The sequence below is a fragment of the Mustela lutreola genome, chromosome 11, assembly GCF_030435805.1.
Source record: "Mustela lutreola isolate mMusLut2 chromosome 11, mMusLut2.pri, whole genome shotgun sequence".
In the NCBI taxonomy this organism is placed as follows: domain Eukaryota; kingdom Metazoa; phylum Chordata; class Mammalia; order Carnivora; family Mustelidae; genus Mustela; species Mustela lutreola.
The window spans coordinates 4209141-4278604 of record NC_081300.1 but is presented as its reverse complement, the minus strand read 5'-3'; the positions used below and the strand labels follow the sequence as shown (position 1 = coordinate 4278604).

Here is a 69464-nt window from a genome sequence, read left to right as displayed (position 1 = left end):
TCCTGGCATGGAGGCCCGCCGGCAGGCACACCTGCACTGCCCAGAACAGCTTTCAGCAGAAACAAGAGCTGGGAAGCGCCCTGGGTCCTTTCAGGCTGCGACAACGAAGACCCCAGAGTGGGTGTCTTATGAACCACACGAGTCTGGTTCTCGTGCTTCTGGGGGCTCAGCGTCCAAAATCTAGGGGACAGCCCGTCTGGTTCCTGGCGGGAGCCCTGGTCACGGTTCGCAGACGGCTGCCTTCTCAGTGTGTTGTCGCTGGCGCAGAGAGAGGTGCACAGGGCAGACAGGCCGAGGGGAGGGGAGGGCCGGGAGCCTGGCCCTCTGCTATCTCTTCTTAGAAGGCCACGAGTCCCAGGACTGGAGCTCCACCCTCAGGACCTAATCATCTCCCACAGGCCCCGCCTCCCAGCACCAGCAGCCCGGGAATTCGGTGTCGGCATCAGCACTCCGGGTGGCCTCCAACAGTCCCCCGGGAAGCTCTCGACCAGCATCCGCACAGGTGATGTGCGTCAGCGTCTGCGCGGGCTTGAGGAAAGGACAGCGCGCCGCCCTGCGCCCACCGAGGGTCTGGGTCTCCTGGATGTGAGGCGGGGCCGAGGTCCCTTTGAGCCCTGGGTTAGGATCGACCCTGTGTGAGCAGACTAGCGACTGTCGTCCCAGATCATTAGACAAAAAGGGGGAGGACGCTTTGCCCGAGGAAGGAGACAGGGAGAAGTCGGGTGGGAGAAGCCGGAGACGTTGCATCCCTCGGCCCACCCCCCACCCCTGATGCCAGCCTTGGGGCCTCACGTGGCTGAAAATAACTAGAGGTTACAGAGCTCTGGAGGCGTGTCCGCACACACCCCAGACAAGGGACTCCAACTTCAATGCATTCACAGATGGGGAAATTGAGGCAGAGAAAGGTGAACTACCCTGCGCTGGCACCTGCAGGCGTGGAAAGGGACGCGGGCCGGCCCAGAGCAGGCGAAAGGGCGGGCACGTTCCGCAGCCCAGGGCGCTCTCCTGAAACAGGAAGCAGAGCTCCTGGACCTCCCAATCATGTCAGGGGCTCCATCAGGAAACTCGAAGTGGGGACCCCAGGCAACGGCCTCTGCTCAGGGTTCACATCTTCCCGGGGATTTCTCCTGAAACTTTGCCGCAGAACGAAGTACATCCCGCTGGCGAAACACATACGGAGGGTCCGGGCCCACGTCAGGATCAAAGACTGATGCACACGTTCCAGAGTCCAAAAGCCAGGACAACTTATCCCTGGTACCACCCAGAGTGGCCTTTGTCTGCCTACGGTGGGGTGCCCATGGGTAAGAGAAACGGCTCCTTTATATGGTCCATTGTTTCTGAAAATTCCAGCCAAACACCCCCCCACCAGCTGCTCCAAAAGCAGCTTACAAATCAAAGTTAAAAAAAAAAAAAAAAAAAAAAGGGACGCCTGGGTGGCTCAGCTGGTTAAGCGGCTGCCTTCGGCTCAGGTCATGATCCTAGCGTCCTGGGATCGAGTCCCACATCAGGCTCCTTGCTCAGCCAGGAGCCTGCTTCTCCCTCTGCCTCTGCCTACCATTCTGTCTGCTTGTGCTCACTCTCACTCCTCTCTCTGACAAATAAATAAATAAAATCTTTAAAAAAAAAAAAAGCTTCTCTTCTGATAATTTAACATCCGGCATTCATCCGGGGCAGCTGGGCCGGTGGGTGTTGAGCATGGTGCCAAGGCAGGCCTGGAGGACTTCTCGGAGGTGGCACATCTGTGAACTGCTGGCTACTCCCTCCCTGTGAGGAGATGAGAACTGGGATGGTTTAGAAATATGTGTGTGGCCGGGGCGCCTGGGTGGCTCAGTGGGTTAAAACTCTGCCTTCGGCTCAGGTCATGATCCCAGGGTCCTGGGATCAAGCCCCACATCGGGCTCTCTGCTCAGCAGGGAGCCTGCTTCCTTCTCTCTCTCTGCCTGCCTCTCTACCTACTTGTAATCTCTGTCTGTCAAATAAATGAATAAAATCTTAAAAAAAAAAAAAAGAAATGTGTGTGGCCATGTGACATTAAGGGACCATCCAACGCCTTCCTGACCAGTTTCTATCATGTAGTCAGGAGCCCCTACAACTTCTGGGCAGTTACAGTGAGTCTCAATGGTAACCCAGCAGGCATAAAGTCTGGAATCATTTCATCACAAGAAATCTGAAGCATGATTACCAAGACACCTGCTGAAAACGGACTTGTGATGCGTGACTGGAGGTCAGTGAAGCACCCTCTGTGCTAATGTGGATAAAACTGAAGAGGGGGAGTCCGTACCTGCTGGCCGTCCTCCTCTGAGGACACAGCGCGAGACAGTCTTCTGCACTTGCTCAGTCAAGTCGCAGGAGACTATCCCACGTGCCACGGTAAACGTACTAAATACCGACAGCAGTGTTTGTTGATTATATTATAGACAAGTGTGATTTTGCAAGGATATGAAAGTGTTTAAAACACAGAAACCAAACCACCAGAGATATTTTCGGAGTCTGCCGTTTCATGGAATTCTCCAGGTGGGCTGGGAAAGGGGCATTCTTGTGTGTGTGCATGTGCGCATGTGTAAGTGTGTGTGTGTGTGTGTGTGTGTGTGTGTGAGAGAGAGAGAGAGAGAAAGAGAGAGAGATAAGGGTGGTCAAACACAGGGAAAATGGATAAAACTGCTTCTTTTCAGCAATAAGCACACCCTTGAAGGGGTAATTATACGTTGCATCATCTCTATGATAAACAAAAACATTTGTTTCCATTTTGGTCTGAATGAAAAGGAACATTTTCCCTTTCCTGAGCCAGCTTTGCTGCCCGGTCAGAGGGCTCAGAGCCAAGGCTACTGAGGGCTGCAATGCCAGGGTCAGCCCGCCGGAGACCTCTCTGCTGTCACGTTGCAAAAGCCAACTGTTTGGGGACGCAGACTGCAGAGCCGCGCCTCTCCCTCCATCGCTTGCCCTACATCTCACACCGATTTCATGGCAACTTCGCTCCAGACAGAAGCTGACCAACGGGTTCGCAGGGTTCCAAGGGACTCTCCCCCTGCAGAAAGAGCCCTGGAGACATGGAAGTCCCCACTCGGTGGACAGAAGCCGGTTCTCCTCCTGTAGAATCTACTAGCCCAAGGGCAGAGCATCAAACGAGTTTTAATGTACCTTCTGCCACAATAGGGACTTCCCTGGCTTTTTCTTCCCACCAAAGACTCCAGATGCAGAGCAAGTCATTCACACACACACACGACTAGAGGGCCCTTGGGAAACTCTGCCCATGGTGACAGTGAGGGCAGGACGGCAGGTGACATGGGCACTCAAACGAAAGTGCCAGGGAGTCGCAGAACCCAGAGCTTTCAGGGTCGTTGACTTTCTCGCCCCGGAGACGTTCCCAGTGAGCCCAGGGAGGGCCCGGGTGGGTTCTGGAGAAATGCGTCCAAATGAACACAGGTACACCATTCCCCTTTGTCCGCCCCGGGAAAGGACTGGGTGAGGAAAAGAGAAATCCCTTGGAATTTGTCAATCTGTGATTTTGTTTCAACTGCACATCACTTTGTCTTCTCTGATCTGTAAGCCACCCACAATTTCCTTCTCATCTCCTTGCATCTTTCGACTTACCTTTGGGGGGACCAGCTAGTGACCTGTGGTGCACCTGCTACCCCCCTCCCTCTGAGCTCCCTCCCGGTAGAGCCTGGCTGGCTCCCATGGCTTCCCCCGCCTGCCCCGACAGGGACCGCGAGGAGCTTCACGGGGCCTCCACTGTGGGCATTTCAGGGACAGGAAGGAGCTAGCCTCTGACTCCGCCCGAAGCCAACGCCTGACCCTCCTGACCTTGGCACTCGCGCTGCTTCAGCTTCTCTGGGGACAGAAAGCCGGTGTGCTGAGGTGAGCATTAAAGTGCTAAAAGACAATCCATAAAACCCATGCGCCTCTCCAACCCGCTGCCGGCTCTCCTTACCCTTCTCTCATGACAAATGACGCTTCCTAAAGATGCAACGTTTGGCTTTTATTGTGTATAATTCCAGATTCCCAATTCCAGCTCGGCTGGTTGTCCCCGAAGGCACGCAGGGAAGCCCCCTTCCCCGACCCCAGAGCCTCGCACACTCCCCTGCTCACGCTCACACGGCAAGCACACGCCGGGACAACTCACACTCACGTGCACACTCACGCACACAGACTCGTGCGAGTGCACCTGTGCCAACACCTACACTTGCCCGTGGGCACACACACGTGCACGTTTTGGAAGGCGGTGACGGGCAGGGAGGCGAGCTGGAGCTCCGGGTCTCACCGCCGAGCACCGGCCCCTTCTGCACAGTAACGGCCCGTCGGTCCGCGCTGCTCCCTGACGGAGAGGCTCCAAACAGGAACCGCTCTGTGCCTGCCTCCCTCGTGTCATCTTTAAAGGGGTGACGGCCCAAGGCCGGGTGGTAGCCCCACAAGACGGACCGAGGCCAGGCTGGGAGCGAAGAGGCGCCCTCGCGGCGGCCGGCGGCGAGTCCGCGGACGAGCAGGGGCGCACGTGCCGCGCGGCGCCGGCCCAGAGGAAGGTTGCTCCTCCCAACAACCTGCTGGAGGGAACCCGCCCGAGGCTGCCGCCGCCGCCGCTACTCCTCTGCGTCCTGCAGTTCCCTCTGCGTGGCTCGGAGGAGGTGCCGAAGCTTCCGGAACACGTCGCGGGCTGCTCTCGGGGGGCCGCGCGCGGTGCTGCGGGGGTCCGCGCATTCCTGCACCGCGTCCCGCAGCTGCCGCTGCCGCGGGAAGGACAGGGCGGGGCCGCCGAGACTCGAGGAGAACCAGTGGCGGAAGATCTTGTCGCAGATGACCTGAGGGACGGCAGAGGGGGCGGTCAGTGCGGGGCCGCGAGCCCCCCGCCTCCCCCCCCGTGCCTGCAGGGAGGCCTCCTCCCGCGGGGGGCAGGGGGTGTCCGGTCCCAAAGCCGCCGTCCCTTCCAGCAGCAGGACGGGAGCCCCGCGTCCAGCCCTGGGCGCACAGGGAGGGCCGGGGTCGCCGAATACACCTCCCGAGAGGGAGCGGAAAGGGCTGATGACCCGCTGCCCGTGAGGAGCGGCCCCTCGGCTGAGTCGCCACGACCCTGACGACCGGCTCGGCCGTAGGTGGACCAGGCAACGGGCAATGCCCGCGGGACAGGACTGTCTCAGGGGTCCGGGGGGTGTGTGGCTGGCAACCAGGGTCACACGTTGAGATGCACGGAGAAGAGACTGTCCTGGAAGGACTTTGAACCCTTTTATTTCAGGAGCAGAAGAGAAGAATTCAGCCAGCATCTCACAGCCCAGAGTTCTAACAGGACACGAAGTGCCCCTGAATGCGCAGATCTCCTGAAATCCTTCCCGTCAACACGCGGCCTGTTCCCAGGCTCTCCCACGCCCCCCACGCTGGGCGGGCTCCTCCCAGGGGCACCTAATTAATGCGCTTTATTTTTCTGTGTCACACTGTCTGGGACTCACTGAACAGAGGCCTCTGTGTTGTAAAGCTACTTTTCACAGAAGACAAGCGACGAACTTCTGCTTCCCACTCCCTGCAAGGGCAAAGATTCTTTTTAAAAACAAATTACTGTTCAATATATTATTCGTTTTGATTTAGTGTTCCATGATTCGTGGTAGGGTGACTAACGAATACAATAAAAAAAAAAAAGGAAAAAATACATAAATAAATAATAAAAACAAATTACCTTAGTTCTATTTTATTTGCTAATCCATATGCAAAAATGTTCAATGTCCCCGAGGACAGACCATATGTATGTCCTAGGTCTCCAAGCTGCTCCCAACTCTGGGAGCTGATCTCTTCCTTGAATATCCATCTAGACAGAGAACGTGCACAGGAGCCTATGCACGCTGCTCCCTTCCCTTCCACTTTGCGCAAAGGCGGTCTACTACACACTTCCTCAGCTTCCGTTTCTATTTAACCAAACCCCAGGGGGAGACATGGAAATGTCAGTTCTTACAGGGATTTCCTGTTCGCTTTCATGGCCGCACCTCAAACGTGTGGGAAGATCATAAATCATTTAACTAGTTCCCTACTGGTGGAAATTGAGGCTGTTTACTAACTTTTGCTGTTATGAAGAATGCTGCAAGAAATATCTTTCTTGTATGTGATTTTCACTTTGCCCATGCCAATAAATTTCTAGAAATGGAATTTCTGGGCCTAGGGGTATGTGCATTTTTTGTTTAGTAGATATTGCCCAATCAACCCCGTGAAAGTTGTACTGAGATATGCTCTCAAAGCAACGTATGATGAGAACAGTTGTCTTCCCCACGGCCCAGCCAACATGTGTGTTATCTTTCATTTTTGCCAACTGATGGGTGAAAATGGTTTAATTTGCATCGTTCTTCGCCGTCGGGTGAAAGCGATTTGTGTTTCCTTTCCAGTGAATGGTCAAGTTGATGTCCTTCACTCACATTTGCATCAGACTGTTGGTCTTCTTCATATTAATTTGCAGACGCTCTTTATATTGTAAGGACATCCCCTCTGGCTGGCTTTGGCTGGCTTCCTGGAGAGTGGACTCTAAGAGAGAAGTTTGCAGGCAGGGATTTATTGAGGTGTGTTCCTGAGAACCATGCCTCCATGGACTTGAGGGAGAAGGAAATCTTCCGGTGTTCCTTACTGGGGCCGGACACTGGGCTTTGCGTAGACACCTGCTCCCACCGACCAATCCCTGAACGCTGCCACTGGCACGGAGTAGTCACAGCAAAGAAGGTCCACTGGGGAAGGAAATCCTGGGGGACAGTCTCTGAGCCCCGACAGCAGCCAGTACATGAGGACCCCCCGTCCTGTGCTCTCCTGATCTGTACCAGCGATGGCAAACGTTTTACCCATTTTCTCATTTAACTTTTAAATTTTGCTTGTATTTGGAGGGATTTTGTTTAGTTTTGTTTCCACTATATGGATTTTTCAAGAGAGTGAAATCTGTCGGGAGTTCTTCCTACAACCTCTGAACTGTGTTCCATACCCAGGAAGGCCTTGCTTACTGTCGGATGGTATTTTAAATTCTCCCAGTTTTTCTCTGTTACCTTTAGGATCCTAGTTTTTGTGAGTTGATCATTGAACCCTCTGGAAATCAGTTTAGTCAGGGGTGAAGTAGGAGCTACCCAGCGGACCTACGTCATTCCTCCATCACCCAGCCACCTTCTGCTGGCCCGAGAGCTACCTGTCGTTACGTCGAGCTCAGAAATTTTAGAAAATTCTATTCCTTTGCTCTGTCAGTCGGCGCAGGGATATTTTCTAACTTTTAAGTTAGAAAAGGACTACGTTAGGAGGACATGGGGAGCCCAGCAAAGGGGTCTGCTGGCCGCTCCATCCAGGAGACCCCGATGGGGTCATTTGACCGACAACCCATGGGGCAGACGACACTGCCTCCTGCCGCCCCTGTCCCCACTGAGCATATTGATCACAGGTGGCATGGAAGAGGTGACCTGGGCCATGTGAGCGGGGTGACCCACACAGAGGGCAGTGGCTGCCCCCAAGAACGATGTCCCCCAGCCCCCGCGGGGGCAGCCGCCTACCTGCAGGTTGCTGTTGACTCTTTCTGCTCCACACTTGTTGACGCGCAAATCACACTTGGAAAAACAGTCGAAGAAATTGCAGTCTCCGTCTCCCGTGCAGTTCTGCTCAAGAATTTCCCGCATTTTAGGTTCAAAAAAGGCCATGTCCACGTCGATGGCCACCACCTGCAACCAACACAGCACACGGCCATCAAGGGACACCGAGGCTTAGCACTGCGGGGGCTGGGGCACCCCCTCTCCGCGCTGGCAGTGCAGGTGCCTGTGGGCTGTGGGAGGGCAGAACGCTGCCTGCCGGAAAGGGGAGCCCGGGCCGTGCTGGGGCTCCAGCTTTGGTCACACAACCACCTGGCATTGATCATATTGCAAAGCTTATGATTACGTTTTTCAACCTCAAACACTTTCTCAGCTTTAAAAGTCGGATCTCTGAGGGGCGCCTGGATGGCTCAGTCAGGTGAGGGTCTGATGCTCGGTCAGGCCGTGATCTCGGGGTCCTGGGATCGAGCCCCGGTTTCCGGCTCAGCACTCACCGCAGAGTCTGCTTGAGGACTCTCTCTCCCTCTGCCCTTCCCCCCGTGCTAACTCTCTCCCTCCCAAATGAATAAATGAATAAATAAAACTTTAAAAAAAAACCAGAATCTCCGAAATGTCTTAAAAATAAATTAATCCCCTCTCCATTGCTGTATCACTTTGGTCTCGGACCTTCAAGGTTCAGCCTTGATAAAAGCTGTGAGACCCAGAGAATTTATCTCCGAGAGTATCAACAGTGAAGAAACCACCCTCCTGGGGCAGATCTGTGGGTGTGATGGCGACAGCAGGTGGGCAGGACCTACGCCGTCTCCTTGTGGCCTCTCTGTGACCTGAATCCACCGGCTTCCCACTGACTGCACGGATGGAAACTTGGCTGCAAATGGCAGCATCAACCGTCTCGCATTAGGGCTGATGCACACGGACCCAGGTCCAACAGCATCAGATACGAAACGCCAAAATGCCAAAATGCCACTGTCGGCAGGAGGCCACGGTCCACCCCCTGGAATTGCAGATTTCTCTTCTTGGCTTCAAACCAAATAGGCTTCCAAACCAGAAAAAAAGAAGAATGTCTACATTATGCAGATTTCCCTCCACCACCTGAATTTAAAAAACAAAACCACAACAAAAAAAAGATCTCAAACTTGATAAAACCTGGATTCTGCCCAAATAAAGCAGTTCATAGCTTCTAGGTATTAAAAAAGCTTTCAGAAGACTTGATGAATTTGCTGGCGTCTGTGGCGTCTCGCAAGCCTTCACAGGCTGTCCTCCGAGCACCGGCCCTTCCTTCTGCCTTTGGTAGCCTTTGGTAGCATCCCGGCAAGGCCTCGCTGGCTGGGGTCCATTTCCTCCGCAACTCAGCTGTGTTAGAAGCTACATTCCCCAGTTTGGGTTTTTGTGGTTCACTCAGGAGTGATGCCAGAGGCAGTAAACTTCCTTGGGGGATGGGTCAGTAAAACAGAAGACGGAAAATAGTTTCCTTCAAAATGTATGGAAGATAATGAACATAAAAAACAGGAAACGTTTCGCTACATAAGAGCTTTCCCTAATGACTAATTCAGGCACAGCAAACAGAAATTACACTTTTAATCAATTTTCCCTATCTCGTTATTTAGCCAAAAGAAATAGCTAATTTCACTATTTACCATAGCTAATACACTAAAAATACATTGGGCTGTGCTCATGAATCTATTGTCCTTATAATTTATTAACAGGGCCACAGGGCCTCCCTCCTTTCTATACTTTCTGGCAACCTCCCCAGCGTCCCCTGGGCCCCTACACACACTTTCCCTCCTTGTGACTTCTCACTCCCATTCCTGATTGTTCCTTCCCGTCTCCCAGGGAGAGCCAGATTTATTTTTTAATTTTTAGCGTACAGTGCAGAACGGATTACGGCTATTGTAAGCATAACTCCACACACCTAAAATAAGAGCAGCAGCCACGCCAGCAGAAAGAACTGCCTACGGCTTCTTGAATCACGTCAGGAGAACCCTAACAGCCTCCCTGCACGAAACGACACAACTCGCACCTTCATCAAACTCATCCCGCTTCAAACTAGAAAGGGTTGATGAGAATTGTCTCATTCCCCACTGAAAGGTGTAATTCTCACATAGGACACGTATGGGATTGAAAGGAGCACGTGCTAGCCATGTTTGGGGGGCACAAAGCAGTGGTGTTTCCCAGTTTTTCCTTTGCAACCGCAGATAAATTCTCAGGACCTGTCAGTGGGGCCCGGAGACAGGGAGTGACTGCAAGTCTCCACGTGCCATCCCGAGTGTCGGACCCAGCGGGTCCTGGTGGAAAGGTAGAAAATCTGCATTTCTAATAAGTTCTCTGGTGATGCTGACACTGCTGGGTTTCATTTAAAGTTATGAAATCATAGGGCAAGTTAGCTTCTTGAACCTCAGTATCTATAAGGAGGTCAATAATGCCAGGGTTGGCCAAAGGGGACCCTCTGTCCTCCCTCCCCATTTGCCCCTGAGAAGAGGAGGTGAGCTCAGGCAGAGGCGAGTGGGTGCCCCAGCACAGTCCACAGGGCCCAGTCTGGGGCTAGGTCAAAAATCGCAGCCATTATTTCATTGAACAAATACGTCGTGCCTATCTACACAAGATGATGGAAGGCACAACTCTAGTGCAGTGCACAAGCCAGCAGCGTGCCATGTTTCCCTTTCCCCCAGCTCCTACAGCTTTTCCTGGGAACCCAGCCCAGTCAGCTTCCCAATTCCCTCAAATGTTACTGCCCCTGTGGATTTCCACTCACTGACACTCCGCAGTACTCACTGGATGAAGAAACCGATGTCAGATGAGCACGGGCCCCGGAACTGCCAAAGCTGGTGGTGTGAGCAGACACGCCACACCGCCTTTCCCAGGGCCTTGGGGTACCCAGGTTCCCAGGACTTCTCTGAGAAAGAGAACGGTGGTCCCTCATGTCCTTTACATAAACTTACTGCTCATGAATTAGGGAAGCTTGGCCAGGATTTCACCTCCAAAAAATATGCTTGTGGAGTCCTGGGGTGTCCCTCCCCTTCACAGCTTGGACCATGTTTAGAGGTCTCGTGGAACTCGGGATGCTGCGGACAGAGCTGAATGCCTCCAGAGTGCAGAACCTTCTGGAACCTCTCAGGTCTTCCCCATCCACACTTGGAGCGACCCCCAGCTTAACAGTCCCTCTGGGGCTGCCAGGGACCAGGAAGGCATTAGGACAAAGCAGATTGGGCCAGCTGCCACAATGCTCTTTACAGTGACAAAGGCTTGACTGGGGAAGGGGGTGACCCAGGGGGCAAATTTAGTTTTCTAGATTCCAGGCTGTTTTAAGAAGGCATTCCTATGCCACCTGCCGTGAAAACCCTTGGCTGGAAATAAGAGAGCCCTCTTTTTTGTCCCTTTCTGTTTTTATTTTATTTTATTTTATTTTATTTTTTAAAGATTTTATTTATTTATTTGTCAGAGAGAGAGAGCGAGCACAGGCAGAGTGGCAGGCGGAGTCAGAGGGAGAAGCAGGCTCCCCGCGGAGCAAGGAGCCCGATGTGGGACTCGATCCCAGGACGCTGGGATCATGACCTGAGCCAAAGGCAGCTGCTCAAGCAACTGAGCCACACAGGCGTCCCAGGTCCCTTTCTGTTTTTAATCGGGATGAAGAGCACCATTCCTCCAGGACCCGGCACGCTCAGCGGCCAGCCCTCTGCTGTGGCTGAGGTCCCCTTGGCCTCACTTGCCAGCATCGCCGTTATGAGCCACCTTGTCACAGCCTGGGAGCGGAGGACCAGGACACAGCCCGCTCCCACTGCCAGCTGCGCACTCACACCTACGTCTTCTTGAGCGGTCCCGGCATTTGTCCCAGCACAGGGGAAGGACACCTGCGTTCAGGCACCCGGGTCACCCCAACAACAATGCGATGCTCAGGTTTAGCCCAGCCGGGGTGAAGCAGGAGGGGGTTATCGTGCAGTGAAACCTGGAACTCCCTCTGGCTGCTTTCCCAGCACGTTTAATTCCCTGCACACCTGTGTTGCCCAAAGTGGGAGAGGGACTTCACCGACCCTCCAGAGAGCAGCCTGGAGCCAGGCACTTCCACGCGGGCAGATCCTTGCCCGTGCAGAAGGCACCAGAACTCCAGCTGTCCCTCTAGAATTCTCAGCTGGGGAAGGGAAACTAGAGCCTGTCCAGGAGGAGCGTATCAGGAAAAGCCTGCCACAATCCTAGAGCATCATCCAGCACAGCCCCCAGAGGCCACCTTTCTCCGTCATCCTCTGGAGCGCCGCGTCTCCTGAAGACTGCTTTCTGCCCTCGGCAAGAGCTTGCTTTCAAGTTAGGTCTTCGGAGAAACCAGAAGAGACCCGAAGGAGGACGACGCTGCCGTGGGCGCCTTCGCTATCATTCCCCGCCCTGGGAGGGGCAGGGTGCCTGTGCTCCCCAGAGTCTCTCGTTCACTCCCGAGACGAGGTGCCCTGGCAGGTCTGGCTTGTCCAGGCCGGGAGCTTGCCTGAGGTTGCCGTGCCCCCCGCCCCAGGCTTCAGAAACCTGCTCCTGGATGCTCCGGCCCCGCACGACCCCCACGTCCCGCCCCTCGAGCCACTCACCGTGTAGTCACTCCTGATGGCAAAGTTTTCCGGCTTGACGTCGCACAGGTGGAGGCGGTGAGAGAAGTCGTCCTCGAAATGGCTCACCATGTCCAGGAAGCTGAGCGCCATGTCGCTGACGGCCTTGGCCTGGCCCCGGCTGCCCCGGGGCCCCCCCGCCGCGCCCTCAAGGGGGAAGAGGGCCCGGTGGCGGGGGCTGCCGGCTGCCAGGTACTCCACGGCGTAGAAGTGGCCGCAGGAGCCCAGCACGGGCAGGGCGTGCCGGCTCAGGTCCTGCAGCAGGCTGAAGAGGACGAACTCCTCCTGCTGCAGCAGTGACCACAGGCTGGCCAGCTGGCCCCGCCACCGCGGACCGCGCCCGCCTGGCCACAGGGGCCGCAGGCTGCCGCCGGGCAGCTCCAGGCCCAGGGCGTTCCTGACCTCGCCGGCCACCAGCAGCAGCAGCTCAGCCTCCGGGAGGTCCTGGGCGCCCTCGTCGGCCGCGTCCTCCAGCAGGCCGAGCGGCGGGAAGCTGGAGAACGCCTCCTCCTTGGACTTGAGGATGACGGGCCGGCCGCGCCAGTCGGCCTGCAGCACCTTCTTGCCGCTCTCGTAGTACAGGCAACGCCGGTACAGCAGCTTCCCCGCCACGCACAGGTCCTCACAGAGGTCTCCCACCAGCGCCCCGCCCTCGTAGTCCCGGCACTGGAAGGAAGGGGACAGCGGGTCACAAGGCAGGAGCGGCCGGGCTGACGCCAGGCAGGGGAAGGGAGAGGGGCAGGGTCGGTCGCTGCACAGGGCGCTGTAATCAGCAGTCGAGAGAAACCTCATGGAGTGACCCACACGGGCTGTTTGGGTCAGTGGGTGATTCACTGAAAGTGAGGACTCCTCGCGGCTCAGTTGGTGAAGCATCTGGCTTCGGCTCAGGTCATGACCTGGGGTTCTGGAATCGAGTCCCGCATCAGGCTCCCTGCTTGGCAGGGAGCCCGCTTCTCCCTCTGCCTCTCCTGTTCCCCCTGCTTGTGCTCTCTTTTTCTCTCTCTGACAAATAAATAAATAAATTCTTTTTAAAAAATTAAGAGGAGGGGCGCCTGGGTGGCTCAGTGTGTTAACGCCTCTGCCTTCAGCTCAGGTCATGATCCCAGGGTCCTGGGATCGGGCCCCTATCAGGCTTTCTGCTCAGTGGGAAGCCTGCTTCCCCCTCTCTCTCTGCCTACTTGTGATCTCTGTCAAATAAATAAATAAAATCTTTTAAAAAAATAAGTGGAAGTGCTAAAAATTGTCTCATATTTATTACATTATTCAACGAGGACCAGGTCTTCAGAATTGGGACACTGGAGGCGAGACGTGGGCCCCCCCACTGTGCCCCTGTCCAGCCACGAGATGCTGGAAAAAGCCTTCCACCAGCTGGTGACAGTTCCCTCAGCTGTCAGAGACAGGGCTGGCCAGGTCAGTAGTCATCGACCATGGCCATATGGGCAGGTCGCCCTGGGGAGCTTCGAACTCCCCCATCTAAGAATGGCTAAGTCAGATCTGGGCAGGGAGTCCCCTGTGAGCCTCAGGTGGGGTCAGAATAGCCACAGTAACAGCCCTTCCTGCAAGCATGTACCCGCAGCCGGGTGTCTCTGACACCCGGTGTTGCGGCCTGTAAGGCCAGCAGGTCTGGAAGGAGGGCAGGGGTTCGGAGGAGCGCCCTGTGCAGGAAATAGAAGAGGCTGCGTGGTCGGTCATGTCAGCAGGGCAGGAGAGAGGCACGAGGGACACCTTTCAGAACATGGGAGCTATTCTGGAAGCACAGGGCGCCTTTGGTCCCTGGCGGAGGTGAGGAGGGGTCAGGAGCCCTCAGATGGCGTTTCTCCTAAACTTCAGCGGCTCTCAGAATGGGTTCCACACGAGGCGACCAGCGGCCTCCCCCAGCACGCCACAACCATCCTAGGCAGACAGACCAGCCAGGCCCTGGCTGGTGGTCCTGCTGGGCTGTGGTCGAAGATGGAGGACAGTATACAGCAAGGTGGGGGACTGTTCCTCTGTTTTTGGTTTTAATCTTTCAGGAAAGCCAACCCCCTAGACCCTTCCTTACTAGGATCTACCTCCAACTGTCCCCCAACAGGTGCGTCTTCCTTCCACGTGAGCAGATGCTGGCCTCCCTTCCTAGAAGTTCTGCTGCCCAGGAGATGGGGCAGGGGGTCCCCCTCACTCCCATCAGGTGACAGACAAGGGCTGCCATGTTGTTTCCCTCACTGTCGCATGCACAACCAAGTGCCCTGAGTGACCAGCCACAGCTAGAGAGTGGCACTGCGCAGACAGCAGGGTCGGGGCCCAGAGCCACGCTGGGAGGGTGGCCTGGCTGGATGGTGGCCTCCTGAGCAGACTACGCCCGCCCCGGCTCTGAGGCTTGGATTCCGTCCCTGCGTCACCAGTCTGCCTCCCTGGCTCAGTTTTCGGACCAGCCAAGTGGGAGAAGCGTGTGGAAACCAGTTATTTATTCAAGTGCGAGGCGTCCCGAGATGCTGCTCCAGAATGGGCAGGTGACATGCTCCTCAGAGACTCTGGTTGTGCCGCGCCGGTCAGCTTCCCTTCATGAGCCGCTCAAACTCGGACAACGTGCTTTCAGGGCCCGGATGGAGGGACGATCCCAAAGGCCCCGAAGATCTGAAATCTACAACGTTTTTGTGACCCGCGGGGCCTCACGTGGTACCAAGCCCCACTGGAGAGTCCTGAGGCAAGTTGCTCGGCTCCATGTGAACTTGGGTACACATGCCGCGGAACTGTCCATTGCTTTGATTACTGGTTCTGTTCTGTATGCAACATGGGAGGTCTATGATCCACATTATTTTTCTAATGCCCAAAAAAGGGGGACTTCAAAACCATGCCCGGCTCCAGAGTGTTAGCTAAAGCCCTGTGGGCCTTTATAAAGACTCTAGGTCAATTGTTCAAAGTACACATCAGCAGAATGCTTATTAAAAAGAAATATTCCTGGTTCTTAAAACAAGTATCTGGATTTTCGGGACCATTTTAGGCAATAGCAGTCCGCACCATCTGATCCGATCCTGGGGCTTTCTGCTGAAGGACACTCCTGGGAGCCATCCCTCCTCTATGGGCTTCCAGTATCACACCTTGGGTGGTGGGTGTGCCGCCCTGGCCAAGCACAAGGACGCAAGTGACAGAGACCTGTGCGTGGTCATGAACAGACCCCGGCACTTGGGAGAGCCAAGCTGGGCTGCCGTTTTTGTCTTTGGAAAACACACGACCCTGGTGGCTCTGTGTTAACAAACACCTAGACATCTGTGTTAAATACACGTGATGCTGTGTTCATCTTGCCATTTAACGGAACACACGCTGGTAAAATGCCATCCTCTGAATTCCACGGCTTGGAGTCAGGAAATGGGTGTTGAAAGGATCGGGACCCTTTGAGTCATTCACTCTCTGCTTAGATTCATCTCCTTATCGCCACTCCTAAGACATGGCCACTGACTTGGGCTCGCCGCAGGGCTCTGGATATTCTCGGGGTGGGGGGGGGGGGATGAAAGGTGAAGTGTTCTTGCTATCTGGTGTTTGCAGAGTTCCACATTTCCTTAGTAAACCTAAAAATACTTTTTATTTTTAATTTATTTAAAAATTACTTTGAAAATTATTTAAATTATTAAAAATTAAAAATATTTTTTTAAATAGTTTTTTTAAAATGTCCTTATAGAGCCCCCAAAATTCCAATAAGTATGGTACCCCAAATTATTTGATTCAAGTCCATAAACATTTCTGGAGTGTTGTCTCATTTAGAATTGAATCCAAAGTGCTTCTGAATGAAGAACAGAACCGTTTGGTGGGAGAAGGTGAGTCCTGAGCTGGGAGCTTCAGAATCCTGGGACAACCCGGAGAGAAGGGAGGAGACAGACAGAGTCCACTGCACTGTGAGCAGGGAGTGTGCAGGGTGTCAGCTACGATGTCCCAGAGCCTTTACTTTCATCCCGAGCTGTGGCCAAAACTGTCACCAGCCAGGAGAGACACCTGCGGGCCAAGGAGACAGCTCCACTCCTCTGGGACCAGGAATGGCCATGGGCAAGGCCTTGCTGCTTCAGCCACTCATGGCCACCTTCAAATCAAGAATGCCACTCCCCCGACTTCACCCAGCCGTGTGTGAGTTGAACCCCTATCCAACTACAGGTACTAGGCTCAGGAATTCACATCACAGAGGCAGTTGTCTTCCGAACCCATGAGAGCAGAGTATGGTCTGTATAGGATCTTAAACAGCAGGCTTGGCCCTGGGGCAGACTGGGCTTGCCTCCTGGCTCTGCCCCATACAAGCTAGTGGCTTGTTTCCAGCTCTGTAATATGGGATGCCCATGGTGCCACAGACCACCTGTGAAGGTCAACCAGAGTCACAGGTTCAGAGGACCTGTTTGTCTCCATGAATGCTACTTGTCTCCAATCTCTCCAGCCCTGGTCATAAGAGGGGGTGGGAGGGAGACTTCTTCTGGGACAGATGCACCTGAACTCAATTCTGAGGAGACTTCTTCTGGGACAGATGCACCTGAACTCAATTCTGAAAGCCTAATTGCAGTGTGCTTAGCAGATAAGGAGAGAGGGGGCAGTTTCATTGCAGGGAATAAGCCTTGCAAAGAGCCAGAGTTACAAAGCAGTGTGGTATGTTTAGAGAATGGGATATGGTTCAGGGTTGTGGAAAGTGAGCGCAGGCACCTGTGTGTGACCTATCAGGCTGTCCTATGAAAAAAATGCCGTGTCTCTGCCAGAGAAAAATGCTTCTACCCTGCAAGGGCCAGATCAACCTTCCCCAGGTGGGTGGGGGAGAGGGGAGGCAGCCCGGTGTCCCCTGGGGATCCTCATCTCCAACCTGGGAGATGAGCCCGCAGCTCCCAGTCCACCAGACTCCCGTGCCCCATCCTCTCTCCCACTGGCTCCCCACCACAGTGTTTTCTACAAAACTCTCCTGCATTGATGAAATCGAGTTCAAATTGAATTAAAATCTATACAATTTTGCCCCTGCATGTTCTGACAGCTGTTCCAATCAGGAGTTACAAGACATTTTGAACAATGGCATAATCATCGAATTGGGCATAGACCCTATCCATTTTGGAGGGGCACATTATTTGGGGCTGTTTTCCTGAAGCTTGGGGTAGGAGTGGCCTCCCGCAGAGCTGACAGCTTCTGGACTGCAGTGTCAAGCCTCTTCGGGAAGGCCAGGAAGCAGAGCGAGATGCCCAGGACCCCGGAGGGCCTCCGCTACCTTAGGGGAGGTCTTGGGTTTATGATGTCACTTGTGGTGTCTGTGTCACCTTGCTCGTCATAGGAGGTAGCTGACACTAAGGCAGGGTGTGCACTGTGTGGTTGTTCCAGAGGGGCTGCTCATCGTCCTTTTGGGTGATGTGCATTAGCCCTGCGGGTCCCCTTCTCTTACAGAAACCGAAGAATTCAGCGCCGGGGCTCCGCAGGCTCCCAGTGCTGCGGGGAATCTGCAGGTTCCTTTGGCACGTCTGTATCTCCTAAAGCCTGAGAAGAATTAACTTAGCCTTCAAACACCAGTGAACTTAAAGGACAAACTACAGGTCTACAAGCTAACTAAAACCTGCCCTCGTGAGAGCAACGGTGAAATCGCGCAAGCGCGTCCTACTGAGGTGGCTGCGCTGGAACCTGTGGAAGTGGTTTGTCCCGGGAAGTCCGTGTTCAAAGTCCCTTTTCTCTGAACAGGACGGGAGCTGCCAGCATGGGGACAGGCACGCCTCTGCCCCCAAATGCGCAGCATACAGACCCCACAGGTATGGCGTTTTAAAATAAACTGAAAAATACAAAAGCAAGTTAAGGGAGTCTCCTTATCTTGACGGGCCCTTTCCGGTTGCGAAGACTCAGTGGATCCGCATCCTCAGTGAATCCGCGTCTGCGGACCGTGAGCGGCCCTATGCCCGCGCCTGGAGCTCCCAGTCCCGCGAGGAACATCCTAGCGGCTGGTGCTTAGAAACCCTCCAGCTCCTATCGTGGCTCTCGGGCAAAAACAAAACCCGTCCACTCCAGTCGGAGAAACTGCTGCAGGGGTCTCAGAGGTCAAGCCCGAGGGCTGGGTTTTCTCCTGCGCGTTCGTTCTTGTTTTTAAAAAGCTCGAAGTTTCTGCCCCCTTAGCAAGACAGCCCGAGCTAGAACTGCGCTCCTGGGCGGTGAGCTGGGTGCTGCCGCATCTGGGGGCAGTCCGCCTGTCACTGCGCAAACCTCTTGACCTCTGGATGGCTCAGAAGATACACACTGCAAACACGGCCGGAGCACCGGAGGAGCAGAGATATTCCCTGCTGTAAAATCTTTCTGGATGCTGCAGTCCCACCGGGGCCGTGGGTTTCTACCACAGCAAAGAAAGCTAAGCCTGTCCTGTGAAAAAGCAATCTGTACTGGAGGCAGCGAAATTAAATTACGTCAAGACCTACAGAGCCAAAAGGGAGTTCACCCTTCTGAACAATGAAGCACGTAGGACTATTCTGGGGATGCCTCGAAAAGGATAGGCTATAGGAGGATGAAGAATACCCAGTAGGTACTTGGGGTTTCAGTATCAAGGAAGCCACCTGTTGTCACAGAGTCTCTGCTGTCCCACTGCTCAGGGTCCCAGAGAGTTCTCAGAGAGGGTCCTACTCTGCAGGACACACTAAGTGCGTGAATCGGGAAAAGTTGATCTACATCTCTGGGGCTCAGTTTTGCCATCCGTGAAGTGAGGCGAGTCCAAGCACACCCCTCGCACAGGGGATGACATGAACTAATACACAGAAAGCCGCTTAGCCCGGGGCCTGCCCAGAGCAAGCCCAGCGGGGACCCACAGCAACACTTCTCTGCTGCTATGTGCAGTGCTCTGCCCACGGAACAGGAGCCAGGCTCAGCCTGGGACGGCCCCAGACACAGCTCACGAGGAAAGGAAGGCTCTAGAAAGCTCACAGGAGAGCTGAAGAGGGCTTACAGATGTCTTGATTATGAGATGTGCTGAAAAACCACAGCAGAGGAGACAGCAGTCTGACTCAGAAACTCCAAAGCTAGAGGACCCAGGGCTCAACTCCTTGGAACAACTCCAGTTGGCTCTTCCAACTCTCCCCTCTCCCAGTGCCAAGAAGTGCACTGAGCTCCCTGGGCAGGAGGGGGGCCGCCTGGGGGTGCCAGCAGGCCGACTCCCAGCTCTGCACCTTCATCTCCAGACTCGCCCGCCGGCCAGCCAGGGCACCTGCCACACTGCGGGCCTGGGACACCAGCAAGAGGGCAGGACTCCCCTGGCTCTGGCAGGAAGGGAGAGGGTCCCCTCTGGCTCAGCAGCAGTGCACCCCTTCTGTGCTTGGTATTCAGACAGAAAGCTAATGAGGGTCTGGAGAGCAGTCAGAAAAATAACGGCCAGTTTTCTTGTAAGGACAAAAGCCAGGCAGAATGAATTGAAAGTGCCTAGGCGCCTGGAGACAGAGGGCTGATTCAGCGTGAGTCCTGGGTGGCCACAATGCCAGGCTCTGCAGGCAGCCAGGGCCCAGCAGAGTCTGGGTGGCAGAGACGGCGGCGCCGTTCAAACCCTGTTCTAGTTCAGAGTGTCCTGGGGCCCAGGGAGCCAGGGTGCTGGGCGGGGCTAACACCCACAAGTCCTGAATGGAGAAGGTAGACAGAGACCAGGCATGGTGGGAGGGAGAGCGAGCCAAGCCCTGAGCATGGGTGAGGAAAAAATGGCCTCGAACAGGGTGCCCAGGTGACGTTCCCTGAAAAATCAGTTCGTTGGGACGACGTCAGATGAACTTCAGGAAGACAGACAGAGAAAGTATTTCCGATTGTTCCTTGGGCAGGAGGTGAGACCAGCAGCCTTCAGAAGCAGAGCCCGTATCTCCAGCTTCATGTCAGACTAAACCAACCCCTACTGGCTGCCATTAGGATGTATCAGTAGAGCTTCTAACCAGAATTGGTTTTAATTTATGAGCTGGAATGCTGGGGAAGCTATGATTAGCAATTACCTAAATTGTATTGGGCCATATAATTTCCATTAGTTTTTTTCCCACTTAACCAAAGATAAATAAGTGAAAACAGCATTTTCATTTTAATGTAAAAGATTATTATATTATTTTTGTAAACAGGTGTTCCACTCTGGGATGGGGAATTCTTTATGTTCATTTAAGTAGTGAATCAGTCCCCCCAAAAGAAGACTCTGTGAAAAAAGAAGAGTCTGTGGAAAAAAGCCTTGTGAAAGGAATTTTTATACGGGTTACTGAGAAAGCTGATGAATGGTTGCAAGTTAAAGAAAACTTGCTGGAAGGTCACTGTAACGGTCCATTATGGTGGATAATGGGGACTGACAGACAGACAGATGGAGGGGATCGGTGATGAGGGTTCCACCTGCACCATGAGCAAGAACTGATCAGACTCGGTTAGAGAATATGATTTCTTTGAGTTTGTATATTTCACTCACTTCTTTGGTTTTTCCAATTTCTTAGGCTACGAAATTTTGAAAACTTACAGTCTCAAACCCAACACCCATATGTAAGCAATTGGACCGTAAACTTCCCATGCGTTTTTGGAAGATTTCTTAGAAAATAGATCATCTTTCATGAGAAATGCTTAGATAGATGGTCCCTGTTTTGGGAAGTGAACAAGAGCTTAAAAAGCCAAAGGGGCAGCTGTCTTCACCTTTTCAGCTTTCCTTCCGGGACCTCTCCCTTTTTCCAAGTCTTCCTAACGCCCATGATCTTCCGGACCAAACGGAGAGACTGAGGAGCAGCCAACGTTTGGAAGGGACGGATAAGCATCTGGGGCCCGGTGCACACCACAGCGGCCTGCCCGGCCAGCTAGGACAGCTCAGCCCCACGCCTGTTAGGACACCGCTGTCTGGACCCCACGAGGGGGTCTGCCGGGGTCTGCTCGCCTGAGCGCAGGGGGCCCGGGTCTCACAAACCGCGCCCGGGAGAGCCGCGGCTTTGGGGCGCAGGGAGACAAGGGCCCTACCAGCCCTCTGCGTTGGGCTCGGCGAGAGGCACCCAGGTTGGAATCACACAGCAGCCGCGAGCGAGAGAACCCGAGAAGCAGAGGCGCGGTCCCCGCTGGCCCCGAGCCTCGCCGCCCGCCCGCGCCCTCGCCAGCGCCTGCAGCCGGACCGCAGCACACGGGACGCCGGCACGGAGGGGCTGTCGGGAGACCCGGAGCGGATCGGCAAACTTTCCGAGCGCGGGCTTAGGGGCGGCAGGAGAGCAGTTGGGCAGGAGCACGGTCTTGGGACAAAGGACCAATTTTGGCGAACCGGGAGAGACACCTCCGCGCGCCCGCGGACGCTCGGGCAGAGACGGGTCGTACGCACCGGGCCTTCCACGCACCGTGTCGGGACAGCCAACCCCCCCGGGACGACCCCCGGGGACCTCGACCGCGCCCGACTGCCCCGCTCCCGGGTCCCGAAGAGGGTGTCCCGCCCCAGGCCCCCGGGGAGCGCGGCGCCGGGCAGCGCGGCCGCGGGACCTACCAGCGCGGCCAGGATGCGCCGGCTCTTCTCATCCGTGCAGCGCTCGGAGAGGACGCCCGGGTGCGCGCGGAGCAGCAGTGCGGCCGCCAGCACCCAGCCCGCCGTCCACGCCGCGCAGGCCAGCAGCGCGCCCCGCCCGCACCGCCCGCACCGCCCGCGCCGCCCGCGCCGCCCGCACCGCCCGGGCCGGCTCCGCGCCATGACCCGCCGCCCGCGCCCCGCGCTCCCGGGGCGGCTCCGCGGCTCGGCCGGGCCCGGCGGGGGAGGGGGCGCGGGGGAGAGGCCGCGCGAGGGGAGGGGGAAGCCCGGCCGCCCGGCTGCCCGCGCCCGGCCCGTCCTGGCGGTGGGGTGGGGTGGGGTGGGGTGGAGTGTCCGCGGGCCGCAGCCTGCGCGCCCTCTGGGGCGCCGGGGGAAGGGGTGTCCGCTCGCGGCTCGGGGGTCCGCGCGCTGCTCGCCCTGCTCTGCCCGCCGCACCCCGACACCTTTCCACTTCTTCTTTTTTTTTTTTTTCTTGCACCTTTTTTCCAAGAAGACCAGTTCCGCCTCTTAAACAGAATCCGCAGAACCCGCGTAGATTCAAACTCCCCCGGGTCCCACTCCGGGTTCCTCTGCGGACACATCTTTAATGCAGACAAGATCTACCCCCTGCTCTGGCGGCCCGTTTGCCCCTCTGCTGGGGTCCTCCCTCTCTCCCCTGCAAGCTGGGTTCCCTCCGGGCTCTTCCCGGGGGTGAGACACGCGAGCGGGCCTAGAGCCAAGTGCCGGGGCGGTCCGGACACCTTAGCGATCCCTGCCCTCCTCTCCCGGGTAGCGTCCCGCATCGCACCGCTGTGGTCCGGGGTGCCAAAAAACGCTGGGGCGTCCTTTACGGGGACAGAGAGTGCCACACTCTTTAAACGTTTCCACTTAACCCTGGCTAGGAGAAAGCAAGCGTTCACTCAATGTGTCTAAATTGTATTTCTGTATATTTGTAACATCATCGGGGGAGCATGCTTCCTTGTTCCAATCCCAGTCCTTACATAAAATAGGCGGGCGCCTCCACCAACAGAGCGGTCTCTGGTTCTTGCCAGCCCTCTCCACCCCACACGGAGCTGCTCCTCCATCGCCTGAAAGCCTTTCTACCCCAGGGAGAGAGTCCGAGGTGGGTGGTGTCCTAGGAGGTGAACTGTCACAGCAGCAGGCCTCTGAAAGCTGCCCCCACCCCACCCTGTGGCTCACACATTCACTTTAAAAAGCTTGTTCCAAGCCTATTCCGTGCCAGCCCAAAGCCATGGCCCTCCTGCCTGCTCTCTGTCCGAATTTCCATTCCTGAGTGTAGGAATCACAGGAACTATTCCCGCCGGATCAAGCATTCTGTGATGATCCTTCGCAAACTGGCTTCTTAACCTCGCCTATTCTGCAGCTCACGGTTTAACCTTCATGGCTGGGTGGGAGAAGCCTCTAGGAATTGGGAAACATCAAATTAACAAACACTGAAGGAGCCTGTGGGGACAGGGCCGATATTCCTGATGCCGCAAACACTCGGACGGGGTCCCTCTGTCCACAGCAGTGACGGCTGCTGCGGCGCCTTATGAATGACCAGTTCTCCCACTTCCCAGGGCACCCCCGAGCAGAAGCACTACGGGGAGCATTTTGGTAAGCTGGCCCTGTCGGAACTTGGTTGTCTCATTTCAAAATAGTTGTGAAGCCCAGAGAGCATCCACGGGTTTTGCTTGAAAATTTTGATGGCCTAAAGTTGATTCCTATTCCCATGATTTTGGGGGTCTGGGGCAGGAATAGGAAGAAGAATGAGGTAAAGACGTGCGAACACTTACTCTGTACAACCTAGGAATAAAAATCACAGACCTTGAAGTCAGAGTTAACAGCATTAGGATTTGCAAGTCAGCTTTTACTTTCCTAAGTTTTAAAAAAAAATGCCAATCACACTTCTTTTGGCATTTTATAAAGAAAAAAACAGGAGAACAAAATTATAACTCCCCAATAGAGAGATCCTTTAAATATTCAGTATTGTTTGGACACAGATGTTACAGTGCTCCCTAGACCAAAATAAAGTCCTCAGAAGGCAGAACCTTGCAGGCTGCCGTCCTGCTGCACGGTTGGTGCACTGTGCAAAGCCAAGTGAAGAGGTGGATGGGGCTGAGGCCCACCAGAGCTCCGCTCACCAAACCCTTTTTCCTAGGGGGCCCCATGGAGGGGTGCCTTTTTGAATTCCCTGTCCCAAGGAGGCATTTTTGGGTATTCACATGAAGGTGACTTACAGGCCAGCTATAACCTTGATACTGAAGATCGTCCCCCAGAGCTGCAAACAAACAAACAAATGTGTAATTGTACAAGCAACAGAACATGAAGCTTTGGCTTCACGAACAAAGAAAAACAAGTTAGTTCTCATCTCCCAGAGACCTGCCGGCTGCACGTTGGTGGCTTCAGCAGGGCTCTGCGATCCAGCTGCATGATTCAGAATGACTGGCAGCCTTTGTGGACCAGGAGGAAGGGGATGGGCGGAGTTGGGGAGTGGCTTGGCCCAGTGCCTGCTTCACATCAGGTTGATTTCAATAAGCTTTGACTCCCTAAAAAAAAAAAAAAAAAATTGTATGAGACCCAAGAACTACTTCCTCCTACTCCCTTACCCAAACTTTGGAAAGGAGTCATAATATTAGAAGTGGCTGGGCCCAGAGATCCCTTCAGCCAAGCTGTATTCGTGCAGAAATTCACAGGGGAGTTTTCCTCTGTCTTGAAGGAGGTGAAAATTTTGCTCTGCACCCCCCCCACCCCACCAAAGCAAAAGTCCTCAAGCAAAGGGGAGGCGCCCGTGTTCTAGAGTCCAGGACCCATGCTCCGGGCCCCGGCGTCAGGCACACAGAGCTGAGGAAATACACTATGTGATCAGGGCTTGTTTGTTTTAATTAAGCACTTAAACTAGACTGGGCCATTCAGTTATTTCTTCTGTTAGACTACAGGCCACTTGAGGGGAAGCACGGTCTTATTTTATGTGGTAATCCCAGACCCTGATCAGGCACCTGATACAAAGGGTTATCTGCTGAAGAAGTGAGTGAAAGGTCAGAAAACGTTGAGCCCCCTTTGGAATTTTTCTTGAGAAAGAGCTTTTAACACATAAATATTTCTTTCTGATTTCCCCGAGGCTAAACTGAGCAATCCAGACACATCACAGGGCTGGGAATATGTTTGAACATATCTTCTGGGTTCTGAACTCGTCTACTGGCAGTTGAACTTGTCACTGAGAAAAGAGCATGAACATTTCACTTATAGGCCGTGACAGGGAAGAGAAAGGTAAAGTGCTGTGTTTCCTGACTTTGATTATACAAGATAAATAGGTTTCTTAGCGTAGGATTCTGCTACATTTGCACATACATTGAGCTTGTAAAAATATTCTTCTTTCTCAAAGGACTTGGATAATGACAAATATGCCTGTTTTTAATACACTACTTGACATATTCACATGCATTCACTTGTACGATGCTCTAAGCAGCCTGGCAGGTGAATGGAGAAGGTCACTATCTAATACTTCACAGGAAAGGGCATGAGCTCTTTCACAGGCTCCTTAGTGCTGGTGGCATGTTAGAGGCTTCTAGACTTGATCTTCTGATTCCTGTCTCGATATCGGAATAGCCACTCTACAAGTGAGAGTGTAAAATTTCTCTGTGTGTCACCATTACTTGTTGACATGTCATGCCGCTGGCCAAGAAAGTTTCAAACGTTTGTCATCTTCAACAGTCATTCGCAAAAGTTATCCCTAGAACAAGATTTCCTACGATCTGTTTTCCATCCCAGCCGTGGCTGCCATGTTGGCCCAAGGGCAAACTACAGAAAACGCGACGCCGCCTTGCAGAAGGTGGTGTGTTCCGGTCGCTTGTGAACCTGTTGTGGGGTGAGGGAGGGTCAGCCTGAAGAAAAGAGTGGATTGTCAAACTTCCCACCCCACTCAAGGAGAATCTCTCTTCCAACACATTGGCACTTCAGATGGGTTAACTACACCATCATTTGGACTTGACCGTATCCATGTTCTTATCCTGCTCTTGTGTGAAGTGATCAGCCCTACTTTACAAATGTGAGCTGGGTTTGGGGAGGAAGGAGAAGTGACCCTGTGTCTGGGCCAGCCTGGGTTGGGGATCAGGGTTTAAGTCTCTCTGGGAATCCTCTGCTGCCAGAGGTCGGCGTCCCAGGACGTGGGGGATGGAAGTTAGGACGGCGAAAAGGAAGGCACAGCTTCGCGTGCAGTCTTGCCTCGCGTCCTCAGATTGTCTGGTTTACGAAGCTCAGCACCCGTTTACCCTGACTTGAGAGACTCCAACATTCTGGAAGGAGCTGGGCAAAGCGGAGGCTTCAGGATGTCCCTTACAACACACGTGGACAGCAACCAGTTGGACGCAACCTGCTGTGTACAGTAGGGATTGTTTACGTACACGTCCATCTCCCCTAAGTGGACGATGTGTGCCACCATCGGAAACCGGGATGTGAAGTCTGTTTGATCGGAGAGCGGTCACAGGAAAATTTGTCATTTTCCCTCCCTTGTCATCACTCACTCCACATCTCCTCAGGGAATCACGCCCTCTCCCTCTCAGTCCCTGGGCTTGATCTCCACTGACAGTGGGGGGGGAGGGGGAGTGGGCTTGAGACAGAGCCTGCTGATGAGGGCAGCACCTTCCCCAGCCAGCCAGCAGGAGCCCCAACAGGCCACTGAGAGCCAAGGGGACACAGTCCTTGTTGGAACTGATGGGAGGGGGAGCTCCTTTCCCCGGAGATGCAGGCACCAGGGACCACGGCAGAAAGAATCTGTGGGGGAATAAGGCCAGCGTCCAGGAAGGATGGTGGAGGGCTGCCTTTGAGCACCTGCCTTTCAGTTTCCCAGTCCATAAATTTCCCAGTCCATAAAATCTGCAGGGTGAGTTGGTTTTCGGTCATTTGCAATGGAAAGAGCCTGAACCAGTACAGACACTCACAATACCTCTGAGTGAAGAAGCAAGTTTCAGAACATCACATCCCACCCAAGGCTTTCTTTTTTTAAATGCATATCATATATTTTTGTATGTCCACCAAAATTTATGGAAAGAAACATCAAATTGTTTACAGTGTTTTCTCCAGGATGGAGGAAGGGCAGGGGATTGCATTTTATTTTTTACATCAAATTTCTAATTTGATTTTAGACAACACGCATTATTTGAAGAGACAGTAAAAAAGCACTGCTATTTAAAGAGATGAATTACTGGAGGAGAAGCAAGCCCCAGAGCGCTGGTGTCTGTAGCTTCTGGTCTCATCAGCAGCTGTGATGCTAGACATCTGAGAGGTGCAGCCCTGGGCTACCCTAAGCCACTCTCTGAGCACTAGTTCTTCTTCTGAGATCTTACAGCCTTGCTCATATTTCTGTGATAACACTTAATGTGGTAGGAGCACTTTCATTCACCTTCGGGGGAGCAGTTACGTTACAACACAAAATTCTCCGCAGGGCGATATGCTGAGTCTCCGCCCTTCCCTGTGCCCCTCAGACCACCCAGGTCCCCCGAAGGAACCCTGCCAGAAGACGGGTCTGCAGCTCTCGGTGCCAAACCTATGCTGATTCCAGGAGCACCTGCTAGGTGTTGCACTCCAAGCGTACCCAGGGACCCTGAAAGGACTTGATTGTGCACACGGTGATGGAGGGGCAGCTGGCCAAGCCATGGGTTTATATCACGTTTTCTCTCTTTCATTTTTGTCATCTTCCAGGGGCCAGAGTAAATCTCTCATCATCTGCCCAGAAACTCGGGACGATGGCTCCTGCCCGTAGGAAGAGGGCACACACTCTCCTCCGTTCTCAGGACAGGCAGCTCCTAGACCAGACCTCCTCCACCTCACGTGCTCTCAGACCGCTGGGTTCCAGTCAGCACCATTTATTTCTAACAGATCTATGGAGGCATATTGACATGCCATGAATCTCCCGAGTTTTAGGTAAATAATTCAATGATTTCTAGAAAATTTACAGTCATGCAAGTATCACCAACCACATCGAATTCGGGACATGTCTATCATCCAGGAAAGATCTCTTGCCTGTCTACGTTAGCTGCCTGTTCCCATCCCCAGGCCCAGGCGACCACAAATCTCCACAAATCGGCCTCCGCGATGTACGTCTGCATTGTTTCTGCTTTTTGGCTACTGTGAACGATGCGGTTGTGAACATTTATGGATATGTCCTCTTGTGGACCTATGTTTTCATTTTACTTGAATGCCTAGGCATGGCTTTGGTGGGTCTTATGGTAAACTTACGCTTAGCTTAAGAAACTACCAAACTGTTGTTTAGAACAGGTGCCTCGTTTTACATCCCCATCAGCGATGCGCAAGGGTTCCAGTTTCTCCCCGTCCTGGCCAACTGTCCTTGCACTGGTGCTAGCCGTCTCCGTGGTTGTAACCGGGCATTTCGTTGTGACTTTAAAGTGCATTCCCTTCATCGAGACTCTTCATTGTCCTTTTCAAGAACCAGAAGTGGCCGACAGTGGAGGTGACTGCACCTTCATTGTCCTGCAAGTAGTCCCTTGATGATAGAATCACATTTTGGAACCAGAGTCCAGGTCCTCTCTTCTGGGAGGCACTGCCTCGCTTGCGGTTGTGGAAAGAGCCCACATGAGAAGGGAAACCAGAGCTTGTCCTGGATTTGTCAGTGGCTGCAAAGAGAAAATGGAGCACTGTTTCTTTGCAGGTGCTGCACAAATTCAGCCCTGGGGAACACAGGCATGCAGTGTGTTCTTTGGTCTTAGAACACCAGCGATGTTGGTCAAGGTCAGTGAACCGAAAACAGACAGACACTCAGCGTTATTCCCTGTGCTGTCTCGAATGTAGCGGATCCGGAGCCACTCACTGTAGTCTCCGCCGCACTCTGCTGCTGACGCCTTCGCGGTCTGCTAAGGTCGGCCGGAAACCTCCACGTGAGATGAGTCACTGTGCTCCTCACAGGGCTCGCCTTGGTTCACAAGCCTCTGGGGTTCCCTAACGACCTACAGTTGCGCCACATTGTTTGGGACAAACTTTAAGAAATGTTGAACCTTTTCTGGCCTCTTCTCTCACGTTTTCACTTTGACTCAAGACACAGCTGCTTGGTGGGAATCTCCCCCCAGTGGAAGGGGAGGGCAGGGAGTCCCCGAGCGGAGCCAGCCGGTCCTTCCTGCTCCCGCCCCGCACCCTTGCCCCGGCGACACCCGACACACAGCGCCGTCTTCAAGAGAGCACGTGTGGGAGATCCCTGCCGAGCCCACTGCATTCACGTGGAAGCGCCTTCCAGGGAAAACATGTCTCGTGCTATTTGGCACAGAGATGCTCACATGAGGGTCCTTAGCAAAGGGGGACGTTCCAGAATTCGTTATTTCCCTGCACGTCTTTGCAGAGAGCGCTGCTCCACCGCGAAGCCAGCCTGGAGAGTCCCAGCTTTGAGCGCGGCCCAAGTAAGTGGGTGTCTGTCACCCCAGATGAAAGGAGGCTCCCAGAGCTCCTGATGGGTCTCAGCTGTTAAAATCAGAGAAGCCGAAATGCCGTGGCTGTGGCTACTTTGCCAAAGAAACGTCCTGAACGTACTGGTAATCGTGGAGTTAGGCTCTGCTGCCGAGGGTCACTCCGTGTCAGCAGAGGAGAAGCCCGGTGTCACATCACCCCCCTGAATCCCGGCTCTCCAGGCACTGCTGACGGCTAGCAGGGGCTTTCGCATGATTGCATAGACAGGGTGGTGCCGTCCGAGCCCCGCTCCCCAGAGAGCATGGGACAGCCTCTGCTCGTCTCTGGTAACTTCCACTTCTCTGTTCCGGACGCTCTTCTGGGCGCCTCAAAGCCGATGATGTCCCAGCCCATCCGGTAACCTCCTAGGCCAGGAACTCAGGGTGACCTGTGGTCCTGCCCCTCTCTCACACCCAACACTGGATTTTTTTTTTTTTTTAAACCAGACTGTTTTGTAGAACAGCTTCAGGTTCCCAGCAAGGGTTTCCCAGCCCTGCGCAACCACACTCTTAGCCCCTGCGCCGAGCAGCACGTTGGTTACCGTGGACGGACCTCCATGGGCACCTCAGGGCCACCCAGAGCCCGTGTCTACGTGAGGGCTCCCTCTCAGCGCCGTGCGTTCCGCAGGTCTGGACGAACGGACAAATGATGTCGTGTATCCACTGCTGCGGTATCAAACAGGGTATTTACACTGCCCTAAAAATGCTGCGTGCCACATCTCTTCATCCCTCCCTCTCCCAGCCTTGGCAACCCCTGATTGTTTCACTGTCTCCACTGTGTTGCCTTTTCCAGAAGGCCGTGGAGTGGGAAGCATACTGTTTGTAGCCTTTTCTTAGTGGTTTCTTTCCTTACTCCGCATTTAAAATTCCGCCATGTCTATCCATGGCTTGGTTGCTCTTTTTTGTTTTTGTTTGTTTGTTTGTTTGTTTGTTTTTCTTAACACTGATTAATATTCCATTGTCTTGGGGCACCTGGGTAGCTCAGTAGGTTAAAGCCTCTGCCTTCGGCTCAGGTTATGATCCCAGGGTTCTGGGATCGAGCCCCGCAGCGGGCTCTCTGCTCAGTGGGGAGCCTGCTTCCCTTCCCTTCTCTCTCTCTCTACCTGCCTCTCTGCCTACTTGTAATCTCTGTTAAATAAATAAATAAAATCTTTAAAAAAAGTATTCCATTGTCTGGATGGACCCCAGTTTCTTTATCCATTTGCCTATGGGACCTCCTCCCCATCCCCACCCTGCCACTGGCTACACACCTTTCCGTGGCACCTGGGTGGTTGCATGTGTAATTTACAAATCTGGGTCTTCCACAAACGCAGGGATTTCTTGAGGGAGAAGCAGTGTTGTGTGTCCTGCATTCCTCGGCTTCCAGCCCAGGCTCCGAGCAGGTCCTCAGATGTCAGAGGGGAGAGGTCCCAGCAGCTCCTCTCGATGACCCCAACCTTGAGATTCAGAATCTGATGAATTTTATAAACTTGTGGAAGACAAGATCCCAAAGATGCTAAAGGGAAGTGAAGCAGTTTCAGAAGTCGGCTAAAGAATTACAGCATTGTTTCTACACCGTTCCTGCGGGTACTTTTTGCACAGACACAACACAGAAACAAGAAACTTTCTCATTGTTTAAGGTCTCCTCTTCATATCCCACTACCAGCTACAATTTTTACAGAACTAAGAAGAGCTTCTAAAGGGCCAGTAAAGGGATCCACGAGATGCCTCCTTAAACCTGCAGGTGCTTCCATAAGGCTTCAGGATAATTCTGGCACCGAATCAATGACAAACGGACGAGGTACTTCAGGATAAACTCTGAAGATGGCCCATACATACATGGATGGCTTTATGCGTTTTTCCCTGGCGATACTCATTTTTAAAATAATAAGACAAGTGTCTGAAAGATATAGAATTCCCCTTTAGAAAATATGATTTTTTTATTGTGGCTAAATATAGAACATAAAATTTGCCGTCTTAACCATGTTTGGACACGCAGTTCAGTGGCACTAGGTGCATTCACGCTGTTCAGCAACCTTCCCCACCGCCAAGTCTCCAGAACCTCCCGTCTTCCCAAACTAAAACTCTATCCCTATCAGACAGTAACGCGCCCCCCCCCGACCCCCCAGCCCCTGGCAACCACTAGCCTGCATTCTGTTGCTGTTAAGGTTGACTAATTGAGGTACTCCATAAATAGAATCATTCAAGTTTTGTCCTTTTGTGTCTGTCTTCTTTCACTTCTATCCTCGGGATTTAGCCATCTGGTAGCACATGTCAGAATTTCCTTCCTTATTAAGGCTCTATAACCTTTGCCGTGCGGAGCAGACCACACCTGGTCTCCATTCATCTGTCTGTCGACACCTGGGTGGAGTCCACCTTTTGGGTCTCAGGAATGATGCTGCCGTGAACAAGCGTGTAGGTAGACCTGCTTGAGTCTCAGCTAGAATACAGAATTGCTAATAAAGAAAAATCCTCAGCAATCATGAAAGACAGCCTTCTGGTAAAGCATGATTGCCTCTGTGAAGTCAGAAAACGGACTCCATGCACGGAGCATGGCTGTTCTGAGTGCAACTAACATCGACCAGTGGTGGTTTCTTAAAAAGTTACAAAAACTGTATTTTACACTTGCCAAAGTACAGGATTACTCAGGATGAAAATCTCCCACGACGAGTGCCAGTCAATGCTAGCAATCAAGTAGCTCTAGCCCAGATGAAAGTTGCCGTTCACCCCTGCGGGCCAGTTACCTCCACACGGCCCTCCCCTGACTCCCTCGAGGCCAGCCGTCCTCCCACGCTCCCCAGTCTCCCTTTCCGACCTCGCGCCAGGCTCTTCTCCTTCCATCATGTAAGTTCTCCCTTATTCACGCACTCCTCCTGCCAAACGCACTTCTCCTTCTTCCTTTGCAGATTGCAGTCCTAACGGGAAAGGTTCGCTGAGCTGTCTATAAGCCTTCCGTGCCCTTTGACAATGCTGTTGTAGATCGCAAATTCCAAGAGGGCGGGGAAGCTGGTTTTACCTGCTCTGAGCTGGGGAGCTGCCCCCCATGTCCTGCTCCTCTGCAAGCAGGGATGGAGGGGACAGCTCTGAGTGGGGTCCTGGACCCCCACGAGCCAGTGTCCCTGACCTCTCACCAGGTGGTCACATCCAGATTTGCAGGTGCTATCTTCTCGGTGTTTTTTCACAGCTTGTAGCATTCTCAGTTAACTCCTGACGTTTTTGGCAACTCTCACAGCTTAGTCACTTTCAGTGCTAAACAATAGTGTCCTTTCTAGGAGGTAAAGACTTCTGTCCTGCTTAACATTAGAGCTGCAGAGTTCATTCAAGAAGTCTCCCCTTTCTTGGCTCAGGGCAGCCTTGGGCCAGAACATCTGCACTGAGGAGGGGCTGTGAGCTCTCGTCTCCGAATTTCTTAGAATCCCTCCTCTCCCGCTTGCAGATCAGGGTGGTTTGATCTCCTCCTTTTGCAATCCTTACATCTTTCTTTATTTTTCTCTGAAACTCCAGTCACTCTTGTTTAGGAGAGGTCGCGATAGGCATCCGTGTCTCATTCCCGCATTACTTTATTTCCTGTGACCTAATCAAACGTTGTATTTGAGTAAGTGAAGAAACTGTACAACTACTCCTGGGAGCTGTAAGAAATTCTGCTCTAATGAGGGACTTGTGGGTACTTAAACCTGTACTTAAACAGCACAGGTTTAAACAATACAATGGTATTGTAAGGACTTAGCATGGTGACAGATGGCAACAAGACTTATTGTGGCCACCATTTTCTAATGTATATAAATATTGAATCATTATGTGACACACCTGAAGTTAATACAATCATGTCCATTATTCTTCACTCAAAAGAATAAATTAAGACAGCACGTGGTAATAATCATCTGCACAGGTCCTAACTGATACTAGCTTCCACCGTGTTACTGCTAAGTGAACAGACAGTAGAGCCGTCTCTTGCGCGCATGTTCCATGCTCTGAATTTTAGCGCATGTACAGATTCATGCCGCCATATATACAGAACAGTCGTATCATCCAAATCCTCCTCACACCAACCCCCGACGTTCACCTCCCCCTCCACCCCACCCGTGGTCACGAGGTGTTGTTCTCTCGAGAATCACTGAATCTCACAATACAGATTCCTCACCAGAGATCTGACTTTCTGACACTGTCATAGAAATGGAACCTACATTTTTTGAGACTCGCCTCCTTCGCGCAACATTTTTTGAGATTCATGCAAGTCTTTGCAGGTGTTAACAATTTATTCTTTTTTATCATCCCTGAGTCACATTCCGTTGCATGAATGTGCCACAGTTTCTTTTCTTTCTTTTTTTTTAAAGATTTTATTTATTTATTTGACAGGCGGAGATCACAAGTAGGCAGAGGGAGAGAGGGGGAAATCAGGCTCCTCGTGAGCAGAAAGCCCGATGTGGGGCTCGATCCCAGGACCCTGCATGCATGACCTGAGCCGAAGGCAGAGGCTTTAACCCAGGCACCATCCAGGTGCCCCTGTGCCACAGTTCTTTATCTGTTCACCTGTTGGCAAACATTTGAGTTGTTTCCACTTTGGGGTGACTGGAAACTGAGCTGTTGTGAATATTTGTGTCCAGGTTTTTGTGTGAAGGTACATTTTTATTTCTCCAGGAATTTCACACCTAGCAGCGGGATCGCTAAAATTTATCAGGAACTGCCAAAGCAGCTGTACCATTTTACAACCCCACCAGCAGTGCTGAGAGTCCCAGGGGCTCTGTATCCTCGTGAGGCACTGGTGTTGCAAGGATTCTTTTATTCTAGCCATTCCGACTAAGAGTAAGTTCCCTGCCTTCTTAGAATTCCCGATCAAAGACAACACTGGTATGAAGGGGCACATAAGGCTTACGGTGAACACACTGGGGCTTTAATTTGCATTTTCCTAACATCTAATGATGTCGGACATATTTTCGTGTGCTTATTTGTCATCATATATCTTCGTATCTGTTCAAATCTTTTGCCGTTTTTTTATTTGGTTTTCCTATGAGCATTGTCTTCCTGCTGTCCAGAGCTGCATCCATGTCTCTACTTGTGACAACCTCACTGTTCATCCAGCCTCTACCTTGCCCTCCTGCAGGTCATTCTCAAGAAAAGACAGCTATTTCTCTGCTCAGGCCCTCAGTGGCTTTCCATCTTGCTTAATTAAAAACTAAAGCCTCACCCTAGTCTACATGATCTGCTCTTAATTACTTCTCTGACCTCATCTCTTGATTCTCTTTCCCTTCTTTTCTTTGTGTAGTGCCTCTGACTCTCACTGTTCTTTGGATATATGGGGCACACTTTTGTCTCAGGACCTTTGCACCTGCTGCTCTCACTCCTGAGCATGTGAGGTTTTTGCAGATGAGTACTTGGAGCCTGGGGAACACTTGGTAAATATTTGTTGAGTGAATGAGTGGATGCATTGACTCCTTGCTAAGCGTGGGCTTGGTCCCGCCCTGATTTTTATTCCTACAGACACCTATATCATTGGTCTTAGAAACTGGTGATCCTGGCAATGACTGGGGCAAGAGCAGAGCGCTTACATCACTTTTCCGTTCACTCATTCCCCCACCACTCGCAGCCAAGACCAGCCACCCTCTGTTTCAGCTGAAGCCACGTTCACCCTGCCCTGCTCCCACACCAGCCATCAGCTCCCAGGGGACTTGCATTTGCTTATTCGTTGTTGTTTTGTTTCCATGTTTCTCTCTATAACCTAAGGTTTGTTTATGGAAAGAGAGCCAGAAGTCCATGCTCATTCCCCATATTAGCAGGAACTGGGAACCCCTCCTCCACATGCCAGCTGGTGTTTTAGGACCTTACAGTTGTGCAACAGATGTGAGACCCAGTGCTGCAGGCTGCGCCCTACAAGACTCCACGGGTGACTTGCACATGCATATGGCGGCCCCAGGAGGGAAAGGTCTTCCTTGAAGATGGTTGTGATTTGAATTTGGGGTCCTGAAGATATGGCATATTTCAAATGCCGATTTCTTTCATCAGGAGATGCTTTTATGAGCTTTTTGGAGATAATGTTCCCAGAGCCTGATGTCTTTTACCTACAACTGACTCCATTGTCTGATGCTTCTTCTGGCTGTTGGCACTTTATCCTCTGCCCTTGTTCTGGGCTCCCCTTCTCTAGGTGGTTCTCCTGGGTAGATTCTCACTCAACGTGATCCAGTCTGGTCCCTTTCTGCAGGATCCACATCTGGCCCGCAGGAAGCTCTGGAGGGAGACCGTGCCCCTCCCTGGCACTTCCTCTAGTCAGAGGGACAGTCAGTTTCTAGTGAGTCACCGGAAGCTTTTCCAACATAAAGCAGACACTCATGTCAGAAGACTCATGACAAGCTTTTCAAGTGGTATGTGGTGCGTCAGGCACCTTCTCTTCTCCCCAGCGGGGGACAGAGAGCAGATACCCAGCCCCGAACCACTTACTCCAGAGATCTCCCCAGCGGGGGATAGAGAGCAGATACCCAGCCCCGAACCACTTACTCCAGAGATCTCCCCAGTGGGGGACAGAGAGCAGATACCCAGCCCCGAACCACTTACTCCAGAGATCTCCCCAGCGGGGGACAGAGAGCAGATACCCAGCCCCGAACCACTTACTCCAGAGATCTCCTCCGTGACTTCCTTTTCAGTCTCTGAACAGTCTTGGCTTTGCCTGTGGAGGGGAGAGAGGAGTGGGGCTAATCTTGACAGGACCCCTTGGGACACCCCCTGAGCCAGTCCTGCTTGGCTGCTGTGGTCCCCGCACCAGGGCCAGTCAGAATATGCGCACGTGCTCGTCTTAGCGGTTTCTGCTGCTACGACAGAGACTATCGGGAGAGTCCCAGTTAACGGTCGTTACGCACATAAACAAGATAGTTATCAACAAAAGGAGGGCAGACAAGAAAGGCTGAGCATTTCTACTGATGTGAGCAAACTGAAGAGGAAGCCTGTGGCTAAGCTGAAACTCACCGTGCAGGAGCACAGCCCCCCAGCTGTGCATCTGAGACACTGCAGAGTTGGACTTTCCAGATGGTTCTTGGATCCAGGTTTGTTCATTTCCCAGGAGACTCCTCCACTGGTACCTCGCACATGTGGGAAGCTGAGTCATGACAACAGAAGAGGTGTCCACACCCTCGTCTCTGAGACCCATGGCATGTCTCCCTACCCAGCCAAGGGGCCGCTGCAGGTGTGATTAAGGGAAGGATCTTGGAGAAGGAAGAAGGGGCCGTGAGCCAAGGAGCCCAGGGAGCCTCCAAAAGCTAGGAGAGGCGAAGGTGTGGATGCTCCCCAGAAGCTCGCAGAAGATCCCGTCCTGCGGACACCGTTACTGCCGGCCTCCAGCCCCGAAGCCTGCGGGACCGCAGACGGCTGCAGGGAGTCACTGCGCTTTGGTTAGCCAGTTCCGCCGCCGCGGGGAGCCGGGCCGCCCGAAGACGGGACACTCTGTGGACATCCCGGGCAGCTCCAGAACGGACCGTGCGGCTGTGACGCTCCTGCCGCGGGTTCCGAACGCGAGTGGGTGCTCAGCCGCGCCCCAGAGATTTCGAGCGGGCTGGGGAGACGCGAGCGCCTGAGTGCTGAGCACGGCCGCCACCTCGGGCTCCTTAGATGAGCTCCTCTCCGCCCCACACCAGCTCCAAGTCCTTTTCGTCTCTCCTGAGAGCACAGTGAGTACTGACCCTGGAAGGGCGAGCGACAGCCACTGCTGACAGGTGGAAGACCCGCGACCTAACCCAGGAACAGCCCGCGTCTTCGAACTCGATGCTTCTTTATCTTGCCTGTGTGCGCCCATCAGACCAGTGTTTTGAAGGGGAACGGAACTTGGTTCAGTGTTCCCGGTAGCATTTAACAACGGAACCCCATCTGCTCAATAAAAGCTCTAATGGGAAACTTGTTGTCTTGAGTCGTGGCCAGGGAATTCTTGTTTCCCCCAGACTGAAAGAAGTCACGTGAATGCCTCCCCCGCCTCGGGTCTAAGCCGCCCACCGGGCTGGCCCTGGTTCCACTCCCTGCAGGTGCTCAGAACACACCCTCGGGCCCCTGCTGCAGGGCTCGCTGGGTCCTGAAGGACACACGGCAGGGACGAAGACCCTGCTGCCCATCTTCCTGCTGTGCCCCTGGCTCCTTCCTGGCCTGTCACCCTCCTGAAAGTACACAGAAGTCCCCTCACACCTGCCCCCGACGCTCTTCCCAATGACACAGGTACGCTAGGTGGGCAAACTTGGATCCCGCCCGTGGCCCTCCACACAGGGGCGCTGGGCGCTTCAGGAACCCTGAGGCTCAGGCTGCATCCTCAGACCAGTTACACCAGAACCACTAGAAGACTACGCGGCGGTGATGGGGTTTTTAAAGCTGCCCAGGGGATTTCTCCATGAGCGGAGGTACTTCTTGAAGATCATCAAACCCAAGCCAAAAGTAATTATGAGATCGCTCATACAGACCACTTCTTCCATTCTATTTCCTGTAAAATTAATATGGTGAAAAGCAAAGTGGATTTTCAAAATTAGGCTGCACACAGTAGATCACAGGGGAACAGCAGAAGCCTCCGGAGTGAAACCCGCATGTCTTCTGAAATGTTCTGAGGCAGCAGCTGGGACCCAGGGCTGGGTGGGCCTTGGTCGTTTTGCCTGGTGGTTCTGGGCAGCTCCAACCATCCTTCGTTAGTCCAGGCTGGCCCCCAGGATCTGGAATTTAAATGTTCTCTTGAAGAAAACAGATATAAAATAATGAATAATAAAGGTGCAAAAGTGGATACTGGCTTACAAATGTGGCAGAGGAGCCCTGAACCGTACAGTTCATTAACTTCATGGTAAAGAACTTCTCCGATTGGGCCCAAAGTTTCCATCACACGCAGGCTCTGCAGGCCATGGCTCGACCAGGCACCGGCTGAGTATCTGGCCATCCTGGTGTCCTTGTTTGTGGATAGCAGGTATGGTGGCCTTACACCCTCAAGGAGGGACTAGAGTGCCCCAAGGTCACTGGGTTCTAGTAAGCTTCCCCTGCACTCACAGCTCTTCCCAGGGCGCCCTGAGCTTGCTGTCCACACCCAGTGGGGGGCAGGAACCGCGGGCTATGTGGCCCACTGCACACGCACCCTGTGATCCCATCTGAGTGAAGCCACTGGAAAGCCTGATCTCTGGCACTGTTCCACCTGCACTTTCGTGCTTCGGAGACAAGCACGGAGACAGCGTGTAGATGGGCAAGTTGTGCCATTTCTCGCTCTCAGGCCAGCAGGTGCTTTGCCGCGGTGAGCCAGCTTGACAGCCAGGGTCTTGCTTTCTCCTCTCCTTCCTCAATGTCTCATCTCTGTTCGTGGTCCTTTTCCACACTTTTTTATTCCATTTTTTCCTCCTTTTTCTTCCTCTTTTTCTTTTTTTTTTTTTTTTAAAGATTTTATTTATTTATTTGACAGACAGAGATCACAAGTAGGCAGAGAGGCAGGCAGAGAGAGAGAGAGGGGGGCGGGGAAGCAGGCTTCCTGCGGAGCAGGGAGCCCGATGCAGGGCTCGATCCCAGGACCCTGAGATCATGACCTGAGCCGAAGGCAGCAGCCCAAACCACTGAGCCACCCAGGCGCCCCATCTTTTTTTTTTTTTTTAAGATTTTTAAATTTTTTTATTTGACAGACAGAGATCACAAGCAGGCGGAGAGGCAGGCAGAGAGAGAGGAAGGGAAGCAGGCTCCCTACCGAGCAGAGAAACCCATGTGGGGCTGGATCCCAGGACCCTGGGATCATGACCTGAGCTGAAGGCAGAGGCTTTAACCTACTGAGCCACTCAGGCTCCCCTCTTCCTCTTTTTCTTCTTCCTTCCGGAAGTACTAGTGGACCCCAGAAACTGCTCTGGACGCGGATTACCAGGCTGTATGTTTGGCTGAGTCCATGCACTGATCTGCCAGAGTGATGGGACCCACTGAGCATGAAGTCCGTGGAAGCTTCCTTAAGGAGGGGACCTGGAGAATGGCTTTGATACTGTGCACACAGAAGGTGACTGCAAAACGCCTGTTTACTGGGTGGCCTAGTGTCCCCCAAATTCACATCCGCCTGGAATCTTGAGGTGGGGACTTATTTGGAGATTGGAATTGCAGCCACTTTACTAGGAGGAGTTCTTGCTGAATGGATGGGGAGTGTCCTCAGGAGAGAGGAGAGGACCCTAGGGTGTGCACCCGGAGACGCAGGCACGAATTTGAGCCGGGCAGCTGCAAGCCAAGGAATGCCGAGGAACCCCGGGAGCCACTGGACACTGGAAGAGGCAGGAGGGCTCCTACCCTGGAGCCTTCAGAGGGGTCATCCCGCGGCTGATGCCTTGACCTCAGACATCTGGGCTCCAGACCAGCGTGGAGGAGCACACTCTCCGTGCTCAGGGGCCACACAGAATGTGGGGCTTTGTTCTGGAAGTCCCAGGAAACTAATACACATGTTATTAAATTATTAGAAAACAGGTCGCAAGTGTGGCGAGCCTACGTGTGCATATGAGAGCGAGAGAGAACAAACCCCGCACTTGAGCACTGATGGCCCCGCACTTCGAACATGGTGTTTGTCTCACAGCCAGAGACAGGACCCAAAAGCAAATGGCAGGGCCAGTAACACCTCAATGTCCCTTAGACCACCTCCCGAGGATGCTCCGGGCCAGCCACCATTTTGGAATCTTACCTGGGAGGTGACAGATATCTGAGGACAGCAGAAAGGGCCACCACCCAGCTGTGCATTTCTCTGTGCATTTGGTTATTTTGCTATGTCCAGAGGAGAAATAGATTTTCCCAGTGCATGTACAGCTTTTGTCCAGTAACTACGCAGCTCCCCTCGTCCTCCAGCCTGTGGACAGATTGCTATCACCTAAAACACACAGAACTCTTGATATGTGCTGGAACGTTCAGCGGTTTCAACTTTCCTTTGCTTTGCCAAGGGTTTTAATGCTGTTTATATTCTGAAACAGGATCGGTTCCCTCCCCCACAACCCCTCACATGAAAAACAAACCAGGGGAAAATAGCTTCAAACTGCCAGTGAAATGTCAACAAATGATGAATTTTTAAAGTCCCCCCAATATATGCGTTCCTTCTCCAATAAGACAAGGAAAGGTAACAGCCGAGTCTGTTGATCACAAAAAGGAAAACTGAAACTCTTATGTCCTAGCCATCCTGACATCATCAGAATAAACTGTCCTGGCGTAAAAACAGGCGGAAATGGAAAGATCATGGACCACTGAATGCAACCCGTGAGAGCTGAGCTGGCAGAAACACACTGGGAGTTATCTAAGTGGGTATAATTTTTGGTGAGCACACATGTTTCTGTTATGTTTTATACCCTTTATTTTAAATCTGAGGTAAGCTGCGGTGTCTTGTGCTTTTAATTAAATGATCCTTTCCAAATAAGCAGTACAAGATGAGGAGTGGGAGCACGGGCTGAAACATTAAAATCCCTTCTTCGTTAATTAGTGAATATAATCCTTAAATATTTGGGTATTTTTAAGTATCAGTCAGAAAAGGACAGTGGTATTCCCAAAGCCGAGAGAGGACATCATCCCAGAAGACTTGTCGCCCACTCCAAGAGGAGTCCTGACACCCGGTCACCTTAAAAGGGATGACAAATGTCAGTTAGTATTATTGGTTGCAAAGTCCCCAAATCAGTTTGAAATTCTTACAGCACTTGGAAATTCACACAGAAACAAGATTAAAAACAAGATTAAAATGAATTTTTTTTTTTTTTATCCTTCAGTGTTGTAATAAAGATATACCTGTAAGCAGAAATCCAGCAAGTGAGCTTGATAACCGGTCCTCCTCGTCCCTTATTCCAGAACTTTCTACCGTGGCATCATGTGACTGAGAGCCACAGGTTCCCAAACCTCTCTCCTGTGCTGCTGTGGGCGTGGGCTGGCCTGGCCTACGGTGCATCTTGCAAGACTCCAAACCTTCTGTGATCCCCCTTCATTCGGTGGGTCATCATGTGACCTTGGCCCTCTCTCCACATGTCCAGACACACTCACAAAGACAATGCCGCAGTGTCTGTTTCTTGGACAAGTTACTGTTTTTCTCTGAAGCACAGGGAGTGAAGGACTTTGTGAAGCCAGTAGTTAAAAATGCCAAAGGTAACTGAAATCCGTTTTGGATTGTTTTCACATCTTCGCTATTGTGAATAATGCTCTATTGGACAGAAGAGCACGGATATCATTTCAAGATCCTGATTTCAGTTCTTTTGGATAAATACCCAGAAGTGGGATTGCATAAATTACCCACGATAATTTCAGTTTTTAAGTTTTTTGAAGCAACCTAAATGCCCACTGGTGGGCAAATGAATAAAGAGAATGTGACATACACAAGCAATGGGATATTACTCAGCATCAGAAAAGGGAATCCTGGGGCGCCTGTGTGGCTCGGTTGGCCCAAGAGCCAAGCCGACTCTTGATTTCAGCTCAGGTCACGATCTCAGGGTTGTGAGATCAAGCCCCATGTGGGGCTCTGGGCTCAGTGTGGAGTCTGCCTCTCCCGCTCGTGTGTGCTCTCTCTCTCAAATAAATCAATAAATAAATCTTAAAAAGAAAAGAAAATCCTGCCATTTGCGACCACATGGCTGAACCTAGAGGGCGTGATGTTGACTGAAATAAGCCAGACACAGAGGACGAGGGCTGCACAATTCCAGTCCCATGAGGAGTGTCAAGTCGTCAGACGCACAGAGTCAGAGGTAGATTGGTGGATGCCAGGGGCCAGGAGAGAGGAAATGCAGGTTGCAGTTGGGTAGGTAGAAAGTTTCGGTCAGGCCAGGGGAATCGGCTCTCGATCTCTGTGCGCCCCTAGTTGACGACGCCGCAGAGAACATGTAAGAACCTGTTCAGAGAGTGGCTCTTGCATTAAGTGTTCTGACCACAATAAAAAGAAAATGGAGATTCTGTCAAAGGTATCTTTTTTGTATACTGAGACATATCATGGCTTTTTTGAAGGCAAAAAATCATGGATTCCATAGTCTTTCAGGGGTTTTTGGTAAGAAACAGGGTGATGCTGTCACGACCGTTAGAAGACATTTGTCTTCTTTGTCACCTCCACTCCACCCTCAAGGCATCCGATACACGTTAGAAAAGGGAATGCGGGGGCAGCAGGACAGAGAGGGAGAAAACAGCGTCTCACGGTTTGCTCTGAGGATGGAGGGGCGGGGAACAGAAACGTGCTCTGTGAATTAGCAAATGTCGCAAGTGTTGGAAACAGTACTTTCTAAGGGGGTCTCTGCATTTTCCCTATTCTTAATTAGTGTGAGAAATCCAAAGGGACGTTACTACAATTTAGCTTCAGACTAAACCTAAAGATCTAATTCAGGGATACCTGGAAACACAAAACCATTTGGAAGCTATTTAAACTCTGTCACGTACCCAGCTGGCGACTGGCCATACGATTTCAAAAGCTGTTTAGAAATTGAAGGGGCGCCTGGGTGGCTCAGTCATTAGGCATCTGCTTTTGGCTCTGGCAGTGATTCCATGGTCCTGGGATCGAGCCCCACATCAGGGCCCCTGCTCAGTGGGAGGCCTGCTTCTCCCTCTCCCTCTGCCCCGTTTGTGTTCCTTCTCTTGCTGTCTCTCTCTCTCTCTCTCTGTCAAATAAATAAGTAAAATTTAAAAAATTAGTTTAAAAAAAGGAATTGAAGAGGGGGCTTCCCCCTTCTGTCCAACAGCCATGTGTATGGCAGAAATATTGGTTTGTGTTGAATCCTCGCAGGAGTTGGAAGGATCCCCGACTTTTTTTTTTTTTTTTTTTTTTTTTGTCTTGGATGGAATTGCCATGCATTAGATTGCTACAGCCACTTAAAACTTGCACAGGTAGAATTTTATGCATTCACTCTGAGGTCTGACCTCAGATGATGAGTAAGCAACTGTGAGATTGAGTCTCAAGCCTTTCCAATCAATATATAATCTTGCTTGACAATACAAGACACCTAGGGGGGGCGCCTGGGTGGCTCAGTGGTTGGGCCGCTGCCTTCGGCTCGGGTCATGATCTCAGGGTCCTGGGATCGAGTCCCGCATCGGGCTCTCTGCTCAGCGGGGAGCCTGCTTCCTCCTCTCTCTCTCTCTGCCTGCCTCTCTGCCTACTTGTGATTTCTCTCTGTCAAATAAATAAATAAATAAATCTTTAAAAAAAAAAAAAAAAAAAAAAAGACACCTAGGGGGAAGTGAGAGCATTCTAGCTTTCCTTCCAAATCACCACAGCTACAAAGTGCAACTGTCTGAGAGCAATCCAAGGCAGGAGAGGAACAAATAGGAGAAAAAATAGCTTTATCCACCCGTTCATTTGTCCGTTCACTCTTCAAGTTCTTAATGAGTGCCTACTGTATGCCTGGTGCTGGACTTGTCAGTGCCAGAGATTCAGGTTCAACGTGTTTACTTACAGCTTTGCGCTGGTATGACACTGCTGTGACTTCCAGAACATTCTTTCTAAAAGCGTTAGGTTGCAAAGATCTATGTGTGGCTCTAACACATTAACAAAAATTTACCTCCAAGACACCAAATGTTAAAAAAGAATATCTACCATTGAACTGACAGCAAGGCTCCTGTTGAGACACATGGCTGCCTAACCCCATCTTTAGTAAAAAAACACAAGGCTAAGAATGCCTGTGGGAAAACAGAGAACATACTGTCCATATTGCCCAGACATGACAACATGAGCCAACAAGCCAGAACTACAGCATCTAACTCTTAACGCTAGGCTGGGGTTACTTAGAGCCCCAGTCCCTACAGACCTTACGCTCCCCTGGGATCAGAGAGAGCGAGAGACAGAAATTAAAGTATGACAGAAACTGAAAAATTCCCTCTCAGCTTTTGCACCTCCCAGGCTCCCTGGGTCCTGTCCCCAACAACGGGGTACAGCAGGTGACAGGCATACTGATCCTGAATGCCAGGTCAGTCAAAGGAAATGCAAACATTCTGGGCTGGAGAAACGGATTGGCTGATGCCACGGGAGTGAAAGCAGGGCCGGAGAGGAGGCTAGTTCTGGGGGAGACTAACTTTACCAGATGCTGTAGGCTAACAATATGGGGAGCCATTCGGGTGCTTTGTAGCTGCTCCCTCCCGCCTCCTAGGATTCTGCTTCTTGTCCGCTGTGTCCCTGGCAGGTGCCCTCTTAATGCAGTTACCTCACACGCCTCTGCTTTTGTGGCCCCAGAGAATCATTACGTTCCCCAAAGCGGCATCTGTGCCCAGGGAAATTCTGTTTTTCAGGGTGATGGGTGCTCCCATGGCTGTGTATTTAGTTAAGCTTGGTTACATAGAACTAACAGATTCTGGTTAATACGATTTGACTCGTGCTGGGAACTGGAAATTACGGTAACTGAAAGTAAGAGCTACTGCTTTTATGAGTGGGTCTGTAATCAGCACTAACTTGCATAATGCTATATTCCTTAAATTCTCAGAGTAAGTCACATCAGTTTTTCTGATGTAGCCAACCACTGGTCAACTGTCCACACCTCTTTCCTTGGGTTCTTTTATGGTGTCCCTGCTCCTAAAAGTCCCGCAAAAAGAGAAAACTATTTACTTATCTCCTTAAGCTCAGATCAGACTACTTGCTGTAACAGGGCGGGAAAAGTAGGCTTTACCCAAAAACAACTGGATTGCGGGGCCACCTGCTGGGGATTCCGAGCTGTGCACACTTAGGTTCAAGCGTCAGCTCCTGTACTGAATAGCCATGGAATGCTGTGGTCTTCAGACTGGGATACTTGGGGTCACACGAGGACTTTAAAGGGAGGTCTCAAGGTTGTAAGGGCACCAATTTCCAGCTGCTCAAAGTCCACATGTCCTCTCTCCTAGAGCGGACTGGACTGGTAACTGCTGTCCTGCTTCCTGCCTTCCGGCTCCCTTTCAAACTGATGGTACAGACCGAACGTGCCCTCCCCACCCCAAGTTCATGTGTTGACACCTAATCCCCAAGGCGATTTGGAGGTGGGGACTTTGGGAGGTGACTAGGTCATGGAATGGGATTTGTGTCATTGTAAAGATGGCCCCACAGGGCTCTCTCACCCCTGCTGCCATGTGAGGACACAGCGAGAAGATGGCTGTCTACAGAGAACCAGGAAGCCAGGCTCTCACCAGACACCAGCTCGGACAGCACCATGGTCTTGGACGTCCAGCCTCCACAGCTCTGAGAAGTAAATTCCTGTCATGTATAAGCCCGAACAGACCAAGCCAGTGCCAGGCATCATTCTAAGTGCTGTACATTTTGCTCAAAAAGCCTCAAATAGGAGGCACCTGGCTGGCTCCATAGAAAGAGTGTACCGGGCTTGATCTTGGGGTGAGCCCTTAGTTGGATGTAGAGATTACTTAGAAATAAAAACTTTTAGGGCGCCTGGGTGGCTCAGTGGGTTAAGCCGCTGCCTTCGGCTCAGGTCATGATCTCAGGGTCCTGGGATCAAGTCCCGCATCGGGCTCTCTGCTCAGCAGGGAGCCTGCTTCCTCCTCTCTCTCTGCCTGCCTCTCTGCCTGCTTGTGATCTCTCTCTGTCAAATAAATAAATAAAATCTTTTAAAAAAATAAATAAAATTTTTTAAAAAGCCTCAGATGTTCCAAACAAAGGAGCAGCTCGAAATACCACAGTATATTATTGTTAGAGAATACCTCCTTAATCAAGGATGCCTGTTAGCTGCATATTATGCATTATTTCAAGAGGAAGGAAACCAGCTTCTGACAATTAACATATTTCCAAGTAAAAGAGTTCCATCTAAGAGTAAATTCTGTATTTTCTTAATATATCTTAGTTCAGATCTGTAAATGTTTCCATCAACTTTTGCCAGATGGTTATTAGGTACACAGATAATATTCACTTTTACTTGGACTGAAGTCTCTCCCTTGCTCTAATTTACCAACAGCTTCTTTGCTCTCATTACTGCTGCATAGCTATAAAATTTTGGTAAGTTTAATGGTAATGTGTTATGGATTCTACTCTAAATATCTTCTTTTTGCTGTATTTTTCACTGAACCTTGTATCATGCCAGCAATAATCTCACTTATAGACATCTAAACCAATTTTTTAAAAGCCCAATAGATATGATTAAAGGGTACATTTCCAATAAATTACTTTCAATATCTAAAAATTCTTTGTCAAATGTATACAGTTGACCTTTAAACAACATGGCTGTGAACTACATGGGTCCACTCACACGTGGATTTTTTCGAATGAATACAGTACAGTTCTGTAAATATATTTTCTCATCCTTATAATTTTAACATTTTTTCTCTAGGTTACTTTATAGAATATATGTACTTTATATATGCTTTACAGAATACAGAATATAATACATATATAAAATATGTGGTAGTCAACTGTTTATGTTATCAGTAAGGCTTCTGGTCAACAGAAGACTGTAGTCATTGAGGATCTGGGGAGTCAAAACTTATGAATGGGTTTTTGACTGCCAAGGGGATTGGTACCCCTAATGCCTGTTTTGTTCAAGGGTTAACTATAATATCTTTAGGTGTTTGGTTTTTTTTAAGATTTTATTTATTTATTTGACAGAGAAAGAGAGGTCACAAGTAGGCAGAGAGGCAGGCAGAGAGAGAGGAGGAAGCAGGCTCTCTGCTGAACAGAGAGCTGGGATGGGGGGCTCAATCCCAGAACCCTGAGATCATGACCTGAGCTGAAGGCAGAGGCTTAACCCACTAAGCCACCCAGGCACCCTGTTTTAGGTGGTTTTTATCAATCACATAGAATAATGATTATAATGAGAATTTAATCCAGAAAAAAATCTTTAGCACTTAGAGATTTTAGCTATAGTAAAGTAAATACTAATTTAAATTTCCATACATAGTCTCTTGCAGAGAAGTATGACAGAATCATCAATAAAAGACTATCAAGTATTAACATGTTACAATTTGATTGTTAATTTGAAAAACCCAAGAAATAACAAGCACTGGTGAGAATGTGGAGAAAAAGAAAACTGTGTGCACTATTGGTGGGAGTGCAAATGGATGCAACATTGGTTAAAAAAGAAGTGATTAAAAAACTGGTGACATTGGTAAATTGGTGCAACTTAGAAAACAGTATAGAGGTTCCTCAAAATATGAAAAATAGAAATGCCATACAATCCAGGAATTGCCTTTTCGGTATTTACCCAAAGAAAATGAAAACATAATTTGAAGATATCTATGCACCCCTTTATTTACTGCAGCATTACTTACAATAATTTACATTACTTACAATTTTACAATAACTAAGATACGGGAGTAACCCGTGTCCATCGACAGATGAATGGATAAAGAAGTTGTGAGATATATACACAAGGGCTATTACCCAGCTATAAAAAAAAATAATAACATCTCTCCACTCAGAATAAACTGCATGGATCTAGAGGGTCCTACGCTAAGGCAAAAACCTTATAATTTCAACTTTACATGGAATCCAAAAAACAACAAAAGAGAAACAGGCTCACAAACGTAGACAACAAAATAGCAGTTGCCAGAGGGAAAGTTGTGGGAGCAGAGCAATTTAGGTGGTGGGGATTAAGCGCCACAAACTTCCAGGAATACTGTAGCAACTTTGGTGACAGATGGTAATTACACTCACTGTGGTGGGCACTTCCTATGATTGTTAAATCACGGTGGTGTCCCTGAAACTAATCCATTATAGGTCAACTCCACTTCAATTAAAATAAAAAAAACACACAACGACAAGAAAATAGTTAAAAATGAATCATAGATTATTTAATATAGATAAATGTCCCACCTTAAAAGCTCTTCGTACAGTTGGACTTGCCGGAGGGGTGGGGGTGGAATTGGAGCGTCATAGGATACGGTACCATTGTGATCTATACGATCGTCATAGTCCCTCATTGCTCGATCTTAATCAGAAAGAGTTACAGTTTGACGCCAACCTGAGACGGATACAGCTGGAAAACTTACGGGAGGGTCATTTTAGTTTAAAGTATTTACAGCAACTATTAAACTTGCCATTAAGAAAAAAGGACGGCATGTGGGAGAGGGGCAGGTGTGCGAACTCTTCGCGGCCTCCTCTGCCGACGTGTCCGCCACCCCCGGTCCCGCGGAGAAAACTCCGCAAAAATCAGCGGGGGGTCTTCTTCCGCCATCACCCCCGGGACCGCAGGGTTTAAATCCTGCTCCCTCGGAAAGGGGGCTGGGGCGGCCCGGCGACCCAGGTCCGGCCGCGGCAGGGGGCACCGCCCCGGACCAGCCCGAGAGGCCCGAGGGTGGGGCGTGGACCCCCTCCTGGGACCGCAGGACCTCGCGGTCCACGGACCGGAACCCCGCCCGGCGGAACCGGGCGAGAAGGAGGAAACGGGCCGGGAGGCGGGGAGGGGGGTTCCGGCCTGGGGTTCCGGCCTGGGGAACCTGCCCCTCCGCCGGACTCCGGAGCCCCGGGACAGGGCGGGGCGGGGAGTCGCCGGCTCTCCGACAAGCCCGGTGATTGGTGAAAGGGGCGGGGCGGGGCGACGTGGGGCGGGGCGAGGCCCATCTGCAGACGAGGCCTGGGATTGGCGGGCAGGGCGGGACGCCCCGCCAGCCCTCCGAGCGAGGCCGGGGATTGGTGGGAGGGGCGGCGGGAGGCGGGCCCGCGCCAGGGGCGTGACCGGGCACGTGGTGCGGAACCGGCGCGGCGGCCGCTGCGGTGAGGGGCTTCCGCGGGCAGAGTCGGGCGGCACCGGGCGCGCTCGGTGGGGCCGGGGCGGGCGCGTCTCGCGGGACGGCCGGAGTCGCGCCTCGGCTGGTGGGAGCGGGGCCGCGGCCTGGCCGGCCGCCCGTTCCGCGTGGCCAGCAGGGACGGGAAGGGCGGGCGTCCCGGTCGGGAGAAGGCCTTCCCGGGGTCCGGGGCGCTGCGGGCTGCCGGCGCGGGGAGGGCGCGCAGACGGTCCGCTGCTGGCCCCCGACGAGCCCCGCGGGCTACCGGAGCCCCTCGGCGCCCGGCGGAGGCCCGGGGTCAGGGGTCGCTGGGGCCCGCCGGCGTTTGAGGCCGGGAGGTGGCAGCGTTCGGGCCGGGGGCGGCTCGCTCCGTCGTGTCCTCTGCGGCTTCCTCGTCTGGACGGTGGAGCTGGTCCTGCCCCGGCCGGGGCCCTGCCAGCCGCCCCCTGGGTGGGGACGGCCCTCCTCGCGCCGACGCGGCGTCGCCAGCTGCCCCGCCCGTGTGCGGGGACGAGTGGCGGAGGAGGGTCTGTACGCGTGTTTGGGATCAAGCCCCCGAGTGGCGCGTGGGAGGTTCCTGCCCCGGTTTCACTGGCTTCTGTGGGCCCAAAGCCAGGATTCGTGCGTCTCTTTACTCCACCGCGCGCCCTGAGTTCCCGAGGGACAAGGCTGGGGGCGCTCAGAGCAAAGTCAGCCGTAGGCATCGCTAGAGGGGCCCGGGTGCTGCCGGTCTCATTTGGCCTTGCCTCTCCCTGGCCGCCTCATTTACGGAATGTCACCCCCGCCCCCAGGACATCTCAGAGCTCCTGGCATTTATTTTGGAAGCATAATGTGTGCTCTTGTTCACTCCCACGCATCGCTTTTACCTTCATCGGTGGGATTCGCGGGGGAGGGGTGGGGGGGACAGTGAAAGTGGCCCCAGGTCGTGGGCTGGGGCCTGGATGGGGAGGAGTGGCAGGTTGGGACAGGAATAACCCAGACTTGAGTGGGAGGGCGACACTGGCCCTGGCTTGACCTCCTTTGACTAGGTAACTAATTCCGGGAAGGAGTTACTTTTTAGCCAGCCCTGAGGACTTGGCATGGAGAGCTGAGCAGGCCTGTCTCTGTTTAGTCTTTGGGAAAAGTGCAGCTTGGGTAGTTATATATTGGGGTGAACCAATGGAAGGCCATTGGTTAATTTTTCTTTTCTTTTTTTTTAAAGATTGTGTGTCTCAGAGAGAGAGCACAAGCAGGGGAAGTGGCAGGCAGAGGGAGAAGCAGGCTCCCCACTGAGCAAGGAGCCCCGTGTGGGACTCGATCCCAGCATCCTGGGATCCTGACCTGAGTGGAAGGCAGACGCCTCATGGACTAAGGCACCCAGGCGTCCTGCCGTTGGTTAATTTGGGTGCACTAATGAGAGTGTGCTCAGTGAGCTTGGGATTTGGGCTATATCATGACCAGGGACCTGAAGGAAAAGTGCCCAGCGTGGCGAATTGTCATAGATAGCTTCTTTGTTTGCATTATTGGTGACATGAAAATTTGACTTACTAGTGCTCATGAAATGCCTCTCCAGCATTGTGGACTGTCTTGTCTTTCAGATAAAAGCCTCAGCTGAAGCAGGCTAGGCTGACTAGGAGCTTTGTAAATATTTTATGCTCAGTGGTTGTGGTTTGGAGAGGAGGAAGAAGGCTCTGAGAACTGGGTGGTTTGCCCTGCCCTTACCGAAGTCCTGCTGCGCACGGATTAGAGGGTAACTTCCTTAATCCGTTCAACAGCTGCCAGGCCTGATGTCACTATACAGTCACTCCTCTGCTGAGCAATCACTTTGGAAGCCCATACCCAGAAAAAAGTACTCTGTGTCTACAGTATGTCCAGGCCTTAGAACTACCTAGATATTGTAGGATCTTGGGACTATAGCTGCATCTCTGACATCCTTGGTATCACTGTGGTCTGGCTGAGCTCTTCCGATGGCTGCTTCGGGCCAGCCTTGCCACTTGATAGAATTTGAAATGTCAGTCGGAGGGTGGAGACAGTTTTGGAAGTCCCCAAACCAGGATCCTTTTTGTTTCCTATACATTCCCATTTTAAAGATGACTAGTGAGATGATTTCCTTTCCCCTGTATTTGCAAGGTGGAGCAGAGTGTGTTGGGTCCCACACAGGATAGCAAATGCACCCTGGGGGGAGGCTGTGCTTTCCACAGAGGTTCCTTTATCTTAATCAGGCCGTTGTGGGGTGTTACATGTTGTCTTTGACTATTGGGCTCAGATTATCAACTTTTAAAACAATTTACCTACCTCTCCTTGGGTTTTGTTTGCTGTGTTGTGGATTTGTGACAGTAGCAGAATGTGACACTTTTGCTGGCATCCTTGGAGTGATTATTTCCTCTGTGGTAATAGTAAATGGGAAGTTTTCTGTGTGCTTTCCAAAAAATTTGAGTGCTGGTAAGTCAGTGTTAGCAGGAACTACCTGCTTCTAATTTACATCACATACGGTCTTCAGCTCAGACCCTTTCTTTGGTTATGTGCCATTTTGACAGAATTTTGTGCATATTTTCCTTCTGAGAAAAGAGAAGGAGATCATTGTGAAACCCTAACTGCTTCTCCACGCCTCTCTGCTCGCTTCCTGGAGTCCTCGTGATGGCCTTGAGGGCGGGGCAGCTCTTTATCAGTTTAAATAGGAGGACTCCGGACTGCTGCTCAGTCAGGCCATTCACTGGCAGTACTGACGGGTGGTTTTTCCTTCCAGGAGCCTTCAAGGTGTGTGATCTGGTTGAAAGATGTCTGCCCTCACTACCCTGTTTAAATATGTCGATCAAAATCAGGATCGCTACATTAAGGTAAGGGAATGTTTATTGTAGTAAACGTTAAAATTAGGTTTAATCCAGCAGGACTCAGAGGAACTTTCAAGAAACTAGTAGAAGCTGTGCCATTTAAATTAAGTATTAAAAAATACTGTCTAGACAGAGTGAGACAAATACTGCATCATCTCCCTTATATGTGGAATCTTGGAAAGTTGAAGGTTCAGAAGCAGGAAGCAGAATAGTGGCTACTGGGGCCTGGCGGACAGGGGGAGAGGTCAGTCAAAGGGTGGGGGCTTCAGTTATGAGTGAGTTCCAGGGATTGACTGGGATAGCCTGGTGACTGTAGTTAATAGTCCTGTGTTACACACTTAGAGTTCGCGGAGAGAGTGGCGCTTCCAGCTCTCCCCACGAAAGAAAGTGTATGTGTATTAGCTAGAGTCTTCTCCTCGGCCTCGTCGTAATAGTATGCCAGTTATCCTTTTAGCTCTTGACAAAAAATATATTTTTCCAGAAATAGTAGAGCTAATGAGAGATTTTTATTTAATCTGCATGTACAATTTCATGTGATACATAGAGACTAAAGAAATCTAACTTCCTTTTTGCATTTCATCTGTTTGAAATGATTTGGTAATGTTGTGAATTCACTCTGTTTCTTGACATTAGAGAACTGTGCTTTAAAGTTATTCTCGGAAGACATTTCAGATGGAATCTTGACTCTCAGTCTAACAATTATACTGCAAAGAACTTGGCCATAGTGAGCACGAATAACAAACTAACTTAGACTGTGAAAATTTGGGGTATTTTCTCTATGTTGTAGTCGTAATTTTGTTAGATTCAGACTTATTTATGGAACTTTGTACATTTCACATTCATCTCATGCTTAATGGTTAAAAACATACAATCTGACATCTTTCTGTTATGCTGTAGTTCTGGATACAGCCACGTTTTTTAAAATGTTAAACAAAAAACAAATGTGATCGCTCTTTTCTTTGACATCTAGCCATCATGTTAAAAATGGAGTGGTTGCAGGCAGCAAATTTGTGAATACTCTTCCTTCCTTAAAGGAACACCTTTCCAGAATCCCTTTTTGCTTATTTTCCACAAACAGAAACTCGCAGAATGGGTAGCCATCCAGAGTGTATCTGCGTGGCCCGAGAAGAGAGGCGAAATCAGGAAGATGCTGGAAGTTGCTGCTGCAGAGATCAAACAGTTGGGTGGCTCAGTGGAATTGGTAGATATTGGAAAGCAGAAGGTATGGCACTAGTGCTCTGGGAATTGCAGAATCACAGTTAGCAGACCTACCTAAGGACCCAGCACATTCTTTTTTTTTTTTTTCTTTTCTTTTTTTCCTTTTTATTTATTTGAGAGAGAGAGAGGGCACATGTGAGCTGGGGAAGGGGCAGAGGGAGAGGGAGTGACAATCTCAAGCAGACTCCATTTTGAATGCAGAGTCCAACATGGGGCTTGATCTCACAACCCTGAGATCATGCCCGGAGCTGAAATTAAGAGTTGGACGCTCAGTCAGCTGGGCCACCCAGGCAGGTAGGACTCAGCATGTTCTTAAACCATCTTTTGCTTCAGATAATCTGCTTGTCTTTAAAACAAATAAAACAGTCTTGATAGGGATACCAAACTGTATAATTTTCTCAGCTGGATGGGGGCAAAGCTTTTGTAATATTCAGCGTTTTTCTTCAAGTGTTGAGGTTACTCAGAAGTAAGTTAATGTCAGGGCACCTGGGTGGCTCAGTGGGTTAAGCGTTTGACTTTGACTCAGCTCAGTTCTTGATCTCCGGGTTGTGAGTTCAAGCCCCTAGTTGAGTTCCATGCTGGGTGTGGAACCTACTTTAAAAAAAAAAAGAAGAAGAAGTAATGTCATGGTCACTCTTTGAAAATTACTGAGATTGCCCCCTAGAAAGCCGTGTGCATTCAAACTAGGAAGTTGTACACTGTCTGTGTAGGTGTAAAAGGGATCAAGACCCCCAGTCACTGTGCTGTGCTCCCTGTGTCCCCGCTGGTAGAAACAACACTTTTATATGAGTTCATTCCTGAAAAAGAGCTACTGGGCCTGGGGGCCCAGCTGCATTTTACTGTAGAATTCTGACCGGTGACATTGGTTCATTTTCTTCCTGACATGAATGAACCATCTCACTAATGGTATATTATTTCACTTTTTTAGTTTCAGATGATTTTAAGTCCTACACCAATGGCATGTGTCATGTCATGTATTTTCCAAGTTTGTAATATTCTTTTACATTACAGGGGGTGACAGGGTTTGGCTTATCTCGATTCTCTTGACTGGTGACCGAAGTGTCTGCTGGTATTATAGTCTTAGGGTTTTATGCGTGGACATTCAGTGGCATGTGGTCTTTTCATAAAGAGAAGAACCCAGAGGCCCAGGTGGGCTGTGTCTCCACTGGGCACCCACAATCAGTTGATGGTGAAGGAGATTCAAACATGGGTGTCCTGATTCCCACTCAGTATTGTATGTATGAGATTTCATTTGGCCAGAAATGTAATAATTGACCTAAGATACACTGTATCTTCCTGACACTTTTCCCCACTTGATATTTTCTTGAGAAGCATAATTGATTTGCTCCCCTTCCCTTTTTTCCTTATACAGTAAGAAAACAACAAAACAAAAATCTAGCTGGCAAACAATTTACAAGAGTTGTTTCATTACAGTAGATTTATTCTATTTGACACTGGCACTGCAGTGCGTTTCTTCAGAAAGAGCCTTCCACAAAAGATAAATGACCGCAGCCCTCCCGAGTTACGTAAGACCTGTTCTTATCAAGGAATTGACTGATTTCATCACTGTTAGAAAAGTTCCGCAGAGATCCTTGTAGTGTAAGGCGGCAGCTTCTTCTGCTGTCCCTTCATGTCACAGCAGTGATCCGTACTTTAGGAAGCCGTGGTGACGTGGGGCAGGTGCGGAGGCGGAGTTGGGTGTTATCACGGGTAGGTGCAGAAGCCGGGGCGTCCTCGGGCTTCCGGGGGAACAGTGACATTTGGAGCTCGGGTCTCAGTGATGGACCTCAGAGCCTGGGCCCCTGGCGGGCAAGGATCGAAGGTGGGCATGGACGGTGGGGAAGGCTGCTGGCAGGCTCTTTGGTATCGGGCCCACTGCCTCGGCTGCTGCGGGAACGTCAAGTCGGGCCTGTCTGCTGCCCAGCTGCTGCCCAGGCAGGAGGGTGGAAAGGGCGCGTGGCCAGGACATGTGGGGACCTGGTCACTGGTCACTGGTCCTGCCTGACCCCCAGACAGAAGTGCTGAGGAAATGGGACAGTCGTGGCTTGTGAGCAACGGTGAGGTGAGGGAAGAAGTGAACCAAGTGTACAGGATGGACTCAGGCCCGTGGGGCGCCAGGGCCGTGAGTGTAGGGCTGGGAGCTGGAGCAGGGAGGTGGCCGCGGGGATGGGCAGAAGCGGGGAGACGTGTGGAAGCCTTGCCGAAGACATTTGTCCAGACAGGTCCTCCAGGAGAGCGGTTCCGTTCCGTGGTAGCCCGTAAGCACGTGACTCTCTTTCTAGCCAGACTTCCTTCTTCCCTGTTGCAAGTAGTTAGAGATGCCCGGGCAGAGATTTGCAATTTGCAGTGTGAATTTCAGCACAAATTTATCTGTGGGCTCAATTGGCATCTCAGAAAAACGGTAAAGTGTTTCAGTATTTTAGCTATATTGAGTAGAAATTTATTTAGAGAAAACCAGTCATTTAAAAATCATGATTCTGTGCTGTGGCTTACCAAGAGTTATTGAGGTGAGTGCTTCCAAGCGCAGTTCACTGGAAAGACAGATCCTGCAAGAATCCTGGCGGCCTGCACGCTACCTAGAGCACCTGTCCACTTAGTGCTCTGACTGATACCCTGATACCCCACCCCCCGTCCCCCCGCACTCCTGATCTTAGGGGCTTATGGGAGACTAGTTGAGTGTGAGGAGGGAGCTCCGGCTCTCTCTGCTGGTTTTACTGTGGCTTGCTACAAATTCTGTTCTCTTTTGTCCTGGTCTGCATCCTTTTCTGTGCACATTTGTGATCCACATGCAGAATTTCAAATGTGTAGCTCCTGCTTTAAGAAGATGGTAGTATGGGCACCTGGGTGGCTCAGTGGGTTAAGCCACTGCCTTCAGCTCAGGTCATGATCTCAAGGTCCTGGGATCGAGTCCCGCATCAGGCTCTCTGCTCAGTGGGGAGCCTGCTTCCCTCTCTCTCTCTCTCTCTGCCTGCCTCTCCATCTGCTTGTAATCTCTGTCTGTCAAATAAATAAAATCTTAAAAAAGAAAGAAGATGGTAGTAGTTTTCATCCATTATTTAAAAAATATTGAGCAAAGTTGTACCCCAAACTTAAGTCTTCATAATATGCTTTCTTAATGTAAAAGTTAAAAAAAAAAATCAGCTTTTAAAAATTTACCAAACTGCCTACAGTTGGTGAACATTATACAGTCTAAGTGCTCTGGATTATGGGGAAGGAATGTCTTGTCCATTACTGCTGCAGCAGAACACTGTGTTCTTGAACTCTACGATATAGGCTGATTGATAAGAACACATGAAATGGTCCAGATACTTGAATAATATCTACTATAAGCACCACGTTTTTAAACAAAGGCTGTGCTCAATTGCTTCCTTCTTGAATCTTAGCTCCCTGACGGCTCTGAGATTCCGCTCCCTCCCATTTTACTCGGCAAGCTGGGCTCCGACCCGCAGAAGAAAACCGTGTGTATTTATGGACACCTGGACGTGCAGCCGGCAGCCCTGGAGGACGGCTGGGACAGCGAGCCCTTCACCTTGGTGGAACGCGACGGTAAGTGATACTTTGCTCTGGAGAAGCCTTCCTGCTCTTCTACCTGAGGGGGTGCACTGGCTGGGGACGTAATGATCACTCGGGAATGGTCCTCGAGCCCTGCCTGGGCCACACACCCATGGGCACTTGAGACTGTCGGTCTAGGACCCACTCCAGGCTGCCCTCCCTTCTTCCTGACCCCTCTGGTATGGAGCCTCTTCCTGCCTTCATTCCTGAATCTCCACGTCTCTGTACTCGACTGTCTTTGGCCAGATGAGGAAGCCCCTTCACTTGTGTGTCGCCCCCTTGGGCTAAGTCTGGACTGTCTGTAATCCAAGTCCTTATAGCTGGACGCGCTGGGTTTCTGTCTAGACCTTTCCCTGGCTCGGGGTCAGCTGTGTCCGTTACCGTGCACGGTCGAGGAAACTGGGCACTTGCAGCAACGTCACTGAGGGAATTCAGTTCCGCGCCACGGTCGGATCACAGCGTGGTCGCTGACTTCCCAGTAGGCCCCGCTGAGCGTTAGCCCCGCACACGCGCGGCTGTTCCCCTGCTCTCCGGCCTGCCCTTCCTCCTGGTTCCCGTCCCCCGCCTCCACACGGTCCCCCCACCTTCCTTGCCCCTCCACAAACCTAGAGGTCACCGTCACCCCCACTGTGCTCCTGTGGGCCCGCAGTCCCCGCGGGGCTCCCCCCCAGCTACCACACGCCCCTTGCGGAGAGCTCGCCTGTTGCTTGTTGAAGTTGCGAGCCCTCCTCCCCTCTTTTCCCTGCTGCATGAGGACCTCAGTGCCGTGTGTCTCACCCTGACACCTCTCAGGAGACTCAGCGGGGTTCCTCTGTCCCTCCCACATGTCTCTCCTCAGCACTGCTCTGGCAGCTGTGCCAGGTGACCCCGGCTTCTGCACCGGCACTGCTCACCCACTGTCCTGGGAGGCCTCCCGCTCCCTCCTTCCCAAACCTGACAGACAGGCACCCGCGGTAGGGTCTCAGGCGTGGATGAAGCGGGGTAACAGCGCGTCTCACAGATACGTTTCCCGGTGGTCAGCTGGCGGCCGCGTTCTTCTCCTTGTCGGGGGGCGGGAGGGAGGAGCACAGCGCCTTGGACAACCCTGTCCCGCACAGTTTCGGAATGTCGGAGTAAGTGATTCAGTCAGTGCTTGCCACAGGAGCAAGGATGCTTTTTAGGAGAATTCTGTAGCTTTTGTGAGAAGTGGGTTTAGTTTATAGAAAGAAACTCCCAAAGTGGCGATGGCTGGGAGCGTCCTGCTGCTTCAGCTTCAGGGTGCTCTTGCTGCAACTGTCAAATGCTAAAAACACGTTGGAAATGAGCAAGTCCAAGGCCTGGCTGTTACAGACCTGGCCAGAGAGGAACTGAGCCCTGCGCACGCCTGGCCCGAGTGCTGTCCTTCCTCCGGCCTGGTCCCCCTCTGATGAGCTTATGCATCATAGGACAGGGTGGGGAGCAGGGTCTGGACTCAACGGCCCAGTGACCTTTGTGGTGGCCAATGCCCACCAGCCTTTGTTAGGGGTCCCAGGAGTGGGTGTGCAGAGGGGGATCCTGAGACTAACGACATGGAGGAGAAGCAGTAGCGGACGTGTCCTTTGGTTTTCAAAGGGATAACGTGGAGAAGTAAATAATGAATCTAGTCTTCTCCTTACCAAATTAGGTGTCACAACTGGGGATATGTGAGATTTCTAGTGCTCTCTTGATGGTGCATCGTGGGTCCTACATATGACTAGGTTGCCTACCTTTATCTGCTACCAGCTGGCGGAGGAGGTCGATTGGAAGGAACGAGCCGGCTGCCCCTTGGAGCAGTCCCAGCAGTCTCCGGCCTGCGTCGGCAGGGACAGGGGCGCTGGCTGACGGCGGTGTCTGCTGGCAGGAGGGGAGGGCAGCTGGGAGCAGCCACGGGCTTGCTCTTAGTGACTATGGGGAGTTCTCTGGCAGAGTCTCACCGGACTGGAGGAGCGGGACTCGGGACTCGGACAGAATGAAAATGGGGCTTCCGCTTGGAAGAGGGGGTCTCGGGCCAGCTGCCCGTGGCGGCGCTAACATGCTGTCAGCTGTGCACCAGCAACGCGCTTTCTTGTCTGTTTCCTTGGATTGTAACTGGGCCTGCTGATTGCTGTTCCAGGCAGATTGTATGGGAGAGGCGCAACCGATGATAAGGGGCCAGTGGCCGGCTGGCTGAATGCCCTGGAAGCCTTCCAGAAGACAAATCAGGTACTCGAATCACAGCTAACTGCCTTGCTCCAGCAGAGCGGTACAAAGCAGGGCTGTGTGTTCCCAGAACAGCCCGTAAAGATCAAAGATCCCCAGGATATGAGAAGGCAAGGTCCCCCAAAACTGTATCAGCGCAGTGGGATCAGAGGTAAGATTGTAGGTTTGTTCTCCAGCTTTAGGAATTGTAATTGTTTTATAGTTGCCCGGAGGTCATAGTATTAATGACTCAATGGGACCCCAGCCAGCACCTGAAATTCGAGTTTTCAGCCGCAGGCTCTGCCGCTGAGATGCCTCACCCGGAGGCTAAGCCGTGGGCCGTGTGGGAGTGGGCGGCCCCTAGCTTTCTCAGGGTGGTTTTTATCCTCCTGAAAAATTCTTTTTTTTTTTTTTTTTTTTTTTTAAGATTTATTTATTTGTTAGAGAGAGCGCACGCACGGGCAAACAGAGTGGTAGGCAGAGGCAGAGGGAGAAGCAGGCTCCCTGCCGAGCAAGGAGCCGGATGTGGGACTTGATCCCACGACACTGGGATCATGACCTGAGCCGAAGGCAGCCCCTTAACCAACTGAGCCACCCAGGCGTCCCTTCTGAAAGATTCTTATTTTTTAAGATACATTTCTTTAATTGAAATCCCTGTCCCCATCTAAAGTTTGTAAAATAGAAAAGTAGGGAGGAACAGGGCGCCCAGACTTCTAGCTGTCAGAGACTTTGTATTTTGTTATTTACTCATCTTTTCAACTGTCTTTAACCTGCTCCTCACCATTGTGTAGCCCGTTTTTGCATCATGCTTTATCTTGTACTGCGATAAAATAAGAGTAACAAGACAAGCATTCTTGTCAAAGGGCGAGTGGTGGGTCTGGAGAGGGCCTGGGACTCTCTGGTCCACCGTGTCATTTTGCACAGGAGGGAGCACAGGCTCAGAACCTCCAGCTGACTGGTCTCAGAGACCGTGAAGGCTCCCCCTTCTCCAGGGCCCCCTGGGATCTGGGGGTGACCAAGAGGAGGGTGCTGTGTGCAGGGCGGAGCCTCCAGAGCCCTTCACTTATGCCCCTCCACATGCCAGGTCCCAGGAAAGATTGTGCTCAGGAGGCAGAAGCAGGGGGCGACCTAGGTGGAGCAAAGGGCCTTCTGGGGGCAGTTCTGAACAAGGACCCCAGGGATTTGTGTCCACGTGGGGGCTCTGCCATTTTGTAGCCTATGTGACCTTTGGCAAGTCACCTCGCTTAGGTGCCCCTCCGTGCGCTCCTCTGTGGAAGGGCGACTTCTTGCAGGCGCTGGGGAGCCTGGGAGACAGAGCAGGAGCGAAGCTGGGCAGTGCCTCGCACTTTCCGTGGGCTCTGCGGGAGAAGGGCCTTCGGCACGTGGAAGGTGGTGGGTCGCGGTGTGGAGCGCCCGGGCATGGGAGCAGGTGCCCTCTTGCTCTGGCATGCGGGGGTGGTGGCCAATCCCTGCCACACTGTGTTGTGGCCTGTGGTATGGAGAGAGTCACTCGGGCTTCCCTGGAGACTCCTGATGGGTGCTGGGGCGCGCAGCGGTCCCTGCAGGTAGGAAGTGTGGTCACACCGTGGCGTCCTTGGCAGGAGTCCGCAGTGCGGGTGTGGCTGCGGCCGGCTGCACGCATGAGCCTGGACCGCCCAGCACGTGAGGACTAAGGGTCACCACAGGGCGCACACAGCCCACCCGATGGCTCTGGAGGAAGTTGAGTGAGATTTGTGATTGCAGAGCGTCTGGTGACTTCCTGTGTGTGGTGCCTAAGAAAGAAAACCGCGTGAGAACTGAAGGCCTCCCCACGCTTGTTTCCCTCCCGCAGGAAATCCCAGTCAACGTCCGGTTCTGTCTGGAAGGCATGGAGGAGTCGGGCTCCGAAGGCTTGGACGACCTGATTTTTTCCCGGAAAGACACGTTCTTCAAAGACGTGGACTACGTCTGCATCTCCGACAACTACTGGCTGGGGAAGAAGAAGCCCTGCATCACCTACGGGCTCAGGGGCATTTGCTACTTTTTCATCGAGGTATCGTGTCGAGTTCTTCGTGTTCTGTGGTGTCTCTTCCCCGCCCGCAGTCTCCCTTGTCCTTCCGTAGTAGGAGGGGGCCCCGCGTGCAATGGAGAATCCCAGAGCCTTCTCCGTGGGCCGGGTCTTCGTGTGACCCCCCCTCCAGATTGTGTAGCCGGAGTCCATTCTGTGCCACCTCGAGCTGCCGGGTGTTTGGAGAATTGTCTTGGAGCCGTTGAGGAAAGACGAGCTGCTGTAGCCATTTAAGAGCTGACTTGAGCAAACACTGCAGGAAGACGTACTGTTAAAGACTAGGATGTTCATCTTTCAGCCCTTAGTTCTGCCTAGACCAGAGATCTCGAGGGGACCGGGTGGCTGTGCTTGACGCAGAAGCCGGGCTCAGGGGCAACACGGGAGGGCTGGGCTCAGGTGAGCCCGCGTCCCTTCCACAGACGAGGCCGGGTCTAGCACACTGAGCGAACTGGTTCCTGTAAAGGAGTATTTGGAGGCTGAAAATGCCAGCGTCATCGTCACTGCTGCCCTGAGCCCTTCGTCTCTCAAGACTACCAACAGTCTGACACAAGAGCCCAGGGGCTGTGGTCAGTCACTCCCACTCGGCCATTTCACAGGTGTGGAGACTCGGGCCTGGCGAGGCCGCAAACCCGACGCCGGTCACAGGCTAGTGAGGGGGAGCAGAGGGCGGGTGCTGGCCACAGGTCCTCAGGCTCAAGGTCCTTACAGGCCGCCTTTCATGGTGCGCATCCTCTTTCAGCGGAAGAGCGCAAGGTCTCTGAAGCCGTGTGTGTGCACCTGTGGTCAGCAGCCCTGCTGTCCCCGGTCCGCGTTCCCAAAAGAGTGTTTCTTTTGTTGCTGCCGAAGTTTTGTAATTTAGTAAATGCCTTGCTTTGTTCCTGGAGGGAACAGATTTTGATTTTGAGGATTTGAGGATCTCGTGAATGTTCTTCGTTCACCGTGGCCAGGCTGAGTTCCCGCCGAGCGGCTGACGGAGGGCTCTCTGTGTCCGTCCAGGTGGAGTGCAGTGACAAAGACCTGCATTCAGGCGTGTACGGGGGCTCGGTGCACGAGGCCATGACGGATCTCATCACGCTGATGGGTAAGCACGGGTTCCACTCACTGCCCGGTGACTTGCGGGGGAAGCCGGAGTGGCCTTGTTTCAGGCTGTCCGCAGCATTCGGCGCTGTCCCCATTCTCTGTGGACTGCGTTTGTCTCTTTCCCTGTTGCCACTTCCTCCCGTTCACTGCTCCCTTTGAAAGGTGAAGATGCTTCGTTTCTGCCTCTGTCTCCCTGGACCCCTCCGTGTGTCACTAAACCTTGCCTTACCTCAGGGACCCAACCCGGGCAGTCCCTGGCTCCGTCGTCCCTGTCTGAGCGGTCCCGTAGGATCACAGGACACAGTTGTGTTTTCTGTCCCTTGGAGGGCACCTGCCCCAGTCTGTTTGGCATCCCAGCACCCCAGCGAGGGCCCCCTCTGCTCCACCCTGTGGGAGGGAGGCCCAGCCCCATCCTCCTGGCATCCTGCTGGTCAAGGCTGACGAAACTTTGCCTCATCCCAGGATTAGCCTAAGCTCTGTCCCCTTCCCTCTTGGATAACGGCCACCATACGTGCGGCCTGTTGCCTATTCTACTCTGTTCATCTCAGACTCCCTCGTTTGGGAGCCGCTAGTTTCTTATGCAACCTGGATTGAAAAAGAACTCTTGGTCAGTGTAGTGGCTTTTACAGGAAGCCTGCCAGAGGCAGTCTGCTTGGTCGGTCTCCTGTTCCGTGACAGGGGACAGGTCACCCCCACTTCTGCATCTCTGTTACAGTGGGGAGATGCTACTGCTCCCCTCGCTGGGTTGTTCAGACATTTAACTGATTGTTCCTAGGCAGGGCTTGAGTGCTCTGCCAGGAACTGGAACTGCTGGGGTGGGGTCCCCGCCCCCCGTGGGACTGCTGCTGCGTTTCTGCCGCCCGCCCGGTGAGCACCGCTCCTCTGTGCCCTCCCAGGCTGTCTGGTGGACAAGAAAGGAAAGATCCTTATCCCCGGCATCACCGAGGCAGTGGCCCCCGTGACGGAGGAGGAGCTGGAGCTCTACGACCAGATCGACTTTGACCTGGAGGAGTATGCCAGGGACGTGGGGACGGAGACTCTGCTGCACAGCTGCAAGGTGGGTGCGCCCCCGCCCACCGCCTCCCACCAGGCCCTGTGCTGGGGACTCCCATGGGCGGGAGCCAGGGCTGCCGGCAGAGATCAGGCATCTGCGTGTGTCCCCAGGTCCTCAGGTAGTCCTGACGCTGGAAAGCAGCACATTACCAGGCTTGGAATTGGAAGGAGGAGGTTTTTAAAAATGCCACGTGTTGACTTTTGACAACTCGGGAGCTGGAGAACGTACACAGAGAACACACAGTAGCAGGCAGCTTCTGCCTGATTTGCGTTTGCAAAATGATGTTTTACCGCCGGGCACAGAGATGATTAAAGGTGTCCTCAACAGCCAAGGACCACATGGAAAGCATTGGCTCAAAGTAGTTACTTAACTATGAAGAAAAAGTTGCGTTGGGATTTTTTTCTTAATTAGTCTCGTCCTTGGCTTGTGTGGCACGAGTGTGCGTTTACATCTGATGCAGCTGTCAGTAGAATTGCAGCTACAGACCCTGGGATACAAGAGGGATACGGCCAGGCCCAGCCCGTGAGTTTCCTCTCGCCAGGAGACAGATGGGCAGAGAAGTGTGACAGAGTGTGGAGGCCACTCCAGGGCCAGGGGAGGCTGGTAGGGGTCAGCAGGGGTGAGTGCCAGGGCAGGGCGCAGGGAGCCCAGCTGGTCGTGGGGCGGACTAGCCCTGGGCGGCCTGGGACTCACACTGAAAAGGCCCGGTGTGCAGGCCCGTGGTGTCCCGAGGAGCGCGTGTGCTGTTCTGGGAGACGGCGGACGTGATGGGTTTGAGCCGAGGGAGGAGGTGATGAGCCCTCCCTGGCGGGCAAGTGGCGGCAGAAGCGATGCGGGTCAGAGCGGGGACAGTGAGGCAGGAGAGCAGCTGGGCCGCTGTGGGAAGAGTCTGGAGCCGGGGGGGTGGCACAGGGGGGGTCTGGGGGCATCTGGAAGCAGGCCACACAGGGGAGGGTTGGGGGGCCTGACTGGAGCGGGAGTTTGCAGGTGGCGCGGGGCGCTGCTGGCAGGGGGACCGCTGGCAGGAGGGGCCTGAGGCCGGGAGAGAGTAGTCCAGGGCAAGGGTGTTTCTGGGAAAGCTGGTTGCAAACAGACTCCTGGTGTTGTTCCTGCCTTGTCGCCTAGCAGTTAGCGCCTGTATGTGAGATGTTGGCCTTTCGGGCCACGTGTTTCCCTTCCCGTCTCACTGACCCTGTCTGGTTCACAGGTGGGGAGTCCACACATGAGGTGGCGGAGTCCCTGAGGAGCCCGGAGCCGCGTCACCTTTCTCCTTGCCCGCCTGTTGTTCGGGTGGCCACGTGGCTCTTCGGACTTGTCTTGCGCCACTGCTGGGCACAGTGGGCGTGAGAGGCCCTGGTCTCAGGCACATGTGTAGGAAATGAGGGCCTGCTCTGGGCCAGTCCCTTGGCAGAGGGTGACGATGCTTTTGGTCTCTGGGCCCAGGGCTCCGTGGACGGTCCTGGCTCTGCTCCCGTAGGAACTACCCCTGCATTCCGTTCCCTCGGGGGGTGGGAAGCTCACAGATGGCCTGCGCCATGCTGCCCTCTCTCTCCTGGCTCCTGGTGCCTCTGGCCCCGCAGGAGCTCTGATCTAGGCGGGCTCATGACTTGCCTTCAATTCTGCGGGGCTGGTGGGAACCCTGTGGTTCTCCTGGCCACCAGCAGGGAAGCTGGGAGACACCATGCTTGAGGCTGCGGGAGTGTGACAGAGCCCTCACACTGTGCTGTGTCAAAGCAGGTTCCAGAGCACATTTGGGGCAGGCTCGTGTCTTAGCCCTCCTGGGTCGGTACTTGATGCCCATGATGGTGTGGACCCCAGGCCGCGGGCCGCCTGGTGGAACTTAGATGCCATTGCTGTCTCTTTCATAAGCAGTGTTGCCCACTGACTCCTTTTCTTGTTTTCGGCAGAAAGACATCCTGATGCACCGATGGCGCTACCCGTCCCTCTCCCTTCACGGGATCGAAGGTGCCTTTTCTGGGTCAGGGGCCAAGACCGTGATTCCTAGGAAAGTGGTTGGCAAGTTCTCCATCAGGCTCGTGCCCAACATGACTCCAGAAGTCGTCAGCGAGCAGGCATGTGAGGGAGCCGGGACGTGGGCTGGGGCGGCTTCGCCACGGCGGACTCGGAGCACGAAGACTTTCAGGAGGGCACTGAACCCCAGACCCACACCTCCCTACTTCTTCACTCCTCGCAACCCCATAATTGGCTGAATAAGCAGTTCAGAAACTGATCAGAGATAAAGGCCATATAAAAAGCATCACGTGTGACCTTTGTCACTGCTGAAACGTGCTAAAACCTGACCCTTGACCTCATTGTAAGGCTTCCGGGCAGATACCAGCTTCGGGCCAAGTATGTTACAGGGAGAACCCACAGGAGCTGCATCTGGGCCAGTGTGAGGAGTGGACAGGCTGGATTCCAGAAGGGGAAAATCCCAGAGGGGGGCAGTCAACCCTGCCCTCCTCTGAGATTTCCTGGAGATATGGCATCAGAGACTTCCTTACTGCAAGGAAACTGAGGCCCGAGCTTCTGTCATCAGATGTGCCCCCGTCAGTGCCGGGCTCCACTCCCGGTCTTGGTCTGCATATGATGATTAATGTAAAGCACATCAAGGGATGTTTTTTAAAGACTTGATTTAAGTATCATCCTGTGGGAACATCTGTAAAGGGTAGGTTGCTTGAATGAAAGTGTACCTTTTAGCTTCAAATTGTTGGATTTTGTTTTTTGATAAAATCCCTGATTTTGTTACCACTGTCGTGCTCAGTATTGCGCAGCAGGAAGTGAGAAACGACATCCATCGTAGACTCTGTAGACAGGTGTAGACTTACTGTAGACTCGTTGCGGGCCCCCCTCAACCCCCCTCTAGACCCTCCTCAGAGGGACCTCAGCACTGGCGCTGAGGCCAGACTACAGTGCGGTGTGTCTCGTTTGTGACGCAGGTCACGAGCTACCTGACAAAGAAGTTTGCCGACCTGCATAGCCCCAACAAGTTCAAGGTGTACATGGGCCACGGTGGGAAGCCCTGGGTGTCTGACTTCAACCACCCTCATTACATGGCTGGGAGAAGAGCCTTGAAAACAGGTGAGACTTCTCCCTGGGGATGCAGGCAAGGGCCCTGAGGAGAGCCCCCAGGATGGGGCCGTGCCCGCCGCCCACCTGGAGAGCGGAGGTGCTGTGCCCGAGCCACACCTGGGGTTCGGACTCCTGTCGCTGGGTAGTAAGTGCTGCGGGTCCCCAGCCTCGCCGCCTGAAAGCTCACCGTGTCTTTCACTCTTCTCCCCCAGTGTTTGGTGTCGAGCCCGACCTCACCAGGGAAGGTGGCAGCATTCCTGTGACTTTGACCTTCCAGGAGGCTACGGGGAAGAACGTCATGCTGCTGCCTGTGGGCTCCGCGGACGACGGAGCCCACTCCCAGAATGAGAAGCTCAACAGGTGAGGCTCTGGGTCCTGTGTCCTGCCCCTGTCCTGCCCCTGCGTTCGTTTCCTCATGGCTGCCCGTGAGAAACCCAGGAGAGCCTGGGTGAGCCTCCTCCTACTCCCCCTCCCTCTCCTCCTTCCTCCCTCCCCGCCGCCTCCTGCCCCACCTGTCTGGCCGCTTTGAGAGGAGCGCAGGAGGGGGCAGGGAGGCCCCCCAAGGGCAGTGCTCTGCCTGCTGCCGTCTTGTCTTCAGGCTAGCGAGCACCTCCAGTGGGAGGCGGCGACAGGCCCTGGGCAGGGGGGTTCTTCACAGCAGGATTCAGCCAGTGCCCGTGTTTGTCTCAGGACATCATCCAGGACTCCTACAGAAACTCCGTGCTTCGCCTGTTTGGAAAGTCGGTGTCTTTGCTGGTCCCGAGCCCCCTCTCTGTGTTTCTGGCTGATGCGTACATGAGGCGGGCTCTTCAACCAACAGGGATGGAAGGTGTCCCTGAGTTAGCGCTGTAAGGCGGAGGGTCCAGGCAGGCAGGGAGGACCCGTGGGTGATACGAAGAGCCAGGAAGGACAGAGAACAGGAGCTGTCCAGGGGTCACGGGGGTAGGCTAGTCACCGGCTAAGACAGACGTCAAGGGAAGGGACAGAGACCTGCGTATCCAGGCACAGGGGAGGCCTCTTACCCAAACAAACAAAGGGAGAGGCTGTGAGCAAAGTGAAGCTTTTCTTCTTAAGTACTGGGTACTGGGTGGGACCTGTGTCTTCTGTTAGACCACGACCAGGATGGGTCCCTAGTGGGGCAGGGGCAGGTAGACTGAACTCACACTTGAGAACCAGGTGGCCAAATTCTCAAGGCCAGCGAACTAAAGGCCAGCAAGCCAGGACAGTGGGAGCCCTGGAAAGGACACCGGGCGCACGCCTGGACCGCTGGACAGCAGCCGACACGACGGCCTGTTCTTCTCCATCAGGCTGAACTACATAGAAGGAACCAAAATGCTGGCTGCCTACCTGTACGAGGTGTCCCAGCTGTAGGAGCGAGGAGCGCTGCCCCGTCCCCACCCGTCCCCGCCACTCAGGACCGTGTAGCTCAGCGCTCTCCTCGCCCTCTCGTCCGGCATATGTGGAGTGACCATGCCACATTCCTGGAGGTGGGCAGCGTGAGGTCTACAGCGAACAGCCAGGATCCAGCACACAACTGCGGGCTGTGGCGGCTGGCCAGCTGGGCTGCACGGAACCCTCGGTGCGGGCCGGCCATCCCTGCCTCCCGACTCGGATGCGTGCGCTGGGGAGATTTAGTCGGGGGCACCCGGCGCCTCCCGGGGCCGCCCCTTCTTATCCTTTGGCTTTGTGTGGGTTCTGTCCTGCTCGCACGACCTAAAGCCAGTACCGGTGTCTCCTGTCTTCTCTTTATTATGATTTGTCAAAACCTAAACTTAATTGGAAGGATTATTTGTTCTCAGTATGTGCTGCCAAATAAAAAAGTAGAAGTGAAGCCTCTCGGAGAGTTCCTGCCCATCGGACTCACTGTGGGGTACCCTGTCCTTTGTGGGGGGCATTGGAGGGGCGGGGAGGGCCCGGCACCTGCCTTCTCTCCCCAGCGCACACAAGGAAAGGCAGAGTGGTGGTGCTTGTCCCTGGGTCCTCCTACCCAACACTGAATGAGGCAGGATGGTGACAGGGAAGTGGTTCTGAGAGCCCTGGGTTCTCTGCAGTGTGTTTGGAAGCCCCTGTCCCCTGCAGCCTCTTCAGCTTCCTCCCAGCCTCCCCATCCCTCCCCCATCCAACACCACTCGTTCACCGGGGACACTCGTGTGGCTTAGTCCTCCGAGCCACCACGCTTGGGTTCTTTGCACCTCCACTCTGGTTCCTAATCAGGGCGTAGAGTCGTGCAGCGTGGACGAGACTGCACTCTTGTCATGAAGCATTGCCAAAGCTGCTTTGTGCCGGGGGTGGGCTCGGACGTGCAGAATCCAAAGCTCGCCCTGTGCCGCCACTCCCCTGTGGGCAGCTGGCCCCCGACCGAAGTCCAGCCGCCCGGTCTCCTGCAGAGGAAGGCAGAACTCAGCAGGCCACGTCCTCGACCCAGAAGACCAGCTCAGAGGAGCCTTTCCCACCTGAAGGAACTTGAGTGTCTCCACGTGCTGGAGGGAAATGCCAAGTTTGTTCCGCTCTTGTCACTTTCAGGAATGGCGCCAGGAAAAGATGACAGACATGTCAGAATCCTGAATTATGTGCATTAGTGAGGACATAGGCCACTGTGACTGAAGCCTTTGTGGCTGTGGCCGTTAACGTGTTTCTCCTTGTCAAGCCCGCGCAAGTAGGCTGGGCTGGCGCGGCAGCTCCTCCGTCCCCCGGGCCTGGTCTCTGCTCTGGGTCGTCTCCTGCTCCGCAGTGGCCGTTCCAGTTCCAGCGGCCCGCGCCGCATCTCAGCCTGTGCTTTCAGGCGCAGTGCAGGCCAGGCCCAGTTCCCTGCGCGGCCTCTCACTCTCGGGAGGTCACGTGGCCGCTCCTGACCACACGGCGGGGGCGGGGGGTGCGCGCAGGAAATGGGCCCGGCTTCCGGTGCCATCGCTCCTTGGGTCAGGGAAGACACACTGGGAATCGCACCGTGATTCTGCCATGACGTTCGTCCCAAGGCCATCGGAGAGAAAGACTGCATAGCCTCAGATGGGGAAGGACTCATGGAGAACCCTTGGTAAACTCCCTCGGAGAAAACTGTAATGGTGGCATCCTCCGGCTTCGGGGAGCTGCTGCATGGGGTCAGGAGACGAGCCTGATCCAGTGCCGTTCACAGTGTCCTTTCTTTGGCTTTGTACCGTTTCCTGTCAACATGTGACAGTGGGCCAATTTGGGCTCTCAAGAGAGCCCAGTACAGTCTGTTCCTTTCAAGTTCACGGCAAGGTTCATAAATCACCTGTGTTTAGGAGAATCTGTTACTCTGTGGCCTAGGACGATGGCCCCTGTAGGAATGCTGCATAAAAAAATGGTTTGCAGAATTCCGCTGGCCTCTTCTTTGAAATAGCCTTTGTGGAGAGACCGCTTCAGTGCACACCTTGAACAGTCATTTAGGAAGAAGAAAAGTTCCTTGGAGAACGGGGTCATGGCCAAAGCCTACTCTAGATGGAACTTTGACCCAGGTGTAGTGGACACGGTCCTGTGGTCCCACCTGTGCATGTGGGAGAGATCAGGGATCAGCCCTGCCCATGATAACCCTTGGAGATCCGATTCACAGCCTGGTGTGTTTGGAAAGATCTCTCTAGGTGATTTGGAAACAGCCCATTAGCGGTGGAACTGTGTCTCCCCCAGCCCCCAAGTGTATAACTTGAAGTCCTAACTCTCAGTATCTCAGAATGTGATCTTACTAGGATATAGGGTCCTTGCAGATGCAATTAATTATGACAAGGCCACACAGGAGTAGGGCCGGCCCTAATCCAACATGACTGATGCCCTCGCGGAAGGGGGACATTTGGACACAGACACACACACGGGGGGGAGGGCATGTGAGGATGAAGGTGGAGATCGGGTGGTGTGTTCGCAGGGTGAGGAATACCAACT

General features: G+C 52.8%; 2 protein-coding genes across 6 annotated transcripts; one reads left to right on the top strand and one right to left on the bottom strand.

The window, feature by feature from the left end:
* Nucleotides 1-3958: 3958 nt before the first annotated feature.
* DIPK1C (divergent protein kinase domain 1C) lies at nucleotides 3959-21734 on the bottom strand. The gene is made up of 4 exons (XM_059140561.1): nucleotides 21534-21734; nucleotides 12095-12778; nucleotides 7494-7658; nucleotides 3959-4796 (listed from the first exon to the last, which is right to left on the bottom strand). Exons 1-4 carry the CDS (start codon nucleotides 21732-21734, stop codon nucleotides 4578-4580), a joined length of 1269 nt encoding a protein of 422 aa, XP_058996544.1. The 3' UTR covers nucleotides 3959-4577.
* Nucleotides 21735-48450: 26716 nt separating this feature from the next.
* CNDP2 (carnosine dipeptidase 2) lies at nucleotides 48451-67401 on the top strand. 5 transcript variants are annotated; one of them, XM_059138770.1, is made up of 12 exons: nucleotides 48452-48554; nucleotides 51291-51381; nucleotides 52454-52597; nucleotides 55977-56139; nucleotides 58256-58344; nucleotides 60152-60352; nucleotides 61364-61448; nucleotides 62344-62504; nucleotides 64409-64573; nucleotides 65438-65579; nucleotides 65783-65930; nucleotides 66878-67401. In XM_059138770.1, exons 2-12 carry the CDS (start codon nucleotides 51322-51324, stop codon nucleotides 66939-66941), a joined length of 1422 nt encoding a protein of 473 aa, XP_058994753.1. In that variant the 5' UTR covers nucleotides 48452-48554; nucleotides 51291-51321; the 3' UTR covers nucleotides 66942-67401. The 5 variants fall into 5 exon arrangements, with proteins under 5 accessions (XP_058994755.1, XP_058994753.1, XP_058994754.1 ...); XM_059138769.1 differs by lacking the exon at nucleotides 48452-48554 and adding an exon at nucleotides 49514-50294; XM_059138772.1 differs by lacking the exon at nucleotides 52454-52597 and having other exon boundaries at nucleotides 48451-48554.
* Nucleotides 67402-69464: the final 2063 nt, after the last annotated feature.

Excerpts from the sequence above, each read along its gene's own strand:
- DIPK1C (XM_059140561.1), bottom strand. The coding sequence starts at position 21,734 with ATGGCGCGGAGCCGGCCCGGGCGGTGCGGGCGGCGCGGGCGGCGCGGG. Across the intron at positions 7,659-12,094 it reads CCATCAGGAGTGACTACACG|GTGGTGGCCATCGACGTGGA; the intron begins GTGAGTGGCTCG and ends TGTTGGTTGCAG. Across the intron at positions 4,797-7,493 it reads GAGTCAACAGCAACCTGCAG|GTCATCTGCGACAAGATCTT; the intron begins GTAGGCGGCTGC and ends GCCGTCCCTCAG.
- CNDP2 (XM_059138770.1), top strand. The coding sequence starts at position 51,322 with ATGTCTGCCCTCACTACCCTGTTTAAATATGTCGATCAAAATCAGGAT. Across the intron at positions 62,505-64,408 it reads CTCTGCTGCACAGCTGCAAG|AAAGACATCCTGATGCACCG; the intron begins GTGGGTGCGCCC and ends TGTTTTCGGCAG. Across the intron at positions 64,574-65,437 it reads CAGAAGTCGTCAGCGAGCAG|GTCACGAGCTACCTGACAAA; the intron begins GCATGTGAGGGA and ends TTTGTGACGCAG.